The 72,089-nt window shown below is 40.6% G+C and overlaps 3 protein-coding genes across 4 annotated transcripts in view; 2 read left to right on the forward strand and 1 right to left on the reverse strand.

Moving 5' to 3' along the window:
- Positions 1-24,865: 24,865 nt before the first annotated feature.
- Positions 24,866-42,635, reverse strand: LOC131689697 (muskelin). 2 transcript variants are annotated; one of them, XM_058974951.1, is made up of 6 exons: positions 42,480-42,635; positions 41,747-41,959; positions 41,189-41,583; positions 40,607-41,123; positions 40,310-40,478; positions 24,866-26,443 (listed from the first exon to the last, which is right to left on the reverse strand). In XM_058974951.1, the coding sequence occupies exons 1-6, from the start codon at positions 42,560-42,562 to the stop codon at positions 25,391-25,393; spliced, it is 2,430 nt and encodes an 809-aa protein (XP_058830934.1). In that variant the 5' UTR covers positions 42,563-42,635; the 3' UTR covers positions 24,866-25,390. The 2 variants fall into 2 exon arrangements, with proteins under 2 accessions (XP_058830934.1, XP_058830933.1); XM_058974950.1 differs by having other exon boundaries at positions 40,310-40,496.
- A 5,339-nt stretch (positions 42,636-47,974) lies between these two features.
- LOC131692328 (zinc finger protein 600-like) lies at positions 47,975-50,360 on the forward strand. Its single transcript, XM_058979309.1, has 4 exons — positions 47,975-48,206; positions 48,497-49,416; positions 49,475-49,682; positions 49,739-50,360. The coding sequence occupies exons 1-4, from the start codon at positions 48,048-48,050 to the stop codon at positions 50,288-50,290; spliced, it is 1,839 nt and encodes a 612-aa protein (XP_058835292.1). The 5' UTR covers positions 47,975-48,047; the 3' UTR covers positions 50,291-50,360.
- An 11,349-nt stretch (positions 50,361-61,709) lies between these two features.
- Positions 61,710-72,089, forward strand: part of LOC131690431 (transmembrane 9 superfamily member 3) — a 10,931-nt gene continuing 551 nt past the window's right edge. Inside the window, exons 1-8 of the mRNA XM_058976179.1 lie at positions 61,710-62,050; positions 62,113-62,308; positions 62,464-62,951; positions 63,004-63,170; positions 63,229-63,454; positions 63,516-63,724; positions 63,787-64,017; positions 71,867-72,089. The exon at positions 71,867-72,089 is cut by the window's right edge and continues 551 nt beyond it. Of these exons, the coding sequence (XP_058832162.1) occupies positions 61,976-62,050; positions 62,113-62,308; positions 62,464-62,951; positions 63,004-63,170; positions 63,229-63,454; positions 63,516-63,724; positions 63,787-64,017; positions 71,867-72,011 (1,737 nt within the window). The 5' untranslated portion in view covers positions 61,710-61,975 and the 3' untranslated portion in view covers positions 72,012-72,089. The remainder of the gene's footprint in view (positions 62,051-62,112; positions 62,309-62,463; positions 62,952-63,003; positions 63,171-63,228; positions 63,455-63,515; positions 63,725-63,786; positions 64,018-71,866) is intronic.

Raw genomic sequence — 72,089 nt, forward strand, 5'->3', positions numbered from 1 at the left:
TAGTGTTCTTTTATGAGAGACATGTTACGTAATGATGTGTAACTCATTATACGGATGGAGCTACATTTCCGACGTAATTTAGTTTAAATTATTTGCCAAAAATTTTCACCGCAACCGTTTTAGTTGTCATGTCGGTTTGTCGGTGATTTACCCCCGCACAAATGCGTTTTGCCCTCACCATTTCCCAAAGTGTAATTTATAATAATTTTGAAACATTGCATATCTGCATGTTTTTGAACATTTTGCAAAGTGTTATGATTGCGATTACAGGGGAAAATGTTAATTAAATGATATTTATTTAATTCTCCTAATTAATGTTCTATAACTAAGCTTTTGAGGACATTACTTTTAATTATCCTATTTCCTTATTTGCGCAATCCTTAACCAGGGGTGGGCGTAGCGTATTTGGTAAATCGATTGCCTTGTACGCAGCGCACCTGGGTTCGAGTCCCGACCCCGCACATAGGGTTTGAAATTTTTCATAAGAGAATTTTCTAACCTGAAGAGGCGAATGACATTAAGGTTAAAACCTCTATAATCGAAATAAAAAAAACCTTAACCAAGCAGGTTTCTTAGAATGGAATTTTCTCAATAACCCTGCAATTGTCACGTATGATAATCGACAACGAATGCAGTACCAGGACATTACTTTTAATGGAGCTTTTCACTTGTTGAGCCGCGATATACGCAAACAAAATAAGTAAAATGTGCATTGCGACATCTAGCCGCACATAAACTAAACTTAAACATCGATGATTCGTAAAACTTTTTCTCAGTTTGCCTCCGGAACGCGCGCCGTGGTGAATTTATCTGTAATTGCACCTGACGCTACATATAATTTAAAGAGCAAGAAAGTGCGGATCTCTCGCACCAAAAGACAGAGTTTTCTGCTTTTTCTGTGGTGTGTCATCAATTCATCATTGTATCTTCCGTGTGTATTACTTACGTATTACCTACCTACATGTCAGCACGGTTTTTCCCCGGTAGATCGGTTGAGACGAACCTGGTCTCTTTCACGTCCTTCTGCACAGAACAAATGTCCAAACAACTGCAGGTGGACACGATCTACACTGATCTTAAGGCAGCGTTTGACACTGTTAACCATGAAATACTGTTAACGAAGCTTGCTAAACTTGGATGCACTGCCCGATTCTGCCGTTGGCTGCGATCATACCTTATTCACCGTGAATTCGTTGTCCCAATTGGTGACAATCCTTTTCCAACCATTCTGGAGTTCCTCAAGGTAGTACGCTTGGTCCGTTACTGTTTATACTGTTCGTGAATGATATGGTTTTCATCTTGATGCCTGGAGGAAAACTGTTCTATGCTGACGACTTGAAAATATTTCTAGTTATAAAGAAAGAAGCCGATTGCAGTGAGCTACAGTATCTCGTTGATACCTTCTACAGTTGGTGTAAAAGAAACATGATGGTTCTTAGTGTTGCTAAATGCTTTGTTATCAGCTTTCATCGAACGAGGAACATGTTTTCTTTCAACTACAACATCGCTGGAACTCAGCTGCAACGCGTTGACCATGTAAAAGATTTGGGCGTCATCCTAGATGAAAGGCTAACCTACACCCATCACTTCTCAGCGATCATTGACAAAGCTAATCGTCTACTAGGTTTCATGTTCAAAATATCCAATGAATTCCGGGATCCTTTATGTTTCAAAGCTTTATACTGCTCACTGGTGCGCTCACAGCTGGAATTCGCGAACGTCGTATGGTGTCCCTACCATGCAACTTGGAGCCAAAGAATTGAAGCCGTCCAGCGCAGATTCATACGATTTGTGTTACGTCAATTGCCTTGGAATGATCCGCTGAACTTGCCACCATATGAAGACCGTTGTCGATTATTAGGACTACACACCTTAAGGTTGCACAGAGAATGCGCAAAATTCGCAAACGAAAAAAGCAGTTTTTTTCCACACCGTATGTCAGATCTTCATAAAAATCAATCAGCAGTACTGTAACAACATTCTACATACGCTGATTGATTTTTATGAAGATCTGACATACGGTGTGGAAAAAAACTGCTTTTTTCGTTTGCGAATTTTGCGCTTTCTCTGTGCAACCTTAAAAGACCGTAGGCACGCTTCGCAAGCCACCTTCGTATCTAAGCTTCTTCTGGCTGAATATGATGTTCCCGATCTCCTATCGCAAATTAACCTGTACGCACCAACCCGTGTCCTTCGTCCTCGAACACTGCTACAGACTGAAATGCGCAGCACTAACTATGCTGCCAACAGCCCAATATTAGCAATGGTCCGTCGCTTCAACGATTTTACCGACATCTTCGACTTCGTCATTAATTCTGCACAGTTTCGGAACCGTTTGTTGTCACTTTAGGTTAATTATGTATAGTTTAGTCATAGTTATAGTTCATTAAGACTCAGTGTCAGATGGACTGAAATTGTTTAAATACAAATACAAATATCACCTACCACCAAAGAATGCGAGCTGACATGAAACGCAGCAGCTGCGCTGCTACGCTTACAAGTACAACGTCACAACACAAACTAACGATTTTTATCTTATGTTCCTTATGTTGACAAAAGGGCAGTCCTAACAACGCTCGCCGCTTGATCGAATTGTACCGACCAATCATGGATCAGATAATTACTGCTTTCATAAAATCCATTATTTCCGCTATTTTTAGTAATTGTACATCCTACGGAATTGGATACAAAATTGTTGTGCATATTCCCGATCAGATTGAAGAATAAGCTTAATTTTTCACTCAGTACAACGGCTGATATTCACGTTAAAAAACTCGGGTAAAATTCCGGCAGAAAATTTTGAAACGGGGCCCCTATATTGAAACGTTAGAAGTATTCTACTTCAAAAGGTAAAGATATCGCTCAAATGTGTCTCAAACAACTTAAATTTACAGTTCTAGGTCACCGATGGCCAACCAAACTTTCATTGACTGCATAGACCACCATAGACGGTTCCGGAAGTGCCCGGGAAAAGCGGCCATCTTTCAAAATTAACGAACTCACATCAGTTTCCCGGAAATGCTTGGACCGATTTTCACAAACTTAGTCCCAAATGATAGCTATAATATCCCCACAGATGTCTATAAAATTTCGCACGGATCGCTTGTATGGGTTCGGAAATATAGACTAAACCGTCCGGTCACATATGAAGTTCCCATATAAGCCGGAACTCTAAATTTTTTTTCAAAGGGGGGACCCCATGAAATTTCAGAAATCGAATTCGTATTTTTGAAATGCATGAAATTTTCGAGATTTTATATTATCTCGAAAAAAATTTTTTTATAAAAAATGACTTTTTGGGACCTTTTTTCAATGCAATATTACCGTGCCTGTTTCTTCTTTTGCAAAATTTTAGAACTCGAATAATGATTTCTTTTCTTGAATATAGTTGTCATGTCGTGTATAATAAAAATGCAATATATACATTTGAAAGCTTTTAATGAATATAAACAACGCAAATTCTCGTGTTCATGATTGAGAAAGGCACAATTGCACCGCTAGATGGATTTAAACAGGTTTTTTATTTAAAAATGTCTGAGGAAAACGATGGCATTAGAATTTTCAAAATTAAAATATATGTATTAAGAGATAAATAACCTTTTAATATTTAACTAAATCGTATAGTTGGCAGAACTGCAGCCAAAAATATATATTTTTTCTAGATTCCTTGAACATTTTTTTTCAAAAACCATCTTGCGGTTTGATTCTAGAGTAAATAGAACCAGAGATATGATCAAAAGAAAATCAAGGGTTTTGGCAATTTGCCAAAACGTGGGGTGCTCCCATGACCCGAGGGGTGGTTTGACACAAAAATTTGGGTTTTTATATATTGGCCCTAGATGAACAATTCCTCCAAATTTGGTTCAAATCCATGAAGGTCGATTACACGTATCTTGATCACTTCGCGTGGAATGGCCCATAATCAATTCCGACACTACAGTACTAAAATGGAATTTCCATGGTCAAAACAATTTCGACTCCAATGTTGCACATTTATTGGCTGTGCCATGCATAAAAATGCTGGACAAATGTTTCCTCCAGTATGATGTCCTGAAGGTAAAGATGTCCTGAAAAAATACCATTCTGTCGAAGACTCCATATCAAGAAGACTGGCAACTCTGTCCAGAATCCGGAGACAGTAACAGCAACGCCACTTGCGGGTAACGGTGGTACTTTCCATAGTGATGCACACACACATATACATTTTTACATAAAGCTTCCTCCCTTCTTCCAATAGAGGCGCTGTAACCTCTGTCGCTTCTCGTTTGTATGGGGGAAGGAAAGAGATATCAGTCTTCTTGATATGGAGTCTTCGGTTCTGTTCTATATCTCGATCTCTCTCTATGTCGATGATCCCTTCAATATCGACACAGGGAGAGTTAATTGTATTTGTTTTACAATTCAAATTTCTTAAAACTAGGGGATTACACTTTTTTTAAAATGAAACTTTACAATTTTAATGAGCAGTAATATAGTTTGGAATTTTTGGCAAGGAAGAATACAGTTGTGGTACGAGTATACCCCCAGAAAACCGTTCTAGGGTTAACATTGATGAAAAAATAACTGATAGAGTGAAATTATGTACAAAATAATGGATTCAGCAAACAGCATTCCTGAATAGCAAAACCATAAAGAAATGCATCAATCTTTGCTTTGAGTACAGAATTAACTAACCTCATTCAGCTACCAAAACCGCATGTTGCATATCCTGTTTTATCTACAGGCACCAACCAGCGAAAACAATTGCATTTTCGAGCCAATTTTGTCGGACATCGATTATAACTGGAGCTAATGCCTCACACCATTTTCAGTGCAACAATCACTCATAGCAAATGAGCCAATGAAGTCTACTATACTTGTTCCTATATCTAATGAATAAATCAAATCGACAGATGGTAGAGACCGAGACAGACCTCATGGATTAGTTCTGCCAGATTTCGAAGCAGCAGGTCCCATCAACTCATAAATTATTCTTTTCACGAATATCTGCTACCTCTAGGTTGGTTGGTACGTACGGGACCTGATCGGGTATCAACTGCTCGAACGTCATTTTATAGGAAATAATATCACTAACGGAACATTTATTCACTCTCTTCCCTGACAGGGAGGTAACGCAAGCGCAAGTAAGGTGAATTTTGGAGGCAGGATAGGGTTGTGGAATATAGCCATTTTTTTATTTTTGCAACTTTCCTATTGTTAATGTATTTGATAATCTTTTCTAGAAATTTACTAAAACTCATACGCGTTTACACAAAATTATAATTAGAGAGGCCGTAATTGATGACCAACTGAGATAGCTTTATTTACCAACTTTTCGAAGCATTCATAATTTTGAAGTCATACCAACCCTGTGCGCAACACATTCTCCTACTTATTCACTATGACTGTATTTGCGCAAATTCTTTTCATTTAAATTAGGCCCTCCCGGGTACTTTTGCACAAATGTTTACTGTACCTGCCATGCACATTAATGGGCACATAGTTTACCGTCCCCGACGGATTTTTTGCTCCGCCTGAAAGAAGAGGTGACATTATTGGCGCTTATTTAGATGCCTTACAATCCCTGAGATTTATAGCTCCCGTAGCGGTTTTAGTTTTGGAAAACAGGTCACTTTTGGATTGCTCTTTCAGGCACGTAGTTGAGTCGTTTTGGTTCTGCAAATTGGTTATATTTGAAATCAGAGCAATTTCGCAAAAGCAGTGCGTATGTCTACTGTTCTTATACACTGTGATTTCGCAGAGAGTTGAAAAACTGTTTCAAACTTGTTCGGGGCATGGTAAAGTCAATACTTTCACAATACTCGTTATACACAGCCATCATCTGATTAAGTGGTCCGAATTTAGCGTAATCTGTACGATGATGTCCTATCGAGAACAAATTTCTATTGCGTAATTGACGAGTAAGAGAACATAGATTTAATTTTGACAATATGTAAGATGAGGCAGTACACTGCAAGACGATATCGTTTAGGAACGAGATCGTAGCATAGTCCCGACGTTCTTTCAATGTTTGAATATCTATCAACATACAACGTGCTTCATAAGATGGAAGAGAGAAAGCTGTCAATCTTAGCTTGCTTAGTGCATATAATAGAAACTGCTTTTAAATTGACTCAATTCTCACTTCGTGTTTTTTCTATGTATGGTGACCAAAAAATACTACAAATAGAACGAACATATGCTATGTATAGAGTTTTAATTGTGTAAGGATCTTGAAAGTGATATCCGAAGCGTTTTATAAAATTAAGCATATTGCTAGCTCTATGAACAATTGTGTTGTAATGTTCCACAAATCTTAATTTTTTGTCTAAGATAACTCCTAGATCTCTTATTTTATCGCATTTCTGAGCGATTTGATTACCTAATGTAATTGACATGGAAGTCGTGGTTTGTTTTCTGCTAAAAGTTATAAGATTACATTTTCTAACATTCAATTCCAGTAAACATTTAACACCATGTATAAAAGATTTGTGTTTCATTATGAAAAAACATTATAGTTATTATTATTTCTAATTTCTACAAATAGCTTCATATCATCCGCATATATGATAATTTTAATGTTTTTTTAAATAAGAGAGATATCGTTGAAATATAAAATGAAAATAAGAGGTCCTAAGTGTGAACCTTGGGGAGCCCCCGAAGTAACTTCAATTATATCGGATTTCATTTAATAGAATTTTACTATTTGCTGGCGATCTGTTAAATACGACTTAATCCAATTGAGGAGTCTCGTTTCGATTCCAAATTTTTCAAGTTTGAAAATTAACATGGGAATGTTAAGTTTATCGAAAGCTTTGCTGAAGTCAGTGTAAACTTCTATGTGATTTCCTTTATCCATGGCATTTAACGAGTAATCATTAAATTCTAGAAGGTTTGTACTTGTTGAACGGCCTTTAAAACGGCCTTTGTTGTGCATTTGTTATTTTACGTTTGATTTGGTTGAACATGTTTTTATTTATGATGGATTCGAAAAGTTTAGGAAAGCAATACAGAATGGCAATCCCACGATAATTACGAATATCGGATTTTTTACCCGATTTATATTATATTTATAAATGGTCGAAGCGACTTTGGTTAGCCATTATTGATCTAGACTGACAAATCGAAGTAATTTTGCACCCATTTTAGCAAGTTATGCTTCATTTTGATATCATGGTAATACCAGTTTATATGGGAATTTACTGTGTGGCCGCACTCTTCAACCAGTAACTCCGGAATTGGAAGTCCAACCAATAAAAAATTCAATAGCTGTCGATGGGAAAGTTGTACCTTTCATTTGAGATTAAACAAATCGATCCAGCTATCTCTGAGAAACAGAGGTGACATTTTTTTCCACATACACACACACAGACATTTTCCTATCTCGACGAACTGGGTCGTATGGTATATGACACATGGCCCCTCCGATGTTCAGAGTGATTGCATAACCTTTCTATATGAGAAACTTCATCGAACGTGGACTTAGGTGCATCGAAGAGGGCTTGATACTTTGGAAGTTAAACCGTAATGTGGTTAATAATTTGAAAATATTAGAAAAAGCACGTTTTATGTTCCACTTGCGGGTGAACTGTGTGGAAGTATTCAAAATCTGACACAGTGTCGTAGATGTCAAGGCTTTGGGCACGGCCCTAAAAGTTATCATACCAAATATATGATTTGTAGTAATAATTCGCACACAATGGACGTTGGTCTGGTGAAAGAAACCACCGAAATTTTGAAATGCGCTAATTGTCGCGGAATCCATAAAACGAATTTCTGGACATGTTCTATCTGAGAAAAAAATAAAAGTTCTCGTACCTCTCAGCAAAACCAGCAAAAGAAAAATAAACTCTACTTCTTCAGGTGTCCTTTAACAAAACATGGTTTAGCGTGTTCAACCAATTCAAACTCTCTACCTCTACAAGCATTTTCTATCTCAATCACACCATCCTACAATGGTGCACCATTGGCAGGTAGTTCGGCAGAAAGACTGATGACTACCACGCATCCAATTTCATCTCCAGATTACGCTTCCTTTGCTTCAATCGGATTAGGTAGTAACAATTTTTTGTAGCAATCAATATTTCATTTGATAACTGCAATGCTAAATTCTACCACGCCGTTTGAAGCATTTCAAACTGGGTGAGAATCGGCATTTGTAATGTTCGTTCACTATAATCGTGCGAAAACGGTTGTTTACCTTTTCGAGGATACATAATGTTCGTACATATTAACATTGTGACCGAAACGTTTACAACCAAATATCAAATTGAAGAGTAACCCTAATTTTGTTATTCAAAGATTTGATCGATGCCAATATTTTTTGACGGGTAGCTCTTTGTGTAACAGCGCAATAGTGCAGATAGCGACTCCTCTGACTTGAATGTGGAAGAGTTAACAGAAATGTTAGCGAGAACATGTGACACAACCTTGCCTAAAACGTGTGATAAAGCGCAACTTTAAGGGGCTATACAGAAACACTGACTCCTAACTTTAGGACGATGAATGTCGTGTGGCGATGGCGAAGATCAGAGTTCCAATGATGCCGCAGCAAATCTGTCCTGACAAACCAGTGATTATCGTAGAAGGGCTCTTCCTGAAGCAATTTAACTATATGGCCAATTAGGTCGTACGCAGGTTAATGCTGAAGTGGCACGAATCTCCAACGAGAAATTAGTAGGATTGGTGAAAGGCTTAAGTATGAAGATCTGATGGAATCCCTAACGTTGCTTTGAGAGCGTCAATCCAAGCATTCCCGGACATGTTCGGATGTTGCTCCAAAAACGTCTAGACTGGAATCACTTGTCGAAGAGACCAGATAATCGAAGAAGCCAAGACGGCGCTCAAGCGGAAGACATCTGTCGTTGTAATAACGATAGACGTCAAGAACGTCAATATTTTTTGCGCTGCATGGAAGAAAATCTTGGCCATATTATTATACTTAAACTAAGACATGGAACCATCACTTTCTATTTGTTTTGGATGTTTGAACATTTCTTGATAGAATTTCGTGAAAAATTTGTCGATTTGTTAAAAAAAACCGTTTTTTAAAATGGGTAAATGACTTGACGTATCGCCAATCAAATATTCAATAAAACTGTTTATTTTGCTGGTTTTTAAGTAAAATTTTGTTTGTTTTAACTAAATTTTCCAAGTAATGATTGTGTATTGTAGTTAAAATGGCGGAAATCTATTTTTTCAGCTTTAGTAGTAGGTATAATATGGTCAGGGTCTGTAAACCAAACTTTGGCAAAACATTTTTTCTAACGTTCCGTTAGAATTTTACTGATTCCCGGAAAGGTTGATCTACAATAATTGTGTGGATTCGCAATAAATTGTCATGAATAAAAAACCAACAGCACCGAGAAAAAACCAAAATTTTCATCAGTGCCGGTCGCCGGAGATTTCTCAATTTCCATAAACATTTATATTCCAAGCAGGTGCTTCTACATCGTGCCTCTGGGAATATAATGTTCTCTACAAAGTATGCTGTTTGACTATGCGTCATCAACGAGTAGGAGGGTCCCCTGACTCTGATTTGTTTCAAAAAAGAACGCATGGAACCACGTAAGCTTATTCATGCGTCGTAGGTTCAGTAAGCCCATTTCATCGGCTGGCAACTGTGTTGAATTGAATGCACCTCACATTTATTGGCTTTATGCATTTTTAATTGATGCTTCAATTTGTCACACCTTGCAGCATACCACCGGTATTTTCCATTCGTTCGTTTCCGATGATAGAGCGATAAAGACATCGGACATGCATAATTCAACCAACTTCGGGTTCAAATATTTATTAGGATTTTAATTATTTTTTGCATACAAACTCGTAGCGTGGCGTCTGATTTCCATTTTTAGCGACTATAGGGCATAATTTGCTGCATTTTGTCGCGCTTTTGGATAGAGTGGGGGTATGGAACGCAAAGTCAGTGACCATCGCCGTGGTAGCAATCGCCGATATACTTTGCGCGCTACGTGACCAACTTTCGTATGTATGTCCAGAATAGGAGGTTCAAAGTGAGAGTATGCAGGGTACAGCACTATAACGAAGGGATGAGCGTGACCATAATAAATTTTCACAAATTTTCCATTTTAAAATGCCAATCCAACCCGAACTACATCTATATCACGGCGCGCCTAGGACAAGAAGAAACCTTACTATGATTGAATACAAATTTGGAACTTTCATTGGCATCTGGAAAGACGCGAATTCGCCTCATTTACGTCAGATCCGCACTGTTTCACCATGGCATGAAACTAATTTGAATTTGGCCCGTTCGAATAGACGAAAGCGAACCATTTGAATGGCAACTAGCTTAAACAGTTCTTGGTATTTCGGTAACTCCCACGGAATAAAGACTCCGGTGTCACTAATTCTGCGAAAGGTTATGGGAAAATTGGTGTAATTAGCGACACCGCAGTACAGTAAGAGCCGGCCCGGACAAAACTGTCAAACTTAATTTATGTTTTTCCTAAATTCACTATTTAAAGCTGTTTTCGGCATATTGCACGTTTCATTGGAAACGAGCCTTTGGCGCATTTGGTAATAAATGCTGAAAAACGTCGAAAAATACATATTACCCAAGTTTAATGTGTGCTAATCATTTACTTTAACTGCATTTGTCAATAAAACTGACTGAAAACTGTGTTTCCAAAGTTTCCGTATGTTTTATTTACAGTAAGGTTTTTACACAAAATTGCACCACCTTTTATTAAAAGTGTCATTCATCCCATAAGAAATACATTGCGACGAATCGTGCGCCGAATAGCGCTACCAATCTTGCTGGGACGAAAAATAATCGTCGCGTCTCCTTTGGAAAAGCATGGATAATATTTTAAATAAATCGCCTGAGTGCCACTTATTCATTCCAAAGACGATGGCTTGTGGCACTAAAAACTGCCCTGCAAACCACTAAGCACTAAAGTAAGCAGCATATTGACTATATATGAGCTGCCCAATGTTTATAAGCTTTATATTAGCTTCACAAATTTTATAAGCTGTATATCAGCTTTGTAAACGTTTAAAAGGTTTATACAAGCTTTGCGAATGTTTATAAGCATTACGAACATTAAGCATTAAAATAGTCCGTATATGGATATATGAAGCTATACTTTAAATGCTAAAAACCCTGTAGTTGTAAGCCGTAAGCGATAGTCAGCGATGCCTTATAATGCCGTTAATGGTTGACATTTCTATTAAACTAAAACAATGAAGTCCAAATCAAAACAAATATGATATGGCGCTCTTTATAAGCACAAGAAAAAGCTTATCGGTTTCGTTGATTTGTCAAAAACAAATTAAAAGGAACCAAATCTTTTAGCCATAAAATGGTAGGAAAGTAACTTTCATTGTACTGAACGGAATCACATAATATTTGCATCAATCTTTTGGAAAAATAGTCACTAATTTTGTATTAAATTTCGAAGTACGTATGACTTCTATGGGTAGCAAATTCCGAAAAAGACGCGAAAAACCGATGCATTCTGGTAATTATCCCCTCGAAACATTGGATTAATTGAAAATCTGCCTCGCATGTGTCTAGGGCATACAATAAGCGCGTTTGAAATCCTTTGTGTACCACGATCCCATTTGCACAAACACATTTTATGTGAATGTAATGTAAACGCCGGCCCTGAATATGGTGCACCTAAGAGACCTAATCGAAAATTGGGACGTTATACAAGTCTCATGAATGCATTTTTGTGCTTCATTCATCGTTCGCTAGTCGAATGAGAAGCATGTGGATGCACGGTCAGATGGTGCGATATGAAGAAGGCAATCAGAATTTTCGTCGCCCATATATTGTTGTGCATATTATCTTTGTTGATCAGCCTTATTCTGCGTTATGACGAATCGCTTTTTGGAACGAATGTGGTTTGCATTCTCAATAACGACATATCAAAATCAAACGGGTGTAAGATTCGATCCAAATTACATTTTTTAATACATCAATTATAACATTGTGTCGAAAATATTTTGTTATTGTTATTTATCAATTTGCAATCGGGTTGTCTCAACAACCTATTTCTGCTACCTATGTGCATTAACTGTACACCTACCGTCTCACCGTTGCACTTGACAGTGTGTGTAGTGCTTTACGGTCACACCTACGACCGCGCACCCGGCTTCCCATGAGCGTTTTGGCGGCTCAGAGGCTGTCCTTCGATGTTGCTCAGGGATACATTGCTCCTATACATATCCATGCATTCATACATACGTACATACTATTTAGCACAAGTTTAGAGCGTGTAACGTCGTGTCATCTAGTCTACCATCCTATGGAAAATCATCTAATCATCGCCTAGGGGTCAACGTCATATTGGCAAATTTCGCATTGAATCCGCTTCTGTCTCTTCCTAATCTGCTTTTTGTCTCCTAGGTCCGAAGCGGATCAATCGACCATTAATTGAAACGGTAAACATACTAGCAGTATTAGTCCTTACTCGTGAATACTTTTCCTAGAATTGTGCTGTTTCATCTCTATCTTATAACATAATTCGATTATCCCTGTTCTAGTCAATATACGTATTCATTACATTATGGACCAGGCAAACCCTCAATTTTTTCTATTATTATTGTCCTGAGTAGCTAGACCAGTAAAGGTATTTTAGGATTTTGCAAAAAGAATCACTGCCCATAAAGGGCATAAGAGATATTTATCCACTATTCCCCATAAAGTTTGCTCGAACCGAATGTCCGCCTGGTTCAATTCGAATAGACCACACCGACCCGAGAGGGTTCCTTATCATTTCTGAGAGCCGGTGTGCTTGGTCGAGTTTTAAAATTATAAGAACAAGTCCTGAATAATTAACTATCTCATAGGTGCTAGTCCTGCACTCCTTTCCCGAACTAGCCTCATACTCACGATCAAAAGAGTCGACAACTAGTAGGATCCACATGTCTCCACCCAAGCGAATTTATCAACTTGCAAGCAGGAGCACATATCTACCAACCAGCCAAGAAGACTTCCGAATCAATGAGAATGGACCATGTAAGTCGAAGGCCACAGGCCCAGCGCCATCTCGTACAGTTCCTGAAATTAAGAATTTTGTTAGTGCTACTTACAGCTTTCATTTCAATGATAGTTCCATTATCTCATGTTAAACTTGCTTACCTCACCTCTTCCGGCATTTCGACGCCGCACAGTGGCTGGAGGCTGGCCAAAACCTCAAAAATTTATTTTTGAAATATTTATATTTTATATTTTTCCCAATCTTCTCATGTATTGAATGATGTATATTCAAAATTTTATGGTCATTGGATAAGAACAAGATTTTTAACAAGAGTTTAAACGTAGCAAAGTCCGGATTTTTTAATGATTTTCATTTCCGAAACCACCATTGCTCTGTTCACTTCATATGCATGTTGCTCTTTTGATTTTGGTCCGATTTTAGCACAACTACCCTCATTGTGTAGAGGAACGAAAGTAGTTAGTTAGTGAATAAAATACATTTGGTAAATTTGCTTGGAACTATGACTTTTTAGCTTAAATATGTTTGAGGTGGTCAGATCAAAAATACTTTTTTCACTAATGTATTCTGTACAAATTTCGGAAACATTTCGGAACGGTCACATAGTATACATTCTATGGGAAATAACCTCTACTTTTCGAATATCATGGTCTCGTTCTGCGCCTAGGTGCGCAAAAAGTTTTAAGGAGATTTTGAAGCTTTGTTGCTGATATGAAGGCGCATGGTGTTTTGTGTAAAATAGTTAGAAAATCTACAGTAAACCAACACGTTATACAATGGATTTAAAGTAGTCTTCTTCATTTTTATGATATTGCTGACATTGGTGAACAGTAACGGAAAATCTATCATGAAAACGGAATCATAGTTATAAGAAAGGTTCAATGACACTGTATGGAAAAATGCATTTAATATTTTACGACTTTTGACATCAAAAATGAGCTCAGCACCTCAATATTAGCTTAAATTGTGATTTTCAGCCAATTTGGGTAACATTTGAGGTTTTGTCCGACTTTTGTTTGAAGACCCGCCACTGTGCGCCGTCGGTCGACCGTCGCATAGAAAGGATCTCTATCGGATCCTCAATTTCCGTCGGAACTCGTATGTCAGACGCTTAAGGAGTTCTACTGGCTCAAATATCAACTATCTGAAGCGAAAAAGACATTAGGTCTGTTCCAGTACCAGGAGAAACTGGAAGTATTCCGGAGAAAATCGTTCCCGTACTCTCTTCTTCTCTTTTTTCTTCTTCTGGTACCAAACCGGAGTAAAAAGGAGCAAAGATTTTTTGCTCCTGTTTACTCCGGAGTGACTTCCGTGTACTGGAACAAACCTATTATTCACCACATTAAATATAAGTGCCTAATCTTATAATCAACTAAGGCTGTCTGTCGATTCTAGCGCAGAAACGCTAATGATGTGACCATCAAGAATACGTCAGACAACCTCAATTGGCCCCAACCCAAACTGGTGTCGGTCTTACCAAGCCGTAACACGGGTGGCGGCGTAAAAACTGCCGAATAGGAGTTGAGAACAGCAGTGGCGGCGCGAGGTGTTTTGGCGCTCGGGGCCAAAAATTAGATTTGCCGCCTCTTCAATAATGAATTTTTAAGAGTTCGATTATTTTTCACCTATTCATATGAAACAAATATGATAAAAGAATTAGAAAATGCCTGCATAAAAATCTTCACATTTTATTGTCAATATTTTGTTATTAATGTTCATTGTGAAGCCATCACTTGTTTATATATTATTAAATATTTAAATCTTTCTTACTTTCGCTTCATGCAAAAGTTTTACCCTTTTTGTCTATGATTGTTGAAAAATTGAGTTTGTTACCATTTTTCAGTTGATATTTTTCGGTGATAAATAATCAAAACCACAGTTTACCGTACACGTTTCGAATTCCCTTTACCATTTTTGATTCATAGCAAAAAAATCGTGTTTTTCGGGACCTTCAGCGCTAAAAACTTTTCTGCCCAACAATTTTTAATCAATTTTCAATTTCTGTGTTCTGGAAAGTGTAGGATATGAGACGCAGTGGGAAGAAAAATAAAATATCAATAAAGGCACGATGGGAGTAAAATTAGATATCCCTATTATTCGGAAATAGCCCTAATGAACCGAGCTTGACTGTACGAAGATGCATTCGTAAGCGCGGAAACCCACACGCACCGTCACAGAATTTGTTTGTGAAGCCCCATATATTGAAGCTCAGCACATTATGAGAAGCGAGAGAGATACAATGATTGAGTTTCCTAACAGGAAGAATGCAAATATGCGAATTGGGATCGTGAGTGAGTGGTTCGAGGATGTTTGACGGGATAGTACGTCTTTGCGAATCGAACGCGTTCCACGCCATTTCGATTATCGAAAATTCTGATGTGTTCCGCAAGAGATGCGACAATGGCGCAATTGCTCCCAGGGACCGCCACAGGCTCGGGATGCAGAATTGGTATTTAGAGGAAAACAAGTGTTCTCATTTTGAGTGATATTTATGGTTTGGTTGTGCAAAACCGACGAACGCAATGGAGAATTTTCGGAGATTATGGTGGCTTTGTGGTTTGAAGAATGTGAATAGCGATGGTGAATAGAAAAGTTATGACAGAAACATACTCGCACATGATAAGAAACGGAAAGTTGTATAAGTGTTTCTTTTAGATATCCGAAATGATGGTCAAAGAGATGGTAAAACTATTGATAGCTTGTTTCTAATGAAAGTTTAGATTAGGCAATTATTTCTTCAAATGTTATGATTCGTGCGAGAGGACGCGAATTAGGTTAAGGTTGTATTGATTCGTGCGAGAGGACGCGAATCGGATTGAAAATGTTTAGGTTCGTGCGAGAGGACGCGAATCAAGTTGAAATTGTTTAGATTCGTGCGAGAGGACGCGAATCAGGTTGAAATTGTTTGGATTCGTGCGAGAGGACGCGAATCAGGTTGGAATTGTGTTGATTCGTGCGAGAGAACGCGAATCGGACTGCAAATGTTTGGGTACGTGCGAGAAGGCGCGATTCAGGTTTAAATTGTTAGGATTCGTGCAAAAGGACTCGAATGAGGTTGACGTATTGATTCGTGCGAGAGGACGCGAATCGGATTGCAAATGTTTGGGTTCGAGCGAGAAAACGCGAATCATGTTGAAATTGTTTAGATTTATGCGAGAGGACGCGAAACAGGTTGGGATTGTATTAATTCGTGCGAGAGGCCGCGAATCGGATTGCAAATGATTAGTTTCGTGAGAAGACGCGAATCGGCTTAGAATTATTTAGATTCGTTAGTCTAGATTTGGCTTTAGTTCGTGCACAAATATGCGATTGAGGATTCAATTGTTCTGATTAGTACGGAAATATTTAAACCGTGTATGAGTTCGTGCGGAAGGATGTGAATTGGTAAGGGAATTCATGATAGTAAGTCATACAATATGCTCGATTTTTTGACAAATATTCAGAACACTACTATTGATAGAGTAGAGATAGGAAAGGATGTAGGATATGAGACGCAGTGGGAAGAAAAATAAAATATCAATAAAGGCACGATGGGAGTAAAATTAGATATCCCTATTATTCGGAAATAGCCCTAATGAACCGAGCTTGACTGTACGAAGATGCATTCGTAAGCGCGGAAACCCACACGCACCGTCACAGAATTTGTTTGTGAAGCCCCATATATTGAAGCTCAGCACATTATGAGAAGCGAGAGAGATACAATGATTGAGAGGAAAATACGAGTGTATGAGTGGTAGCATACCATGAAGTGGCAGCTGAGCGAAAGTTTTACTGTAGTTGGAATCGTGTGATGAAGAGTGAAAATGAAAATAGTCGACAACCTATTCAACCAGTGTGTGTGTGTTTCCTAACAGGAAGAATGCAAATATGCGAATTGGGATCGTGAGTGAGTGGTTCGAGGATGTTTGACGGGATAGTACGTCTTTGCGAATAGAACGCGTTCCACGCCATTTCGATTATCGAAAATTCTGATGTGTTCCGCAAGAGATGCGACAATGGCGCAATTGCTCCCAGGGACCGCCACAGGCTCGGGATGCAGAATTGGTATTTAGAGGAAAACAAGTGTTCTCATTTTGAGTGATATTTATGGTTTGGTTGTGCAAAACCGACGAACGCAATGGAGAATTTTCGGAGATTATGGTGGCTTTGTGGTTTGAAGAATGTGAATAGCGATGGTGAATAGAAAAGTTATGACAGAAACATACTCGCACATGATAAGAAACGGAAAGTTGTATAAGTGTTTCTTTTAGATATCCGAAATGATGGTCAAAGAGATGGTAAAACTATTGATAGCTTGTTTCTAATGAAAGTTTAGATTAGGCAATTATTTCTTCAAATGTTATGATTCGTGCGAGAGGACGCGAATTAGGTTAAGGTTGTATTGATTCGTGCGAGAGGACGCGAATCGGATTGAAAATGTTTAGGTTCGTGCGAGAGGACGCGAATCAAGTTGAAATTGTTTAGATTCGTGCGAGAGGACGCGAATCAGGTTGAAATTGTTTGGATTCGTGCGAGAGGACGCGAATCAGGTTGGAATTGTGTTGATTCGTGCGAGAGAACGCGAATCGGACTGCAAATGTTTGGGTACGTGCGAGAAGGCGCGATTCAGGTTTAAATTGTTAGGATTCGTGCAAAAGGACTCGAATGAGGTTGACGTATTGATTCGTGCGAGAGGACGCGAATCGGATTGCAAATGTTTGGGTTCGAGCGAGAAAACGCGAATCATGTTGAAATTGTTTAGATTTATGCGAGAGGACGCGAAACAGGTTGGGATTGTATTAATTCGATGCGACAGAAAGAACGAGAAATGACCTTCCCAACAGTATGTGTTATGTTCTTTAAAATACTCTGATCATAACTTAACTAGCGCCATTCTCCATTTTATACTGTGCTGCCGCGTATTGAACGCAGAATTCTTCTCTACAAACCGAGCAATCGATAACCTACTTCCTTCAACATCCAAGCTTCATGGTTGTATAGAGCAACAGGGAGTATCAGTGATTTGAATAACTCAAGTTTTGCGCGCATTCTTAGGCTATTGGTTTTTAGCTGACTACGCAAACCATGCTCGCAGCAACAACGTCCCTTTCTCCTTTGTGGCTAAAATCGTTATCATATGTAACTAGTATTTGAAGAAGCAGCAGAGGACGAAGGCGGTATGGCAACGGATCTTGGAGAATGCGCAGAAGACGATAGGATGCCGGCCCCTGATCTCCAAGAAGTCAAAGAGGAGATTGGTCGGCTGAAAAACAACAAACCTGCCGGTATAGATAAACTACCCAGCGAGCTATTAAAATACGGTGGTGAAACACTGGCTAGAGCGCTGCACTGGGTAATCGCCAATATTTGGGAGGAGATTCTTCCGGGGGAGTGGATGCAGGGTGTTGTTTGTCCAATCTGCAAAAAAGGTGACAAGTTGGATTGCTGCAACTGCCGCGCGATCACACTACTTAGCGCCACCTACAAGGTCCTGTCCCAAATTCTTTGCCGTCGATTGTCACAGTTTGCAAGGGAGTTCGTGGTGTACTCCCAAGCGGGATTCATGAGTTCCCGTGCCACCACGGACTAAATATTCGCAATTCGACAGGTTCTGCAGAAGTGCCGCGAATACAACGTGCCCACACATCATTTGTTCATTGATTTCAAATCGGCGTATGATACCATCGATCGAGATCAGCTATGGCAGATAATGCACGAGTACGGTTTTCCGGATAAGCTAACAGGATTAGTCAAAGCGACGATGGATCGGGTGATGTGCGTTGTTCGAGTATCAAGGACACTCTCGAGTCCCTTTGAATCTCGAAGAGGGTTAAGGCAAGGTGACGGTCTATCGTGTCTTCTGTTCAACGTTGTGTTAGAAGGTGTAATAAGGAGAGCGGGGATAGACACGAGTGGCACGATATTCAGGAAGTCCGTCCAGCTTCGCCAACGACATTGACATAATGGCACGGAAATTTGAGGCAATGTCGGAAACGTACATCAGACTGAAACCAGCAGGATTGGACTTGCCATCAACGTTTCGAAGACAAAATACATGAGAGGAAGAGGTTCTAGAAACGACACTGTGAACCTCCCATCCCGAGTTCGGTTGACGGTGACGGATTCGAGATGGTCGACGAATTCGTGTATTTGGGCTAACTGGTAACCACCGACAATGATACCAGCAGAGAAATTCATAGATAGATCTTGGCGGGAAATCGTGCCTACTTTGGGCTCCGGAGGACACTCCGGTCGAACAAAATCTACAAGACGCTGATTAGACCAGTGGTACTCTACGGCCACAAGACCTGGGCTATGCTCGTGGAGGACCCACGCGCTCTTGGAGTTTTCGAACGAAAGGTGTTGCGTACCATCTATGGTGGCGTGCAGAAGGAAGACGAAATGTAACGCAGACGAATGAACCATGAGTTGCATCAGCTGCTGGAAGAACCATCCATCGCGCATACCGTAAAAATAGGACGTTTTCGGTGGGCTGAACAACGCTTCATTTTATCCTATCCAGCATCATACGAATCAGCTTAATCAGTTTTGTCGGGATACCACGCTCAAGCATTATCTGCCACAGTTCGTTTTGTTTTACTGTGTCGTATGCCGCCTTGAATACACAGATGGTGAGTCCGCAAATTGTTTTCCCGGAATATATCCAGAATTTGTCGCTGAGTAAACATTTGATCCGTCGTTAACTGTCCTTCTCGAAACCCGCTTTGATATTCGTCGACAAAGCATTCAGCCAACGGGCGCAGTCTACCCAACAGAACACGAGAAACTACCTTGTAGGCAGCATTGAGGATCATTATTCCTCGGAAGTTTACAGCCCTTCTCCAAGATTGAGCATATGAGGCCATTCAACCAATCCGAAGGCATTTTTCCATCCACGCATATCATCCCAATCACGCAGTGGATTGCTTCGCACAGCCAGTCACTCCTAATTTTTAGAAGTTCAGCCAGGATTCTGCCCTTCCCAACGTTATCGTTTTTAAGCTTTCGCATAAACTCCCGCCTAGAAATCACTGAACAAAAAGAAATTGCAGGTTTGTTTACCCCTCGCTAATCGCCGGGTCTACTTACTCAAAAAAAAATTTTGGTCGAACAACGTTCGCTACCGCACGAAGCTAAACTTCTATAGAACACTCATTAGACCGTTTGTCTTATCTACTATGCTGGTACCGTACCCGCAATTTAATAGCAAAGAAAACACCTTTCCAATGGAATTAAAACATTGAAAATACAATGTATTCTTTATGAGTTAGAGGCATTAAAAAAAACAAATAGTTCACAGAAAAGTTCAATAATTCCGTAACAATTGAAATTTGATTATTCTTGTAGAATGAGATATTCTTAACCATGGACCAAGCCACCTTTATATGATAATGCTCCCTGGTTTAATCCCAACAAATTATACTGCATACTCCCACTACTACCTTGCAATATGTATATAGTTCTATCGCATCCATCATCCCGATCCCCAACCTATTTAATCGTCAATAGTTGCCAAAATGAAATAAATTGATTTTTATTGTGATTAATGAAACTTGAACAATTACTAAAACACTATAGAAATTTATTGAGTAGGATATGCCGCCCCCTGATTTTGCCGCTCGGGGCGGTTGCCACCTTCGCCCCCCCCCCCCTTAGCGCCGCCACTGGAGAACAGCTCGAAGCAACATCTGATACTGCTCCAAATGTATGTGATATCCAAGACTGACTTGGATAGTTCCATCCAGCCTTAGTTTGCATACCTTACATAACTAGACTCACTGTTCTCCATTCACCCACAACATTGTGTCGAAAATATTTTGTATTGTAATATTTCAAAATAACTCTGAAAGCTAGGAATATTTTTAAGTACCAAGCCACGATATGTTTAGCCTATCAATAAAAGACGGTGGACAATACATGAGACGTTTCCTATAATTTTCAAATAAAAACTTTTGCAAGTTTTGAAGATTTATAGGAATTTGAATCTATTTGTTTTGAGAACCGTGCAAAATCTCGCGCGGATTTGGCGCGTTTTTATTTTGTCGTAACAACCCTGTACTTAGACAAATTTTCTGGCGGCTAAAATGTAAGGGTGTCCGGGGCTGGTTGGCCGAAGGGGCAGGTTGGCCGAGTGCCTTTTATGAAAAGGCCATTATGCGCAGTAGCGACATCTGTAGTGATTTTGGTGGGGTATTAGGTCACCAATGTACCGACGTAATTTCAGGTGTTTTGGTGGTGTCGTTTGTACAGGAGCACGTTTGTTCTTTTTTCAGCACTGGTGAGTAAATTTCTGTTTCTGAAAAATAATATGTTTAACGCGAATCAATTTACATCCGATTTCCAATAACTTTGTACGGCTGGAAAGGTTATTCAAAATCCAACAAAATAGTATAACGGTGGTTACCAGTGTAACCTTATATTTGTTTGTGTAAATCGTGATTGTTCTCGAAAATATACTTTGGGGTAGGTTGGCTGAGTTCTGTGCGGGATTGGTTGGCCAATTTGTAAATTTAGTGTAGAGTAATGTGCACTTTGATATTTGTTAAATGCCAACCTATTTCAAAGCAAAATTTGATATTATGGTAATATTGATGATCATAAGGAAAAATATAAACGAGTAATAAGTAATAAAAATAATTTAAAATTATTAACAAATAGAAATAAGAGATTAGAATCATTAAAAGTCGGAAATTGTTTATAAAAAAGTTGATTCCGATATTTTATGAATTAAATACCAAGCAGGTTTCAGAGTCTCTGGCGTGTGCCGCTTCAATCCTGAAATTTTCCCTCCTGAGTTGTTTCTATTAGGACGACCCAACACCGAACAAAACTCGTCCATTAGCATAGAATCTGCTGCAGATGTAAGTCTCTCTGAAGACGTCAGATCTCTTCCCAAGGCGAGTGCACGATCTGATTCGAAGAAGTGGCAAGTTCGTAAACGCCGATCGTCTCAAATTTTGACCGATTCCTCAATAAAAGCAGTATTGGAGGAGCAGAAAAATGAAATCAAACGTAAGCGTACGCTGGCGGAGGAAAAAAATCAGCGAGAGCTGGTAAACAGTCCACTAAAGCTGTCAAAGGTAAGTGCAAAAAGGTTAAAAAGACTAAAAAGTGAAGAGTGGATTTTATTTTCCTTACCTATATACGAAAAATCGATATTTTTTTGAATTAAAAGTTTTCCACTGATACATTTGAGTGTTTAACTTATTTTACCAAACTCGGCCAACCTACACTAAGGCAAAATGCATAGCGAAATTCATAAGATTCATCTTATGATGAGTAGAAAAGTAACAAAACTATGTTTTCATAAGATTAATATGAAAAACATACGACTTGTATGATTACCTGTTACTATGTTTTAATTGCCGCAAGGTTCTACTGTATCGATTTTGTTGGCTATTTTCGGCAAATTTGAGACTAAGAGAAACGAAAGCAATGAAATTCAAAGACGGATAGGTATTCTAGAGCGAATCAGTTATAAACTTAGAACGGAAAACTAGAACTAGGCAGGCTCATATGGGCATGATCGAAAGGAAATGTGAAGAATTCTTTGCCTTATGCAGAGTAGGAGTTGGGCGTTGCACCCAAGTCTACCGCATGGTCTATGGTAGAACATAACTCATCATCATGTTCTACCATAGACCATGCGGTAGACTTGGGTGCAACGCCCAACTCCTACTCTGCATAAGGCAAAGAATTCTTCACATTTCCTTTCGATCATGCCCATATGAGCCTGCCTAGTTCTAGTTTTCCGTTCTAAGTTTATAACTGATTCGCTCTAGAATACCTATCCGTCTTTCAATTTCATTGCTTTCGTTTCTCTTAGTCTCAAATTTGCCGAAAATAGCCAACAAAATCGATACAGTTGTATGATTACCTTAACATTTTACAAGTTATTGCATATGCCAGTCGTTCAAGTTTCATACGAGCATCTTATGATTCTCATAAACATAAGAGAAATGTATAATATTGTCTTACGATAATTCAAAGATGCCTTATGGAACATGAAATCATAGCAAACCGATTTGACCAAATAAATGCCGTTTCATAAGATAATCTTATGATTTATATACGTGCTACTTGTGGCTAAAAATTATACGATATTCCTATGAAATTTGCTGTATTTTTTGCCTGAGTGTACCCCAGCCCTGGGGTTGGTTGGCCGATTTTTCTTTCCGCATTTGTTTGCTAATAACTTTTTCCCTGATTTTTTTCATGAATGAAAAAAAATTACATATGTGCTCAAGGATTGTATCTTCATGACAGCGCAAACCTCTTGTCAAAAAGTCTAACCAGAATGAGTACAGAAATTCTGAAAGCAAAACTCGGCCAAGCAGCCCCGGTCTCCCCTACTTGTTTGTTTTCACGTTTCTCTAACATGGCGGTTCATGTTTGGCTTAAGCTTAAAATTATTTTTTTAACAATTCGCGTGTTCTCATTTAGCCAACGAATGTAGAAAATTGCTGAATCGTGTGTAAACAACGGCGTCGGCGGTGAAACACGATGAGTTATGTTCTATCAATGACCATGGGGTAGGCTTGGGTGCAACGCCCAACTCCTATTTAGCAGAAGGCAAAATATTCTTCACATTTCCTTTCGATCATGTCCATATGAGCCTGCCTAGTCCTAGTTTTCCATTCTAAGTTTATAACTGATTCGCTCTAGAATACCTATCCGTCTTTCAATTTCATTGCTTTCGTTTCTCTTAGTCCTAAATTTGCCGAAAATAGCCAACAAAATCGATACAGTTAAAATGATTTTTTTAAAACAAGTTTGTTATTGTTTGGGTACAGAATCCGCTAGATTTTTCTAGAGAAGAGTACAGATAGAAAAGATTTTTCAACTCTCGGTACAGATTTAATTGTGGCAACACTGGGTGTACGCCAGTTCACCGCTTATGAGGCTACTAAGCAAAGGATAATCAAAAGCACAATCCAACTTTTTACGTGCCATAATGGCGGTCTAAATTGTTTAGTTCGTTATACGTTTAATTGCCCTTTTTTGACAATAATCGTTTACGCCAGCTTGACAGCAACGCCCAAGTTGCTCCCATTGAATAAACATGACTTAATCTCATTGGGCGGTTGACGTAAACTATTATTGTCGAAAAACGGCCATAAAACGTATTACGAACTGAACAATTTAGACCGCCATTATGGCACGTAAAAAGCTGGATACCCAAGTAACAATTTAAGTTTTATAGCACACTACAAGTGCGATCTAAGTCTCAAAATAGACTTCAAGAGCGCCATAAAGCCTCAATTGTTACTAGGGATAGGGCCACTTACACGAAGGGCTAGTAATCTTCATTACTGAGTAGTAACGTCACTTTTAATGATCGTGTAAGGCGAGTAATGACGGAATTCCCATACAATTCCAGTACGACATTACTTAGTAATGGCACTTTTATTGTGCGTGTAAGCGGCCCTAATAATTTTGGGTTATTTTTCAGAAACAAACAATACAATAGTTTATACAGACGCATCTCCAAACGCTCTAGTTGTTTTTATCAAAGAAAATATTCACAGGACATCTCCTGTTATAAGCTTTACCTCGAAAGCGTTGACAGCTACTGAGAAAAGATCACCAAAATCAACGAGAGACATTAGGCGCCGTTTTGGCCGTAGAATGTTTTTGTTACACTTGGTTGTCACTTCACGGCGTCACGGACAAGACAGTCAGATAGGTAGAAAAAACCACCGTCAAGTCGTTACAAATTCTCAAGTGAAAAAAATCTACCCTAACTGCACTGCGATGAGTAATGAAGTAAACTTTGATTTCTATTATAGTATGTATTGATACCTTGTTCAATTTTCACGGCCTTATAAAACGGTTAAATTGCACAGATAACAAGGTCATTGTTCCGTTGGATATACAAGCGCAGATGCTGGACACAAGGAGTTCATTTCGGCACAGATTAAGGATTTTGAACCAAATTTAGAGATTTTCAATACGATTTATATTACAAACAGCACTTTCCGATTAATGCAATTAAAAATTATGCATAAAATATGAACGAAAAAATCTTGTGATGCGTCCGGGTATGGTGTCAAAAAAACCTATTGCAATATAACAGAACATGAACAGAAAAGACGACGTTCGATTCAGACGTATGTCACTATTGAGTTGATTGTCTTTCTTAATGGATAACAGAATAACGACAGCCTAAATCGCATATGAAGCAAGCCTTAGAATTGACTGATGAGAACCATTGTGTTCACCTATATGAAAAACTTTACGAGGTCCTAATATAATGGCAATAGTAAATAGGGCACGGAAAAAAAACTGTGGAAAGCTATGGACCAATTCCAGAACGGGGTTAGTAATATCACATTTCCGTTTCCTCGTTTTAAATCCGTTCGATCTGTTCGAAGTAAAGATATGCAAAGCGTCAAGTTGTAATGGGATAGAGGGTTAGGAAAAACACTACGTTTCGGGACAGGGAAAGCACGTGTCATCGATTATAGTAGCACAAAATCGCTGATATTTTTCTTTGGCTGACACAGATTTTCTGGAAGCAGGTCCACGAGTTTGTTGTACAACAGACAACGTCGAATTTTGAGCTCAAAGAGCTGATCGTTTCCCTTACCAATTCGGGACGATAAACTAGACGAACTTGACGCGATTGCTCGAGCCGTTTGTGAACTGGAACATTCACTACTGAGAGAGCTGATACTGGATGCGTCTGCCTCGTCGGCGCTTTTCGGTGACTCAACGCGCATCATTTTCGCACTTTCCTCGTTTGGTTCGTGATCGTTCGGGTGCTTCTGACTTTTGGGCTTTAAATTCCCACCGAGTGGACAAGACAGAAGACTAGTTGGTTCCGTTTCACAATCCGTGCTGTCAGACTTGAACAGGAGGGAAGCCAGTTTGTGGAACTCTTTCAGCTGTACCGGATCGTTGTGGTCGATAATATCATACAGTTTCGTTTGTAAGTAGGCAATAGCTGACAGTGGGTTCGTTTTGGCAATTTCTTCATACTCTTGTTTTCTCAGCAGGTATTTACAGTAGCGCAGTATATGGTCCCTCGTTGGCTTTTCTAGTCGCAGCATCCAAAAATCGTCCAGCCGGAAGTGTGAATTCATCCCAGGATTACCACCGAACAAGAAATGAACCTGATTCGCTGCATCGTACACAATTTGATGGGCGTACCTTGGACACGGTTCGGGGCAGGCATTTTGATTTTTCAGGTAGCAATTCTCACCTATCGAGTGGTCACTCTTGTACACGCAGCACCACTCCTTCTTTGCCAGCGAGAACAACCAGAAGGAGTTGATGTTCAAATCTCGACGTTCCTTTTCCTTGCTCAAGCTAGTCAGTACGTATATTTCGTCCTTAGTACAGTCGATGGTCGCTCGCTGGGTGAAACCCGACTGGGGCACATTTTTCGAGTCTGTGCCGACATTTTCCGGTGTCATGTTCGACAGTTCACCGCTGTCCACGTCGTAGATGAGGAAGTCCGTCATATAGTCCTTGCCGCGCTGGCCACCGAAAATGTACAGCTTTCGATGTTTCTGCAAAAAAAAACAATACAATAGTTAGAAAAACAGTGTTTGATTATTGAGGCAACCGAACAAGTTCAGAGGAAATGAAATGCTAGCATGACAACGAATAGGCGGCCTCCTAACCCTTGGCGGGACAAAGAGGGCTCCGATGCTTTCTAAGCTAAACAAATCGCTTGCAAATAGGAGGTACACGTGAGAACGTTAAACAATTTACGATTTTTCAAAGCAAATTTGAGAGTACACGTCGTGCTTAAATGTTCAGGAATCAGTAGCGACTGGCTCAAATGACACGTCGTCCCCCATGTCGATCGGAGATTTGTGCCTTGCTATGATTTGCTTTTTCATCATTTGCCTGATGTAAAGGATTGGGGAAGTGGTAGGATAAGGTAAGATAAGATTAAGGGTATGAAAAATAACGACACAGAACTATTAAAAAAGAATATTCTGTACCCCCGGAAGGTTGCTGAGTGATTTGCTGGTGCAAATAAAAATAGCAGGAATCAGGACCGGCGGAATACGTGGGTAGTATGGGTAGTACTACCTACTCGAAAATTACCGAGGGGGGAATTACCCACTAGAAAGTTTGGAGCAAACCACAACCTGAAATTAACCAAGTAGTGTCTCGCGCACAAAATGCATGCGTCTGAAATTCTCGTTGAACAACAATTGCAGTTTTTTGACAAACAGAAAATCGCTGTCCGGACATCAAGAACCGGATCACCGACTGGCCTCCTTGGATCCGCTGGGAACTCTTGGGATCAGATTTCCAGGTAGCTGTTAGCTTGTCAGCCAAAAGAGACGAGATAACCAAATTCGGATATCTATCGGGGATTTAAAAATATGTGTATGAGAGACATACAGGATCGGATAACTGGCGCTAGAACACAAGTGCAGAGACCGTTCTCCTCGACCCCAATACTCCGAAGATGCACATTCAACGTACCATGATTGGACATGACCCGATATATCACCCAAAGGAATTCACGTCCTTCATCCATCCCTTTTAACCAAGGTTTGCTGATATCGTTCGGATTCCAAAACTTTCATTGACCCACGAAATTTGATAAATTTTCAAGCGTCCTCTGACAAGAAATACTGAAAAATTCGTTAAAGCTACTCGATCTTTCATAAATATCTCCTTCTAATGCCTAAGTGTCCGCCGTTTCATTACCTGGAAGGAAGCAATGTGAAAGAACTTCAACTATCATTTGTATCTGGTAATCTGGAGCGATTTTTCGTTTCGTCTGAATTAAGCCAGTCAAAACGTTGTACGCTTCCACCGGAGGAATTCCTTGTTTAAAGTCGATTGTTTCGGATATAGTGGACGCGTAACTCTTTGAATCAATGAGCACATTAAATGTAGCGAGGTCGAGTACAATGATAAATCTAACGCGCTAGGACGAGCTGGTGGAGTTGACGTTCTTGCCATTGTCAATGGGATTGTCACAATCTCTAGTGAGTGTAGAAATTAGTCGTGGCCGGTAACGTGACCTCTTTAGCATTTCTCCTGGGAGTGGAACTCAAAAAAATGCTTCAATGTTTCCCTGTCTAATTTATATGTGCGATATGTCGACAGTTCATGCGGAGTCTCTCCACAGAGGGAAAACTTTTCACGATTCTCTCCGCGTTTTCCGCTCCGCCCCTTGTTTCTAAAAGGTTTCTAAAAGGCGAATACCTAGACGAGCCCCGTTCAAAAGAACAAAGTTTGGAAGAACAGATCCGGCGAAAGGCTTGAAATGAGGCCAATGGAAAATAAGTTGTTTTCTTATACTACTCAATTGTTGCTTAACGCAATTGATTGCATACCACAATTTTCACTGACTGAAGCGAAGGGTTCTGGAAGGAGCCAATCCCATATTTCGCAATTAAGGCCCCTCCCGGAGACTACACCATCCATCTCTACTTCCCGGGTACGTATATAAATACTTATTCATATACGATCGAGTGTTGATCAGTTAGATCACGCGATTTATGGATGATGTTAAATGGCTTATCTTTGGTCCTGAAGTAGACCGTCCACGGGCCGGTTGTATTAGATGGATATTGTTCGTATTGAAAAGGAGACTTATCGGCATTATTTTTGCCTTTAGAGAAATATTCAAATCGTTCTATGTGGGTCGTTGAAGATACCTCCCCATCAGTCAATATTATCATGCGGGCTACAGTATCCACCAAAGAAAAAAATGGAAAAAGAATGGAGTGATTGGTACATAGCTGTACAAATGTTCTGTGTAGTATCAGTAATCAATAAACACATTTTCGCTAACCCGTTAACAAAGGGTATTCCAAATGAATACAAGCTATTATCAGAGAGTTATCATTTTCACATACACACGCCATGTTTAAACGTTCATCAATACGAGTAGAAACTACTCCGAATCTTACTACCCACTCGGGAAAAAAGTATTCCGCCGGCCCTGTCAGGAATAAAACTTCCAACCCCGGAGGGATTTAGAATTTTTATTTAAACGGTGAGCTGATATATCAACACATCCGAGGGGATATTGAGATAACAGAACGACAACACCCCCGAAGAGATATTGTCATCCAAATACGGCTTAAACTAAACTCTTTACCACGCTTGGTTAGGAACAATAGCATATCCTTGCGTTTCAGCTCTCTGTACATAGGTTCATCTATGTATGGAGAATCAAAAATCCGGATACGCAATTACATATTCATCAAATGATATGGTTCCGTAATCGGATTCACAAAGATCACACGAATAATACTCAGCACGTTGAATAGAAGCCATGTGATAATTGAATTTGCAATGTCCAGTTAGTGCCCTGTGTTTGTTAGTGTCTTTGTTTGAACGCAAATTTGCAAGCTATGCCAATGGTGCTGGCCATGTTCAGATGCAGCCCAAAAACGAATCTTGTGCTTTATCCTTTCTTCGCTTCCGCTAATTTGCCTTTTGCTCCGACATATTGTAACCAGATATCAACCATTTCTCTCGTCGACGACGATCGTAGCACTCTGTGGCGCGACGCAGTTGACCGTAAGCCATTCCAATACTGTTCGTGGGACTGAAGAAAGGATCTTCCAATACGCTCAAAACGGCAACATGGCTTCGCTATCAGCTGAACCTGATCCGTCATGCAATAACATCGAGGTTTACTACCAGAATGTTGGTGGATTAAATTCATCAACGGCAGCTATTTGCATCGCGACCATAGGCTGATGTTATGACGTCATCGCCTTAACGGAAACGTGGCTCGACAACCATACTCTGTCTCGTCAGATGTTTGGTTCAACATTCGATGTCTACCGCTGTGACCGCAATGCTCCCAAAGTGGTGTACTTATCGCCGTTCGCTATGGTATAAAAGCCCGAGTGATCAATGATGAGCAGTGGGCGAGCTCAGAGCAAGTGTGGATATCAGTGAAACGTGCCAATCGCAATATGTTCCTGTGTGTCGTGTATTTTTTACCTGACAGAATTCGTGATTACAGCATGATCGATGTACATCTTTCCTCCGTTTCTTTCATCACCTCGATCGCTGCCCCTGTCTAACGATATTGTTATACTGGGCGACTTCAACTTACCTGGCTTGACGTGGTGCCAGGCATGTAATGGATTTCTACGATAAAATATCGGAAAATCTACGCTTATCAACAATGCCAGTTATATCTTGGACAATTACTGCTTTGTAAATGCCCGGGACTACACTCCGTACTGCTACGCCGCTCCGACTCCTTTAGTCCAGCATGTGCGTCATCATCCCCCACTACATCTCGTACTAGCTGGAAACCTAGGAATGAATTTTGAAGATGTCGCAAGCTTTATCGTCTACGATTTTAAAAACGCTGTCCACGACAGCATCGTTGGCATGCTGTTGGATATAAACCGGGATGGATATCTTAACAATGACGACGCGATGAAGCAGCGATGACGTTTTCTAATATTTTAACTATCTAATCGACCGCCATGTGCCAAAACGAACAACTAGTACCGATCAACACCCTCCCTGGCAATCAACCGTCCGTAGATGATTATAAACTGCCAAACGAGATGCATTTAATAAATTCTCGAAATATAAGACACTTGCATTACGAAACCACTACTTCCAACTCAACCACGAATACAAACAGCAAAGCAGACGCGCCTTTTTAGACACCAGCGAAACGTCAAGCGTCAACTGAAATCTAAGCCCAAGTCGTTTTGGAAATATGTGAACGAGCAACGAAAAGAATCCGGTTTACCATTTTGTATGACATTTAATGGAGTTTCGTCGGGCACCGACACTAAAAAGGTTTGCCAACAGTTCTCCCAAGAATTTTCAAGCGTTTTTTTTCCGACGAGCGCCTTCCACAAGTCTGCACTCCTTCTCTAGGACGAACCAGCAACCAAATTTGCGTCGATAACACTGCCATTTTTGCAGTATATTCCAAACTGAAAGCGTCTGCTTCCCCGGGCCCATATGACTTACTTTCTTGATACTTGATGGGCAACAATTCGCTTCGTTGAATCTATGCCGAGTGGAGAATTCTCCTCCACTGGACCCGGTCCTGGGCCAATTTCTTCCAGTCACCCTGGACATTGAGTGCTTTCAGGTCCTCTTCCACTGCAAACAGTCATCGTGTACGCGGCCTGCCACGGAGTCGTCGGCCTCTTCCCGGTTCTCTACTAAATATTATCGTCGCCTGTCGTTCTTCCGGCATTCGTGCCACATGACCAGCACACCGCAGCCTGCTATTTTTTTATTAGCTTGACAATATCCACTCCTTTATATACTTGGTATAACTCGCGATTCATGCGACGCCGCCAAATGTTATTTTCTTCTTTACCGCCGAGTATTGTTCGTAGCACCTTACGTTCGAAGACACCGAACGCTCTACGATCAACTTCCTTTATCGTCCACGTTTCATGGCCGTACAAGGCAACCGGAACTATCAATGTCTTGTACAACGCGAATTTTGTCTTTGTCTGCAAGCTACGGGACTTCAGCTGACTACGAAGTCCGTAAAAGTCCTATTTGCAGCTGCAAGACGACTTTTCACCTCGCAGGTAACATCATTATCGCACGTCACTAGAGTTCCAAGGTACACAAACTCTTCCACTATATCAAATTTATCACCACCTAACACCACTTCACCACCAACATCACTATTGGACCCACGTATTCTTCCAGCTATCATGTACTTCGTCTTGCTGGTGTTGATTGTGAGACCAATTTTTGCTGTCTTCCTTTTAAAAGGCACGAATGCCTCTTCCACGGCTCGGCGGTCGATTCCAATGATCAATATCGTCCGCAAATCCTAGGAGCATATGCGACCGAGTGACGATGTTACCGTTCCTTTGCACGCCTGCTCTCCTGATGACACCTTCAAGAGCAATGTTGAACAGCAAGTTTGACAGCGCATCACCCTGCTTCAATCCGTCTAAGGTTACGAAGGACGTCGAAGTCTCATCCGCAACTCGAACACTTGAATTCGATCTATCCAGCGTTGCACGAATCAGCCTAATCAGTTTCGTCGGAAAACCATTATCTGCCATAACTCGTTTCGTTTCACTGAATCCTACGCCGCTTTGAAATCAATAAACAGATGGTGTGTCTGCAAGTTGTATTCCCGGAATTTATCTAGGATCTGTCGCAGGGTAAACATTTGATCCGTTGTTGATCGGCCTTCACGAAAACCACCTTGGTATTCGCCGGGGCCCATATGACATTCCCTCGTTTTTAGTCGGAAAGTGCATTAGCGAGCTTCTTTAACCACTTCGGCGAGTCTTCGAGCTATCACTCACCACTCAATACTGGAACATTCCCTTACTGCCGGAAAGCAGCGCACATGTTTCTAGTTCATTAAAAGGAAAACAAACAATTATCGGGGAATCTCGTGTTAAATACCGTATCAAAACTATTCGAGCCAGTTGTTTTAGATCCTATTTCCTTTCACTGCCAACACTACATTGCAGACCACCAGCACGTTTTATGCATAAACGATCGACAACGTCTAACCTGCTCTCGTTCACAACATATGTACTCGATGGAATCGCTGACGGATAGCAAATCGATGCTATTTACATGGATCTATCTGCGGCCTTCAACAAAATCAACCATGATATCGTTATAGCGAATCTGAACAAACTCGGTATTGATAGACGACTTCTGCGTTGGTTTCGTTCCAACCCCGATGCAAGGCAACTCCAAAACAGCATTAAGTGCTGCCTATCTGACCATTCTTCGCTACATCCGGCATCCCTCAAGGAAGCCATATCGGTCCAGTAATATTCCTCCTCTATGTTAATGTCCTCAATAACAAATTGCAAGGACCCCGCCTTTCTTTCGCCAACGACATGAAATTTTCGACAAATACGGGTTAAAACCGATGCCGAGTTTCTTCAGAGTGAACTGCAGAGTTTTAGTACCGGGTGCGATCTACACAGAATAGTTTTAAACCAGAGTAAATACTCAATCGTTACGTTCACGCGAAAACGCCGCCCGATACAGTTTAACTACCATTTCTTCGACTCGAGCATTCCAAGACCCTCCCACGTCAAGTATCTTGGAGTTATCATGGATTCGGCACTGACATTCAAACCACTTACAGCATTCATAGTGGAAAAGGCATCAAGACAGCTTTGGTGCATCTTCCGAATAGCGAAAAACTTCAGGGACGTATACTGTTTAAAATCACTCTATTGCGCGCTGGCTCGCTCAGCATTACGATATTGTTCTGGTATCCGTAATACCAGAATGCCGTTGACAGTGGGACGGAATCAAAAAAAGCTGGACGTTGATATTTGCGACGAAACTATTGGCTATGGTACTTTGATGTCCTCGGAAAGGTTTCTTTATTTTTTAAGTAGTTTAATATAATGTTGGAAAATTTCAATTTAAGGGGGTATATACGCAGATGAAAGAAATAACTTTGCAAGTTGTTGCCAAAATTGATAGTCATGTATGGAAAGTTTGTAGACGAAATAATTTTATGAAACTTTGTTGAAGTAGCAAAATGGCTATCTGTTAAGCGAAAAAGTTATTGGGTGAAATTGAAGTACAGGTCGGAATACCCCCTTAAAAAGTGTTTTTATTGTAACTTTTTTATTTGATTTTTTACAGTTTTTCGATGTTCTAGAAAGTTGTAGATGCTTCGAAAACACACCTTTTTGCGGAATAGACCAACTCGCTATCTCTTAGATTTTAGGATGTATGACTGTTTTTTTGGTATTTTTGGGCTAACTTTAATGTGTCAGTAATAATAAAGTGGGGGCGATGTTTTTAGAAACAAGTATTAAACAGTGTATACGAAACGACGACATAAAGACGTGTAAATCGACCGGTCCCGTGTCGTAATTTTATTTCATTTTTACCTACGCGAGTCCCTACGGTTAGTTCCGGCTGTTCCGTTTCGGGGAAACAGCTTAACCTGTTCGTTGGGAACCGTGTTTCCCACAGGTTATGGGCCCAGATTTGGTGAAGAAATAAGTTTTTTACGGGACGAAGAGTGCTTCTAGGAAGCTATCAGTGCGCGAAAACTTTCGGCTTCGGTACAGTTCTCACGTTAGCTACTTTTGGTTCGAGTTGCTACGCAGCGCACGGCTGCGATAGTGTGCGTGTGTTTTTTCGAGTTTTTTTTCTCGTTCTCGTGTGCTTCCTACGTGATAGGAGAGAAAAATGAGCGAGAAATTTCTTTTCACTCGCCTGAACAACCAGAACTTTCCTGTGTGGAGAACACGTATGGAAATGGCATGCGTTAAGCCAAACCGAACTGAGCGCCGTCATTTTTTTCTGATGTTTTTCAAGCCAAAATTCATTTTTGAATAACTTACCATTAACATAGTAATTTTATGAACACTTATATCCTTTCATTTGCTATTTGAGTTCCCAGAAATAAATAAATGTGGGTGTTTCTAGAACTACATCAGATGCAATAGCGTTTTTAGAGAATATATCTCAAAATGGCGCTTGGTCCTCTTTGTCTTAACACAGGCCAAATGTATCTGAAGCGCGAAGAACTGTGGAAAGTGCTAATGGGTGTGAAGCCCGAGCCGGTCACTGATGGCTGGACGAAGCTAGATGAGAAAGCGCTGGCTATTATTGTTTTGTGCGTGGGTGACAGTCAGCTTAATCTCGTGCGCAATGCTGAGTCAGCGTTAGATGCGTGGAATAAGTTAAAAGCTTTTCACGAGAAGACCTCGATGACGTCGAGAGTGGCTTTGCTACGTCGTATTTGCAGCCTGAATATGACCGAAGGTGACGATATTGAGAAGCATCTGTTCGAGCTTGATGAGCTTTTCGACAAGTTGGCCTGTGCCGGTCAGGAGATGGAGACGTCACTAAAAATCGCGATGATTTATTGGAGCTTGCCTGAGTCTTATGGCAGTATAGTCACCGCCCTCGAAAGCAGACCAGATGCCGATCAGACAATGGAGCTGGTGAAGCAAAAGCTGATTGATGAGCATCAGCGTCGGCGAGAGCGTTCGGGTGAAGCTGGTGAAAAAGCGATGAAACTGCAGAATAAGAAGAAAATTGAGAGAGTCGTCAAACGTGAAGAAAAGCCTAAATCGGGAAGTGCAAAAGCTAAGCAGGCTGAAGAAAGTAATTTAGCGATTTGTTTTGTAGCGGAGACAAAATGTAGTGGACCCTGGATCGTTGATAGTGGGTGTTCCAGCCACATGACGAACGACAAATCGTTTTTCGATAAACTAGACACTAGCCTAAAAGTGAAAGTGGTATGAGCCGATGGGTCAGAGTCCGGTGGAATCGGAGAGGGCACTGTGAAATGTGTGAACGGCGAGAAATCTTTCGTGGACATTGCATTGAAAGATGTCCTATATGTGCCTTCGCTGGACAGTGGACTCATATCAGTGAGAAAGCTGATGAAGAGAGGACTGAAAGTGGAATTCAGTGGCTCGCGATGTGAAATTTCGTCTGCGCAAGGCAAAGTAGTGGCTGTTGCGGAACCGCGCGGAAATTTATTCGTGTTGAAGGTTGCAGAGGAAGCTCGGCTGGGCAGAGAAGCTCGGCACCTGCAGTATTGCCAGCATACCTGACATCGCCGGTTTGGCCACCGGGATCCAGCGGTATTGGATGAGATCCGGAAGAACTAGCTAAGTGACGACTTCAAGATTCAGGACTGTGGGATCCGGCAGGTTTGTTAACCTTGCCTTGAAGGTAAATCAGCTAGAATTCCATTTCCCAAAACAGCGAGCAATCGGACCCAACGTGTACTGGATGTTGTACACACTGATGTGTACGGAACGATGTCAAACGTGACACCGGGAGGTGCCCGGTATTTCAAGACAATCATTTACGATTACAGTAGATACACCGTCGTGTGTCTGCTGAAACGGAAAAACAATGCAGCAGATTGCATTAAAAGATTTGTCACCGCATGTCAAGAACATGTTTGGTCGGGTTCCATGTGCTATAAGATCAGATGGTGGAAGAGAGTACATTGGTCATAACCTGAAGAGGTTTTATGAACAAGAAGGTATACAGGCACAGTATACTGCGGCCTATTCCCCTCAGCAAAACGGAGTGGCCGAGCGGAAGAATCGCTCCCTCCAAGAGATGGCCACTTGTATGCTGCTGGGTGCAGGGCTTGATAAAAAGTACTGGGGGAGGCGGTGGCCACAGCTGCGTACTTACAAAATAGATTGCCATTTCGTGCCGTAGATAGAACACCGTACGAAAGGTGGTATGGTAAGAAACCAACACTAGCTCATTTAAAGGTATTTGGTTGTACAGCATTCGTTCACATCCCCGATGTCAAGCGGTCTAAATTAGACAGTAAGGCGAAGAAACTGTTGTTCGTGGGTTACTGCAATGATAGAAAGGCCTACAGATTCTTGGACTTGGATTTGGATTTACGGAGCTTCAGGAGGAGTCACCAAAGTCGGGTGGACTGCCCCCAGCGGAAGAACATGTTGAAGTGGAGATCACGACCGACGTAACCAAGAGTCCAAGTAAGCTTATTGGTCCTGTGCAGCCAAGAGACCAGGATGATTCGGAGGAAGAACATTTCTTCGGGTGGGATGATGAACAGGAGCAGCTCGACCAAACGGAAGCGACAGTGTGAGATCAAAAACGAAGCACCAGAGGCGTTCTGCCAAGGCGGTTGGAAGACTACGTCGTCAGTGCCGCTATGCTAGCACAGGAGGAGCCAGCAACTTATGAAGATGCCGTCACTTGTACCGAACAAGGACTTTTGAAAGAAGCGATGGCAGAGGAATACCAGTCACTTATGGATAACAAAACGTGGAAGCTTGTTGAACTGCCGGTAGATCGTACACCAATTAGCAACAAGTGGGTGTATAAGAAAAAGCATGACAGCGTTGGAAATGTGTTCCGTTTCAAAGCTACCCCGAGCAGAGTCTGATATCAAATTGAGAACTAAACTTGATGTTGTGATGTAGTAGGGAATGATTGCTCAGATTGTTATCATTTTGGTCGTTTTAACGGTTAAAAGATCAAAATCGAAAGCAAAAAAATTGCACTATGACATCAAACAGAAAACTATTTATGCTATCAGTGAAAGCAAATTGAAAACTAATTGAGATGGTGAAATAATTCATTGATAACAAAATAAGTAATCAATTTGATGTTTGTCAAAGAAATAGAAACAAACATTTTTTTCTAAAAATGTGAGCACATCAAAATGAGATCAAAATATGATGTCATATCTGAAAAAGTTTAAACTGATATTAAAATAAGATTTCAATTTGATGCTTAATATCAAAATATGTTGTCTATTTGCTGTAATTTTGATGTTGGACTTTGCTCGGGACTACCGGCTTGTAGCGAGAGGGTTCTCGCAGAAATTCGGGGTTGATTTCGATGCCGTTTTTGCTCCGGTAGCGACTCAGACGACGTTGCGGATTCTCCTAACGGTTGCTGGTCAAAGAAAATTATTCGTTCATCATCTGGATGTTAAGAGTGCTTATCTGCATGGAAAGCTCAAGGAAGAAGTGTACTTGCAGCAACCTAAAGGTTTTGTTGTTCCTGGAAAGGAGAAGTTAGTGTGTCGGCTCGAGCGTAGCCTGTATGGCTTGAAGCAAGCCGCGCGGGTGTGGAACGAGACTATCAGCACGATGTTGAAGGACCTTGGTTTCACACAGTCAATATCAGATCCGTGTCTGTATGTGAAAAGACTCCCCGATGGTGTATTCTTCTACCTCTTAATCTATGTCGATGACATGATTGTGGCAAGCACAACTCAGGAGGAGATCAGGCTGATAAAAGAATCGCTGGAAAAAAGCTCGTTGACGTCATTGGGAGAAGCTAGTCAGTTTCTCGGTTTAAGAGTAACCAAAGATGAGGAAGGATATTTCAGTCTGGATCAGAACGTGTTTATTAATGTACTTGCGCAACGATTTGGTCTAGTAAACGCGAAGGGTTCGAATGTGCCTCTCGATCCTGGATACTACCGTAGCCGAGCGAACAGTCCGTTGATGGATACGAACGAGCAATATCACAGTATGGTGGGTGCGCTGCCATATATCGCAGTGAATACGCGTCCGGATATTGCGGCGAGTGTGTCGATTCTAAGCAGACAGGTCAGCAAACCAGCGGAAACCGACTGGGTAGAGTTAAAACGTGTGGTGCGATACCTACTTAAGACTCGTAGCTACAAGTTGAAGCTGATGGCTGAGAAGAGCGACGGTTTAGTACTTACTGGGTACTGCGACGCTGACTGGAGTGGCGATCCTTCAGACCGAAAGTCAAACTCCGGTTATCTGTTCCAACTGGAAAAGGCTACAATTTGCTGGGCAAGCCGCAAACAAACCAGTGTTTCTTTGTCCAGCATGGAGGCCGAATATATGGCCTTGTCGGAAGCGTGCCGCGAGTTGGTCTGGTTGAAACAGCTACTTGATGAGATGGGAGTACGACAACGCAAACCAACTATCGTAATGGACGATAATCGTAGCTGTATTGATTTCGTGGAGACTGATCGCAAGTCCAGAAGATCTAAGCATATAGACACCAGGCTCCACTACACCAAGGATCTTGTCGATAAAGGTGTGGTGATTCTACAATTCTGTGCTACCGAGGATATGACTGCAGACATCCTTAAGAAACCATTGGGTTCGGTGAAGCAGCAACGGTTTGCGTTGGCGATGGGTTTGGTCGTCCCGACTGATCGGGGTGCGTCCATTGCGTGAGGAGAAAACATCGAGGAGGAGTGTCAGTTATAATAAAGTGGGGGCGATGTTTTTAGTAACGCCGCCACTGCATCTCATTGCTGGCAACATATGCGAGAGAAACAAGTATTAAACAGTGTATACAAAACGACGAAATAAAGACGTGTAAATCGATCGGTCCCGTGTCGTAATTTTATTTCATTTTTACCTACGCGAGTCCCTACGGTTAGTTCCGGCTGATCCGTTTCGGGGAAACTGCTTAACGTGTTCGTTAGGAACCGAGTTTCCCACAAGATGAAGAGCAATTCTTGATGAACGATGGTTGTAGCCCGTCGGACCCCGGACCCTTGGAACTGTCAATCCCCCGAAGATTAGTATGTACCTGACGCTGGGTGAACGATGTTGCAGGTAAATTCAGAGTGAACATTGGCAAACTACTCTATACTACTATAGTACGACTCAGACAAAGGTGATGAGTTATTATTTAGCACGTTTCAAAAGAATGACGAGAATAGATTTGCTGACTCCGCTGGTGACATTGATGTCCTGTCTCGATAGTTGACGCATTCCGGGATTCCACCGAAGCACGTTTTGTTCCGCTGGTAAGACCAAAACTGCTTTGAGTTGTCCTTCATGCTGCATTCAATTCGGGAAACGTATGAGCGAAAGTATGTTTCATTCAAGAGCTCGAATTGGCGTTCTAATTCCCGCACGGACGTTTCGTCGGTTTCGCCTTTTGTTCTAAAAAATCGTTTTCGAGCCTTCCTGAGACGATTTCGAAGATTTCGTAACTTAGCATTCCACCAAGGTCGTTTGCTATCCGGGCGGCGCGTGCGTTTCTTCCTAGGCACAAGTTGTTGAAATATTGATTCTAGTTCGTGATAAAATCTATTCACGGATGTAGGTAGTGGGTTAAAAAATTGATTTTTTTTTATTCGCCTAATTGTTAGTATTGAATCTACATCCTCGCACAATCTCGGTGGATACGATCTTTTTTTGTTTTAAACAGCCATGCGTTCCTCGCTCGTATTTGCTGTCACACCCGCACATTGATCGTTCTCCGGATCCGTTTTTTTCAAATTGGCGGACACGATAACTCAAAAACTATTTCACGGATTGACTTGATTTTTTTATGAGAATGCGTAGTAACCAGTCAATAAACCAAATTTTCTTCCCACTATTTTTAAAGCCGAATTTTGCTTAAAAATATGAGATTTTTTGGTTTTTATGATGCCATTTTCCGAAATACGATTATTGTCAAAAAAGGGCATTTAAACGTATTACGAACTAAACGTTGTGTTGTTTGTAATTGTAATGATTTCAAATATTTTTTCTCGGGGCTCAAATTCTATAATGCTCCTGCTCGCGGTAGCTTGTTTTTACCGGAGGACAAAAGGAAATCAGTAGCCAATACCTTGTTTAAAGATGTGCATCGATTGATATGCGGCATCGAAAGAAAAGTGCGAGAATTCCTTCGAAATAACGATGAATGAGATAATCCAATTATATTCATGAAATAAAACATTATTAGCTTTGTTTCATCCTTAGTAAGTTTTTTGATTGAATAAAGGGTAAAATGAGTTTGAAAGGGCCCCATTTTTAAATGATCTAGCGTTTAGAGGAGCTGAGGTTAATTAGGTTGCGTCAGCCCTCTTCTTAAAGTTTGGTGAGGTTTATTGACCTTCCAATTTCTTCAAATTGTTATAGCCATTTTTGTAGCGTAACTGTAAGACTACGGCATATCTAAATTTCAAATTCAAACCCCGTTTCTTAACTAGCACTTACATGATGGAAGAGCATCGAGTGAGTCACCCGGGACTTGATGCTCTGCACGTGCGGACTGGCAGCCGACTGATGTCCACAATCCACCAGGATATGATTCCACGTGTTAGTACTGATGTGGTATGAAAACAGTCCAGAATACTTGTAGTCACCTGTTGTCTCCTCCTCATTTCTAAAGGAGAAAGAAAATCTGTAAGTTGCAAGGGAATTTGGGTAGGAAGAAAATAAAAGAATCAAATGAATATCGAACTAAAAATCGAAACCAATACAATGTTAGTTAATGGTGGGACTGGAACTCACTTGGGTTCTAAAATGCGCCCGCCGAAAACGTAAATCGTTTGCTTGTCCCCGTCGATACACATTTGATGGTCGTAGACCAGTTGAGGTCCCCCGACTTGTGCGGTGTCATTGCAAATCAAGAACCAGGTTTTGCTTGCAGTGTTGTATAGATAAAAGTCACTGTTTATGTTCTCCTCGGTACGGGAAGCGCTGTCCAAATAACGTCCAATCATAAAAATTTGCGAGTTTTGCGTGTCATATACCATTTTGTGGCATGCTCGAGGCGTTGGTCCTTCCAGTAGTTCTGACTTTTCGTGAATCAACGCCCATCGATTGTTTTTTACGTCGTACGACCACAAATCACTTAAGTCTTCGCTACCGTCCCATCCACCAAACAGATAAATGGTGCTAGTCAAAGGATCGATGATCAACTGGTGACCGCCGCGACGACCAGGCCGTGGTTCATGTTCCGGTGTCAGTTGCAAATTCCAGTGCGGTTTATACTCCTGCTTCGAGAGGTAGTCGTCCATTAGACCAGCTGCTTGAAGTAAAGCATTCCATTTAGAAAACTCCCACAAATTGGCTTACAAGAGTAACACATACTTTTGATAAACTCGACCAGCATTTCCTCAGTCTTCTTAAAATCTCCTTTGCTGACCAGAACCTCATGCAGTTCGGTCATTTTTTCGTCCTCAAGTCGGACGCCCGTTTCTTCCTGCAGGGCGCTGAATGCTTTCACATATCCCTGCTGGCGGCAGTGCTTCATAAAAAGCCGTACGATTTCAACCTCACGAAGCATGTTGTACTTGCGCAGATTGGAGAGTATGAAAATCGAATCCTCGATGCCAAGAAGCTCGATATACCAGATGCAAAAGTTGAAACTCGGTCCCCACGATAGTAGAGGAACGATTTGAACAAACTTGATCGGCAGTAGTTCCCCCGAATTCGTTCGATGCTTCAGGTTGAACGTTTCCGGAACCGAGTCATTCTTGAGACCGCTGTAAAATATCCCAAAGTTAAAATTTGCACATAACTCCGAAATTCTCCCGAAACTATTTAATACTAACGAAATTGTAAGTGCGCATCTATTGCTATCAGAACACTCATTAGATTAACTTTTGACCTTGATTAAGAACTGGAATGTAACAAAAAAAAACTTACCCCTCAAACAACAGCACCATCCTTTCCTCTTCCAGTCCACCGAGAATTTTAAATTTGCGCAGATTGCAGACGTGGGTTTTCTCATACTTGCCGAACTTGATCTTGGTGACGATCGCAGGCCGTTCCAGCTTGAGAATCAAAAATTGCGGCGGGCTGTTCGTGTTCGAGGACCATCGAGAAGTTTGGTTGGTGGGATTATCCTCTCGAATGTTCCTACCGAGAAAGCGTAAAGCCGCATCTAATTAGCAAAGCAAAATCGAAAGTGTTTGTTGTTGCAAGTGCAATGCACTACCAAATGCCGAACGGTATATTTACAAACGCTTGTTATCACATCGGAATCGACTCAAGGACGTCTGCTGCATGTCTTGTATTACTTGGGTGTCACTCCAACGTAATATTGTCTACATGATTTGTCAAGTCTAAAATTACTTTTTAAGACCATAAATGTAACAAAACACCAGATGCAAAAACTAGCATTATTGCTATTATAAATACTATTCGCCGGCCTTTAAGGCAAATTCACTATTCAGTAGATTATTGCCGTCGTTTCATACCCAATTCATTGGAATGCGGGAAGTAATAGCGAAAGTGCTAATTTTAAATTCTCTATGCAAGGAAACTTAATGCGACATTTTTGACGATACAGAATATCTCTCGAAATACGTTCTCCCGCAGGGTCATACTACCGGCAAATCGTGCATATCGATTAAAACTCCTTCCAAAGTGTACTTACTCGGGCAGATAGGAGGATGAGTAGCTAGAATATTTGTAGATATCGTACTCGAGCTTCTTGATGTCGCTGATTCCTCCAGCCATTTTTGATCGACTTTGACTCTCTGACTGGATGATGGGTGGGCATGAGATGACAGCAGCAACTATACGGCAGCGTTGAGAAAATAAGCGAAATGGTCACTTCAAAAGTCACGAATGTAAGCAGGGTACTCAGATTCTGGCTTCAGGAAATTTCTCGACAACTGTCAAATTTGACGCTGTCAAATTATTTCTTTTAAGGGAAATTCCGCACAAACCGTTATCGGTCGAACCCTAAGGGTGCTTACAGAGTGGCGGCGAGAAGCTGAGCTGCCACTGATGATGACATTAGTATGCGAGATACGAGAAACCTGCTTACTGCAAACCAAATGGAAAGTGTCAGAGTGAAAGGCGAGCGGATATGCTGCAAGCAGGTTTCTCGCATTCTATTGTCAGTACCAGTCCCAGCTCAGCTCTGTAAACGGCCTAGAACCCTAAGACCAGACGTGACAATCGGCTTCTTATTTTTCCTTCGGCATTCTTCTTTTCGTACGTTTTCACCCAGCCGAAATCTTCCGAACAGTGTTGCTATTTTTATTAATGAAAATGGAATCTTGTTAATTTATTTTACGCCGGCAATATTTTGTATCTCGAATCCACTATATTGAAGAAGGACACCGTTTTCCATGTCATGGGTGTTTCTGAATAATTTTAGTTTATAGTGTGGTTTCTGTCTTATTTTTGTTAAAGTTAATCAACCATGTATACGGTAAATGCATGATAAATCCCTGTCAAAAAAAAAAAATGCGGACGAACATGGTCAGGCAATTTAAAAAATTTGACGTTTGACTCAACTCGCCTGTGCTAATTGCCCCTAGGAACAAATGCAATTTGCGAATGCGATTTAAAGGCAATTTCAATACTTAGACAAATTTTCTGGCGGCTGAAATGGACATTGTTGTTTTTTGCGTTTTTCAAACATGGCGGTTCATGTTTGGCTTAAGTTTAAAATTGTTTTTTTAAACAATTGGCGCGTTCCCGCTTGTAATTTGTTTGTTTAGTGCACTTAATTTAGCCAACGAATGTGGAAAATTGTGGAATCGTGTGTAAGTATAGTGGAACAAGATCTCTGAGTCTAAATGAAAGTCAGATTGTGGTAAGTTTTGGTGTGCAATACGAATTTCACCATCGATTCTTCTTATAGTCTGGTGGTGATTACCTAGTATACCGATAAATTTATGTGAGTAGATAGTGAATCCGAAGAAAATTATTATTTTTAATTTTCATATCAGGCAATTAAGGGCGATTAAATGGCGCGTTCCCTGGGCGATTTAGGGGCGATTTAAGGGCGGGTAGAGCGGCAAAAAAATGACGGCGGCAAATCGCCCAAATGTTGCATATAAAATAGCCCCCTAATTGCCAGTAAATTGTAGGGCAATTAGCGCATCCGAGTTGGCAAATAACCCCCCGCTAGCCAGCAACTTGCCCTTTTTGACTGGGATACTTCTTTCACTTTGTGCACAATTTCAATTCAATTTAGTCATTTTTACTTTTTTAACGATAATAATTTTATTTGTCAAAAGCAATGATATTATTTTCCTATAAATATAGCAACACTACCAAACATCATTTTGCTATCCCTGCAGTAACATTGTGTACACACAGAAAAAAAATGTTGGTAAAAATAAAAGTTTTTCACTCTTAGCAAAAAACAACCAACGCATACTCTTAGGTGAAAAATAAAACTTTTATTTTGATCATTATTCTTGATTAATTTAAAAGTTTTACTTTCAACCTAATAGTTGGCGTTGGTTATTTTTTGCTAAGAGCGGAACACTCTTACTTTTACCAATATTTTTTTTCTGTGTGTACGGTGCAAAAAGTTAGACTCAACCAATCAGGAGCTGGACCATTCTGACGTAAAATTGGAACAAAAACGGCTCCCCTTATTGTCACGTCTTGTCTTAGGTTGAACCTAGGAGCAGATTACTTATGATGCATTTTTGAAAATCAACGAAAATCTACGCTAAATACATTGTTAATTTCTATTTTGCGGGAAAGAAATGCATTTAACATTTCTTTCCAGTAAAATAGAAATTTATATTGTATTTTGCGTTGCGTGTAAGACGTCAAAACCCTACACTGCAAAAAAAACTTCACCCATTTTATGAACACAAATTACCTAAAGTGGACCCTACACGAAACAAGAATATTGTCATTAAAAATATTGACAAGGCTGATTCAATCACATTTGAATTCTACAGAATCAATATTTCCATAATATCCGTACACGATCAATATATTGATCAATAATTGTTTTATTGTTAATTATTCTACTCGTGTAGGGCCCGCTTAAGATTAGGAATCAAAACTGTTGTACATATTTCCAATCAGATAGCACAAAAATCTTGTGTTTTCATTCAGTACAACGGCACCCTATATTGAAACCAAATATTCTGATTGCAGTTGAAAATCGAAATAGTGAACTTGCGCCTTTCGGTTTTTCTCCTATTTTCAGCGGGTGCAACTAAAACGCAACTGGTGTAGATGATGCGCAAGTTTCCTAACATGTACACAAGATGCGCATTAGTTGCCCACTCTGCAAATTGGAAAAAAAAGCGAAAGGCGCAAGTTCAATATTTCGATTTTCAATTGCAACCAGAATACTAATTTGTATTTGATTGAAACGTTAGAAGTATTCTACTTCAAAAGTAAGGAAGAAAAATGTGACATTAGAAATAAAAAATGAAAAAAAACATGAAATAGACTATGCAAAAAAGGGTTTCCGTTTTAGGGATTTAGCTGGTGCTAATCTATTCCGACAATATGTTAGTGTCGGTTTCTGATGAGTCGAAAAACCCATGACTTTTATAAAAATGTATCTTGCAATAACCTGATTTGGTAACGGGTGCACTTAATTTAAGATCCATATTTGTGGCGAACAAATTGACATTTGCATTGCGATTACGATGGCGAGACATGAGTGCAAGGATACCAGGTGATATTTTGATGTAATATTTAAACAACCACAAAACAGGTATCGATCATTCGAGAGTGCTGAGAGTAGGATGATTCGTAAATAGCTACCCAGGTAACCAACAAGCATTAGTGTATGCAGTAAAGTAGCGTAAAATTTGCATTCCGGATGCTTCTTGCAGTATGCTGGCATTCGTTATGCATAACTGTTGTTAATCAGCATTTGAAAAACTGTTTAAAAACTTCTTGCCAGTAAGCAGCATTCTGAATGCACAACAGTAGTAAAAAAGCATTTTCATAGCACAGCAGTAATGTAGCCGTATATTTTGCCAAAAGCGACTTTTAAATAGCATTTAAAACGACTTAAGTGCTTATCAAGTTGCCGTTAAGATGCATTCAGCTTGCTTATTGGTTACCTGGGTAGTTCTTGATTAAAAAATCACTTACCTCTGGAAAGCAGCGCTAATTTTCCAGTTTATTACCGAATATACTTTTCACCTTTGCAGCCAACGTCAACGGTTTAATTATTTTGCTGCTTTATTTTCGTCTGCGTAACCAGCGGTCGCAACGGAGCATATTCGTTGTTAGGAAAAAATAACAGCTTCATTAGTGCTGCTAGTTTTTTTTATATATTTTCTAACCATATATCAAATTTGACAGCACCAGTTACCTGAGTCACTGAGGGGTAGTCAGATTTGAGATACAGTTTTGGAATGCAAGTGTCTAGTCAAGTCGTTGATTTAAATCCTAGCGGCAGATCACTCTAGAAATGTAAAACAAATTTGCATCAAATTAGAAAAAATGTATTTAGTTTCCATTTTTGCATCAACTTTGCACTCCCTCGCAGAAAATTTTGTTTAACAAACGTTCTATGCTGATTCACTTTGTTCGACGTTTTGTTGAATGTAGGGCTGATTTTTTGTAGGGTTTTGACGTCTTACACGCAACGCAAAATACATTGCACGCAACGCAAAATGCATTACGAATTACTATTTTGATGGAAAGAAATGCATTTAATTTAGCTGATTTTTAAAAATGCATCACAAGTGATCTGCCCCTAGTTTAAATCGGTGCGCAGCCTATACTAATAAAAATGTAAACGTTACGTTTATCAATTTTACACATAGATTTTTGCAATTAGCGGTGGCATATAGACACTATTTGCTGGTACATAAACCTATAATGTGTGTATTTACAAGAAATATCAATATTCTATTCACATTTCATATCTATAAGGCACATACAATTCAATTCTATAACAATACGCACATATAAGTTATGTGTGTGCATACATAGTTTATGCGGTTGACATATAGAAGGTATGCGTGCGCGTGATAACATTAGCATTTCTTATTCATATGGATTTTAAAGTTTGAAGCAAATAGAATTTAAGTTTGGATTTTTACAAGTGTATGTAAAAATCTGTGCAAATCTGTGTTAAGGAAAACATACAAATTTGCCTGACATCTCTGCCAGTGATATTTTGACAAACGTCGATTTTGGGTTCGACATTTCGAAGGACCGTGAGTACCTTATCCATCATAAAACAAAAAAAAAAAAATCGTTTGTGGCAATGCTCTGCTAAAATTAATTGTTTTGGATACGTGATATTTAAAACTTTTAGCCTGTACCCTTGTTAGCTGTTTAACATAATGTGATTTATTCCATTTTAAAATCTTACGAGCTAACCTAGTTAACCTGACTTAAACTATTCTATGTACATCAAAATGGGAGGAGTCAGTTACAATTTCAAAGTACATAATTATGTACGGGTAGCGTAAAAAAGGGAAAACAAATCAATGAATAAGTATGGGTGCATTGGTTGCTATCGGTGCTTTTGTTTGGTTACGCAAGGCTGTTTATTTGTCGCCTCAGCATAATAATGACCTAGTGAGAATGTTGCTATAACAAGTGGTGCGACACAGAATGGTTTAACTGGAATGCGCCCATCTGGTTATGCAAGTTGGATTTGAAAACGATCGTTCAAGTAATTTACGATCTGTGTGAAAATATGAGTGTGTCCTCGTTTCAAGTGGCCTGACTAAAGGATATGTTAAATTTGGTTTTTATGACCTGTGACCTGAGAAGGATTCACATTGGTGCATGTAGGGATTGGTTTTGTGGGAATAATTTGTGCTGCTAGAAAGTAAGTCCGTTACAATTGTTACATTAATTTTAATTTGTAATTTATTAATCGTACGGTAATCTGTTACATGTGTTTAATTTAGGAAATAGTTTTATTGTCTACTGGAAGAGCTTAGCGACAAACTATGTAGAAACGGTAATAACCATATATATTTATTGTTCTAGGATTGTTTGTGACCACTAGCATTGATTTCTATCCGGAAGGGGGAACGTTATTTCGACTGATTTTCACTCTTCGCCTCTCCTAATATTCTCTCTAGTTTTTAATTCGGTAATCGGTTCGAATGTCGGAAAATCAGGCATACCCTGTACGCTGAAACGTCAAAATTGAATTATCGTTTTATTCTTTTGATCTGTCGTTTGTTTACGTTTCTGTTTCTGATGCTTTTCGATTATCCTGGACTCCTACGGAACATTGGATACCGAAGTGATGGCCATTTTCAATCTGAACCAGTTCCCCGACGTTTGTCGGTTGTGCGTGCAATCGAAACCCCGCGATGAGATGATATTTATCGAGACGACCACTCTGGAGAACAGCAATTGCAATCTACTGGTGCTTTTAAACGAATTAACTTTTGAGGTTTCGAAGGTAAATGTAAATAAATTCCATACTAAAATTGCAAAAGGGCGAATAAGATTTGTAAACAAACTTTTATTTTGATGGTTTCTCTTAATTTACTATAATTTCAAAGCAGAAAACAATTGAAATTACTTCTACAAAGGGTAAAAATTTACATAAACGCATATTTTACATGAAATTCCATTCTGCAGCAGACCAGTGAGCGAATCAAGTTTGTTTACAAAAAACAATTTCGCCCTTTTGACGAATTAATATTGAATTATTTTCTAGATTAGATGCCTAATTCTCGTTTATTGCAGAATGTATCCGGACTTCTACCGAATGTGATATGCCCGGCGTGTTTTGCCGTGTTCGAGTTTGTTTCGCAGTATCAGCAGAAAATGAAGCTTTTGACCAAGTTCCTTGTTGCTCTTGCCCACCTCAAATCAGGGAATGAATCTGTTATTGTTGAACTATTCACTACAGATTCCACCGCAATTACTGGTCTTATAAAGGAGCTTAGTCTTTGTAACAAGGACGAAGTGAGAGTAGAAGACCTACTAGCTGAATTTAGATCAAATAACGTCGAACCGATTGCAGAAATAAAAATTGAAGACAGTAAAGTTACTTCGACTTTATTGGAAAGTAAGAACGAATATGTGGAATATTACAACGTCGAATATATAGAAGACGATACACAGCAAAAGATTAGCCATGAAAGTAAACAGCAAGATGAATCATTGACTGAGTTTCTTGATGAAATTGTCGAAGAGACTGAAGAATCGATAGCAGAGCAAAGCGAGGTTACACTGAATCATCCCAGACTACCACCAAAAACTAAACCGAAAATAAGAATGCTGCAATGTCGCTACTGTACGTATCGTACGACATCTAAGAACATGTTCCAGAATCACGTGGATCGACACGAGAAACCAGATGACGATAATCCGTGGAAGTGTTCGTTTGCTAAGTGCAACGCGGTTTATCCCACCAAAGAAGATTTGTTGAAACACAAAAAAGAGATTCATTCCAAATATGTATGTGACATTTGTGGCATGGTATTGAAGCACAAATATACGTTGGAAGTGCATTTGCGAAGACATACGGGAGAGAGCAAATATCCGTGTCAGTACTGTTCGACTTCTTACTTTACCTCCAACGAACTGAAGCTGCATATGACGGTGGTGCACCTTAGCGTTACAGATTTCCACTGCAATGTATGCGGGTTAGCGTTTAAGAGGTGATGTCGCTAATGTTTGTACTAAAATTGCAGTGTCCTAATCAAAGATTCATTCCAGCAAAAAATCTCTGGCTCTTCACGAAAAAACTCATTCGGGATTGCGAGGATTTAAATGCGATGAATGTACAATGTCATTCAAAACCTCTGCACATCTCCGGCGTCATCACAATACCGTTCACCGAGCGATCAAATTCTGCTGTACGATGTGCCCTACAAGCTATGGCCGTAAAGACAAACTTAGGATGCACATTGAGAAGGCTCACAATGTATGTTACCTCATGTATAAATGTCACAGCTAAATTATCTAGCGTACAATTTTCAGATTCAAACCTACTTTCCATGTGACATTTGTATGAAGTCGTTCACGTCTGCAGAAGATTTAAGTGAACATGAACAGCACCACAGGCACCCAAGAGACCTGGAATGCGCCATTTGTCTCGTGGCATTTACCAGTCGAAAGGAATTTGACGATCATCTTTGCATTACTTACCGCAGTGATTACATTTGCTGCAATCGTGACTTCAAGTACCACCTGCACTACAATAGACATATGTTTCTGGTTCATGGTCTCAAAACAAATGTTCGTGTTAAACCGGCCGCCGATCAGTTGCTAGGAGCGGCCAGGGCTGCTCGCAAACAGGTGGAACGATGCACAAACTGCGAGCAGATATTTGCAACGAGAAAGATGAAGAAAGAGCACATGGCAGTCTGTGCGATAGTTCAATTTCCAGGATCATCCATTTTATCACGGGACACTAAAATGAACGAAGATGGTGTGATGCAGGAGAATAGTGAAGCTCGTGTGACAAGTGTTGCACTTTCCTATCCGGATGTGCAATCTGATCTACAGCATTTAACGGTAAAAATGGAGTAAATGGAATTACTCTGGCGTTGTACAGATTGTACAACGCATACATTGTATATTAATAGCTAATAAATTTGAAATAAACTCCAATTGAAATATTTTTAATTTCGAGATCATTCTTCTTCATGTTCGAATTATTTTCAGTCGGCCTATGTCCACTACGAGGCCAAACACCGACGTCAGAGAGTTGTCTCCACCCGGTCAAACCATTCGGAATTTGATTCGGAATCCTGAATGGAGTCAGTATGGATTCAAATCAAATGCAACAACCGATTCTGAGTCGGAATCGGTTGTTGCATTTGATTTGGAATCCATAATGACTCCACTCAGAAATCCGAACCGGTTCCGAAATGAGTTTAACTGGGCACTATCTAGACTAGATATCGGCCCATCATCAACTCATGGACCGTAGACTAACGAATTTACTTCCCTTCCTATGAAAAGCGTGACCACAGATTTTTGATAGAATACTTCTAACGTTTAAATACAGTCATGATACGTTGGTTAGTCGCTTTTTAACTAGACCACTCTGAATGTCAAAATCTCGTGTCAAATTCACTTTGACAATCAAACTGACATTAATTAGAGAGGTGAGCTGATACATTTTCGGTCCAAATAACTAGTCAAATTCGTTCCATTGGACAGAGTGTGTGGCCCAACCAACGAATCACGACTATATAGGGGTCCCGTTTCAATGTTTTCGACCGGAATTTAACTAATGTTTTTGAACATGAATGCCAGTTGTTGAACATAATAAAAAATGATTTTTGCGCTATTTGAGTGAAAATGTGCACAACAGTTTTGTAACTAATTCTGTAGAATGTACAATTACTAAAATTAACAGAAATAATGGATTTTGTGAAAGCAGTAATTATCTGATCCATGATTGACCCGTACAATTCGACCAAACAACGAGCGTTGCTATGATGACTGCTACTTTCTCATCCAATTGAGTTCTTGTCGACCGGTCTTACGAACACTAATGCAGTTTCTTGGTTGAAAACAATCCCATTTGCTTTTGCCGTCTTGGTTTATTATTTTCCACCAACTAGTGATGTAGTATTTGTGTCATGTGACGTGTACGTACACGAGCCGTAGAAGTCTATTAACAGCGACACACGTATAAAAAGGGAACTTTAAAAAGATTGGTTAGTTTGCGTTCTGACGTTGTAGGTGTTGAAAAAGAATATTTCGCAGTGATATACGTACGAAATATTCTTTGTATATAAACAATTTGCCATTCACGGGACGGCAGTTGACATTAAGAACTGTCATACGGAACGTGCTATAAAAAGCTCTGAGATGTCATCTGACAGAACGTCATGTGACAAAAGCTTCAAGTGGGTAACTTGAGCTTTTGCATATGGACGCCGCGCATGGATGTGTTGTTTACTATAGGCAGAGGGTATGACAGGGTATGGCAGTCAATAAGGGACTGTGATAAACAGTGCATGAAATATCAATCGATATCGAACTATGTTAGCATTATATAACTTGACGAACAAGAATCAAATAAAGTTATCTCAAACCTACCTACAGAAATACTTCGTGTTTTCTTACGGTATTATCAACAGGTTATGGGCCCAGTAGTTAACTGGAACTAGCCACCTGGACTATTGTAAAATAGTTGTTTTGGAAGATACACGTTTCGGGTAGAAACGGCCGGCGAGAACCATTGTTCCGGTAGCAGCGGCATCCAGCGACGACCAGCGTTTCGGGCAGAAACGGCATCCGGCGAGGACCAGCGTTTCGGGTAGAAACGGCCAGCGAGAACCATCGTTTCGGACAGAAGCGACATCCGGCGAGGACCAGCGTTTCGGGAAGAAACGGCATCCAGCGAGCACCAGAGTTTCGGGAGCAAGCAGAGGATGGCGACCCAGCAGCAAGCTGGAGGATCTGCCGAGAGGATGGCAACCCAGCAGCAAGCTGGAGGATCTGCCGAGAGGGTTACTCTCGAGGACAGAAGAGGTGGTGGCTACGAGAGGGGAACTCTCGAGCGCACCGTGCCGACGACGGCATACTTAGGTAGCGTCAACCGCGAATCGATATTCGACGGTTCGGAGTTGCGGTTCCCAGCCTGGAAATGGCGAATGGAACATCATCTTATAAAGATGAAACTCCAGCACACGTTGCTACGAACGCCCGAAGAAGAGGACTTCTACGAACCAGTAGTAGGTGCCTCGGAAGAGCTAGAAACAGCCAGGAAGGCTAAGCTCAGAAAACGGCTTGATGACGACGTCGAAGCATTGGACGAGATTGTCATGATGGTCAACAATGATGTTTTGAATAAACTCATTGGGCTCAACTATGCGAAAGAAGCCATGGATACTCTGGTCAGAACGTACCAAAAGGGCGGTACAGCCGCTATGGTTAATATGCGGGACCGGTTGTATACCATCAAACAAAGACATCACGACAAATTGTCCATGATTTTTGATGAGTACGATCTGATTATTCGCGAGCTAGATCGTATGGGTTCAAAAATGACAGCATCGGAAAAAGTTCATGCTCTACTGATCTCCATGCCAGACAAGTACCGACACGTCAAAGGCGCTCTGATGGTACTGACGAATGAAGAACTGTGTGCCAAGCCGATCATGGAGATCAAACGAATGTTTATTGATGCTGAAGCTGGGGAAGAGAAGCAGACAGAAACGAAAAACGTTGCGCTGTCTTCAAAGTACAAGCCAAGGAGAGAGGTAACCCGATGCTTCGGTTGCAACGAAACTGGGCATTTTAAAAATAAATGCCCACTAATGAAAAAGTTTAACGCGAAGGAGAAAGATAAGTTCAAGAAGCAGCAAAAGATGGAGCCTAAAAAGAGCTTTGCAATGATGACCAAAGCGGATCGTGGTAGGAGAGTCAGATTCGTAATTGACTCAGGAGCAAGCGACCATATGGTTAATGACGAGAAGCTGCTGGAAGATGTCCAAGAATTAGAGAAGCCAATCACCATTTCGACGGCGAAAGCGGGCCAGAATTTACGGGCAACAAAAGTTGGAAAAATGCGATTAAAGAGTGTTGTGGGTAACAATACAATAAAAGAATTGAAATTGTACAACGTTCTTTTTACTCCGGGTCTTGAAGAAAATCTCCTTTCGGTTAGAAGGGTTAGCAAAAATGGTAAAAGGGTTACTTTTACGGATGAAGAGGTTATCTTTGAATTTGAAGATGAAGTAATTGCTTCAGGAATCTTCGTTGATGGTTTATTCCACCTTGATCTATTTCGGGAAGAAAAGTCGGCGGAAGATGGAACAAACTTAGCATTGTTCGGAAAGAAGGTGAGTTTGGAAACATGGCATAAAAGACTTGGCCATATCAGTGATACGAGTTTGGAGAAACTAATTAAGAAGGGAATGGTTGAGGGTATCAATCTAACTTCTGGAAATATTAGTGAAACAAATGTATGTGATGGTTATATGGCGGGGAAGCAGGCTGCATCCAAATTTAAACACTTGCAGCTGCCAAGATCAAAACGACCACTGGAACTCATACATTCGGATGTTTGTGGAAGCATGGAGCAGGAAACCTATGATGGCTATCGTTACTTTGTAACCTTTATAGATGATTATACGCACTTTCTCGTGGTTTACCTCATGAAACAGAAATCGGAGGTTTTCGAGAAATTTAAAGAATTCGAAGCAATGGCGACAGCATTCTTCGAAAGACGTATTTCAATGCTAAGGTGTGATAATGGAGGGGAATATACAAGTAACGAATTTCAAGCTCATTGCAAAAGAAATGGTGTTAGAATGACGTTCACTGTTCCATACACACCGCAGCAAAATGGTGTAAGTGAACGTATGAACAGATCTTTAATGGAAAAGGTCAGAACTTTGCTTTACGAAAGTGGATTAGCGAAAGATATGTGGGGAGAAGCATTATATGCAGCAACATATCTAATCAATAGATCTCCAACAAGTGGGATAGAAGAGGACAAAACTCCGTATGAAAAATGGTTCAAAAAGCGACCAAACTTGAATCATTTAAGAGTTTTTGGGTGTAAAGCATTTAAACAAATACCTAAAGAGAGGCGTCAGAAATTAGATTTCAAAACAAAACCTTTGATATTTGTGGGGTACGCAAATAATGGTTTTAGATTATGGAACAAGGATACGCGTTCAATAGAAATTGGCAGAAATGTAGTATTCAATGAATCTACCAGAGCCAATCAAGATATTGACCACACAAACATGGATTTCGTAGAATCATCTGGTCAAGATTTAATTAGATGTACACGCTTAAACCAAGGAGAACAGAACGAAGACGAGGATGCTGCTATACATCCTTCTGATGAAGAACAGCATGAAGAATGCACACTCGAAACAGAGCAAGATAATCTAGATTCACTTGAAGAATCAGTTGGCGAAACTGACTATGAAAGTACAAATGAAAATCCAACAGACGAAAGAGAGGACGTCGATGATGGTCAATCATTGCGTCGAAGCAAGAGGGAGAGAAAGATACCGGGTTGGTATTCCGATTATACAGCAAAAACAGCAATGATTTTCAACGAAGAGATTCCGCAAACTATTGAGCACTTGGACAGTGGTTAACTGTTTGCCAAAAGGAGTTAAACCAATTAACTCAAAATGGGTTTTCTCAATGAAAGAAGATGGAAGATATAAAGCACGATTAGTGGCAAAAGGGTGTTCACAGCGTCCTGGATTCGATTACTGTGAAACATTTGCACCAGTCGCCAAACTAGAGAGTGTTCGGTTAGCACTAGCCCTTGCTAACGAGCGTAAATTGTTAGTACATCAAATGGATGTCAAAACTGCATTTCTACATGGGAAGTTAGAAGAAGAAATATACATGAAACTTCCACCACACGTAAATGGGCAAAGACAAACTGTTCGTCTACACAAATGTTTGTATGGATTGAAACAGGCAAGCAGATCTTGGAATAAACATTTTGATGATGCAATGAAAACACTAGGTTTTGTCCCTCTCAAAAATGACAACTGCATCTATAAGTCAAAATCTAGAGGCATCATAGTAATACTATATGTAGACGACATTTTACTACTTGCCAAAAACATCGAAGCAATTACGTGGATTAAAAAGAAACTTGGAAGGTTATTCCAAATGAAAGACATGTTAGAGATTAAGCACTTCCTGGGAATGGAGATAAATCGTGATTTGGAAAGCCAGACTATTGAAATTTCTCAAACAATATACGTGGAGAAACTTCTTAGTAGATTTGGGATGGCTGATTGTAAACCAGTGGGGACACCATTGGATATCAACACGAAATGGTCAAAATCTGAGGCAAAAATCACTGAAGAGCCATACAGAGAACTGCTGGGATGCCTACAATATCTTTCACTAACTTCTAGACCTGATATTTGCTCTGCGGTAAACACCCTAAGCAAATATGCTAACTGCGCCACCGATTGGCACTGGTCAGGATTAAAACGAATATTGCGATATTTGAGGGGAACGAGCAATACAAAAATAATTTATTCATCAAATACCGAATATCCAGCTTTAGTAGGATTTGCCGATGCAGATTTTGCAAATGATCCTGATGATAGGAAATCAGTTTCAGGATACGCATTTCTACTATACGGTAATCTTATTTCGTGGTCAACGAAACGACAACCGACTGTAAGCTTATCAACAAGTGAAGCAGAACTGATAGCACTTTGCGCTGCTACGAAAGAAGGAGTGTGGTTAACACAACTTCTCAATGAATTGGATGTAAACATAACACCATTCATCATAATGGAAGATAGCATCCCATGTATCAACATAGCACAGGAGCCAAGATCACATCAACGGATGAAACACTTGGATATCAAATACCTTTTCATCCGGGATCTCATCAAAAATGGTAGAGTAAAACTACAGTTCATCCCAAGCGTCGATCAACCTGCAGATGCCTTCACTAAGGGGTTACCTAAAAATATACACAGAAAGTTATTCGGTGTATTGAATGTGCAAATTGTGGGGAAGTGTTGAAAAAGAATATTTCGCAGTGATATACGTACGAAATATTCTTTGTATATAAACAATTTGCCATTCACGGGACGGCAGTTGACATTAAGAACTGTCATACGGAACGTGCTATAAAAAGCTCTGAGATGTCATCTGACAGAACGTCATGTGACAAAAGCTTCAAGTGGGTAACTTGAGCTTTTGCATATGGACGCCGCGCATGGATGTGTTGTTTACTATAGGCAGAGGGTATGACAGGGTATGGCAGTCAATAAGGGACTGTGATAAACAGTGCATGAAATATCAATCGATATCGAACTATGTTAGCATTATATAACTTGACGAACAAGAATCAAATAAAGTTATCTCAAACCTACCTACAGAAATACTTCGTGTTTTCTTACGGTATTATCAACAGTAGGTGTAACCACAGAGAACAGACGTCCATCTTCAGCATTCCACTTGTGTAAAATTTCTAACGGTTTCGAAGGTAGTTGGGATATTCAAACCAGGTGCGCTACTGTCGTCATGTTTTTTTGTGGCTGAGTTCGACAGAATTGACAGCGGTTATTCCTCTACCCAGTAAAACTAGTCCGGAACCGGTTTAGACTTCCAGCATGAATTTCAGCTCAAATTCATCAACCGATAGAGTCGGAATCGGTTGTTTCTTTCAGCAAGATTCCATACTGAATCCAAGCAGGCTTTCGAACCGGTTCCGGAATGGATTTGACGGATAGTTGGGATAGGTTGGTGTGGCGGCGCTAGTGTTTATCATATAGTAATTCAAATGTTTACTCACATTTTTCAAATATTTTTGTTCGATCATGGATATCTGTTCTCTGTGGTGTAACAGTTGCTGCGTTTCATGTCAGTTTGCATTCTTCGGTGGTAATGAAATCTGTGCATTAAAACTGAAAACTGTGGAAATTTGTGCAGTATATTGAAAATCTGTGAAACACAGATTAATCTGTGCACCTGGTACTGGTGCTATATAATAGCATTAGTACCGCATAAACGGCCCAAGTATCCAATAAGCATTAAATTGTAGCCTAATAGCTGCTTTAGATCTACATATAGGGCAGTCTTAAGGAGCCGCTAAGCCATCTATTCTGATATAATGCCAGAAAAGGCGAAATATAGTGCTATTACTGTGCAGAGATTGACTGCACTAAGAAAAATTATATAGTAACACTTACCATATGAGGAGGTTAATTAGACTTTGCGAGTATAGTGGTTTTTAACCGACTATAGCATTAGCTCACCTTAACTATATCCATGCTCACTTTCACTATACTTGAGCTTTGTACCATAATAGTAATATTGAACATTCTATTGAAAGCATGACTATTGTGAGTGGAATGTTCAGTGTAACAATATGCGTAGTTATGTTGACCTAACGTTTTATCATAATAGTGTAATTGAACACTATGTTGTTAAAATGACCATTATAAGTGGGCTGCTTGGTATAACAATAAGCATAGTAATCCTAACCTGACCATAGTAATCCTGACCTGTTTGTAATAACTAAAACATTGGGACTTTGACATTTGTTGACTAGTAATTTTGAGAAAGGATATTGTTATTCTGAAAATGACGCCTGTTAATATAACTAAATGGATGGTAAGAGTGAATTAAAGCGTTCCGTATATTTTTTTTTATTAAAATAATAATTTACATAATAATCACAGCGGCAATTTACCAGCAGACAATAGATTGTGCCCAAATACCGCTCGACCGAGAATGGTGAGCCTGAAGCAAGACTGCAAAATCCTGCTGTGCTGATCGACGAATGATACGGTCCAAATACATTTTCTCCAAAATAGAATATGCAGGAAGATATGGACAGCGCTCATCTTTGAAAAGAGTAGCCAGCATGCGCGATTTTTGTTGACCAGCCGAAGCAAGAACGGTACATATTAATACTTGCTTTCACCCTCTTTCACAATAGATCGGTAGGACAGTTCATTGTAGCATTGGACAGCTTCGATAAACTTACGACGATCTAATCTAATAATCCTCGATAATTATCTTAAAAAAGCTCTTTTAGTCTCATTTTTCTGCAGTCACGCTAAAAAAATAGATCGAAAAATTTATGGTTTGAGAACGTTACAGTTCATTATCATATGAAATTTCAGTATTTACTCACCTGGTGCAATACTAATGAGTAAAGCAAACTCCTGGTACTGCATTCCGTTGCGACTTTCTGTTTCGTCATACTTTTAAGCCGATTCTTAGTGTAGAGACCTTTAAGGCTAGTGCTAACTCCTATTTGGTCACTAAGAATCCTTTCCGGCTGGGACTCGATTATGCGATGGTTTACAAGGCCTTACCGCAAAATTATAGTAATCGTAAAAAAATTGAAGTCTTCGAAGCACGCCCGTATGTTATGTATACGGTTTTTCACTGTAATGGCCGCGACATGTAGGAATACATTTGGGAACGCAAAAATTGACCAGTTTTATAGTTGATAATAATACAAAGTATAGTCAGCTGAAAAGCACTATACGCAAATGGTGCTTTCGACATGGGTCTCGTCCACATAAACGATGTATTTAGTTAATTTAACCATTGTGTTTTCATAACAACTATACATTAAGTCTTCGGGACTTATTAATACATTGTGCAGAGAACAATGACACAAAAAGTATTTATAACAATGACACTGGTTATATTTAAGATGCTCATATTTTCATTTTAACTTTATTTTAATAGTGATTCAGACTATTCCATTATCAGTTTTAAGATGACAAATATTGTTGGAGTGACCATGATCAAATTGTCATAAATACCAACATTATAGTTGAGCGGTAATCGATTTTTCTAGTATTGTTTACGATACAGAAGTTTAGTCTTACCGATCTCATGGTCATTCCTACTTTTTTGGCAAATAGTCAAAACAACCATAAAAGTCTGGTCATATATACTATAGATTTTTTCTCAGTGTGCCCGTTTTTGCGGTACTAATGCTATTATATAGCACCAGTGCACCAATGCCGTGCTATTAGAAAGCTTGAATTGGCTGCCATTTTCCGCAATGTATTGCGCACTTCCCACCAACCTGGACTCTGCACTTTCAAAGTGCGAGTGACCAAACTGCTACTGAAAACTGCGAGCTGTCAAAACAGGTATTTCAAGTGATAGAGATGGTACTTTCATAGACAGACCAGTCGAACTAACCAGTCTATGAGAAAAATTTAATGGAAGAAGAGTAAGTGCGCAGTGTGGTTAGAATCCAGTTTTTATTGCCACAAGCAACAAAGGATCCATATAAAGTTGTCATTTTTGGAGATTTCACAAAAACATGTGGCATCGCTGTTTGCCCGAATAGAAATGTACAGTATCGAAACCATGATTTTCACTGTGACAGTACAGTAATTTTACAACAATTTACAGCAAGTTCTAGTGATATGCTACAATACAAAAACGTTTCAACAATAAATTTCAATGTAAAATCGACTTTTACAGTGAAAAAGTGAGGGGTGGTTATGTGTCTTAACCAAAGAGAATAGGGAAAGAGACGAATAGTGTGAAGCCAAAAATACCTTATTGAGCAGACCAATCGTGCAATGTAAATAAACATTACTCATGCCTGAGTTGGAGGAGATAAGTATTGTACATCTATTAAAAAAGAAATTTCAATTTTCCTCAGAATTTGATTCAATCGTGATTGTGAGGTGCATTCTAGAGTATATGTATGAGTAAAAACAAGCATTAGAATTATTTCATCTCTTTGTTTCGAAATGCGCATCGTTTGATAAACAAATCCAACGATCGACATACGGTTTGTTTTCAAAATATAATAGGAGTCATTTAAAGTGCTGCCTGTGGAAGCGGTTGCCAAAATTCTAGTGTTGAAATCATCATAAAGGGAGTGTTGCCGTTTTGACTGATTTTCACTCTTCGTCTCTTTCCCTATTCTCTTTGGTCTTAACATTAAAAAAATCGATTTTTCTTCATTTTCTCGAAAACAACATTTAATGTGAATTTACTGCATCGGTTTTTTTTCCTGAACAGTTAGATTGATTGTTACATGAAATTTTGTTGTAAATCTACTGCGAGAACTCTGCGACGTACAATGTTGAAACAGTAATAACTATAATATTTCAAGAGTGCTGATTCAAATGGCCCTTAATGACAAATGTAAACAAACTGAGTTATTTGCAGCGCAGCATGTGATTACAACATAGCTAACGAATACCGAAAACCAGGATTCATTATACCCAGTATTTATCAAAATAACAAGCATTATATAAAAAGACTCAGTTTTCATGGTCATATTTTGAAATTTTGCACTTGAGACCTTGTAAATTGAAAGGACCTATGCGTGGAACATTTCAAAACCTCTGCAACTGTTCATAGGCGCCATGCAAAAACGACTCAAGATTCATTTCATTCTATGTTTTTCCCACTGCACATAGATACTTAGTAAAAACGTCCTAAGCATCAAAATAAAAGAAATTATTTGCTTCTGTTCATGCGATTTTCGAAGTTGCATTAAGAAAGTAAAATAAATTAAATGAAAATTGGAAAGCTTAGTAATTCTAAAGTGACATGTCATTCGTTGGCTTTAACCACTTCCAGCCAATGGTTTGTTAATATAAACTAGTTTCCCGAAATTTTTTTTCTGCAAGACTTCTGTTAAATCCAGTGCAACTATTTACAACAGTAATGAAGAACATTCGTATTCCGGTGCTCATTTTGTCGAAAACTTTGAAGAAATTCAATTTTCGTCGTAAGAGCTACTTTTGCTGAAAAAAGCCTTATGTGCAGCGTCGTATGATTCTTGGGCCCGAAAAAAGACCTATGTAAAAGGTCTTATAATTTTCAAAAGGACGCATCATTCTAAAACGCTTAAAAACTACATTAGCACTAAACATTTAATGTTTTTAGTATTATTTACTTAAAGAGCATAGTCCTTAGACTATATTGGCATAACTCTCGACAAACATATGATTACGGCCTAAAAGCCAACTGTCAAAATCCACTTTGAATGGAAATTCCAGACAAACCGTTACTAGCCGAACACAGTTCACAACAGTTTATGAAAGAGAAAACTTTTCTCTTTCATTTACTACCAACATCTGTGATTGGCGTGTAACGGTTTGTCCGGAATTTCTATTCAAAGTGGATTTTGACAGTTGGCTTTTAGGCCGTAATCATATGTTTGTCGAGAATTGTTCCATCAAAACACATATTTGTTTTCTAATAGGGATTTGATTTAGGTCCATGAAACTTCAGCCTCGTTTTTCTCAGTTCGAGCTTAATGTCACTTAGGACCTTTTGAATAAGTACTCTTGATTTATTGTTTTATGATTGTTTGTAGGGTAAATGCTATTGTAAAATTCTATTCGGGTGTAGATCCCCTCGGTTCTTTTTACTTCGATTTTTTTCATCCCGTATTTTTCTCAGTGTGCTGTGGGTCGGACGCCTCTGGACGCAAGCTAGGACGCAAGACGAACAAAATCAAAGAAAATGTCAAAACGTCACAAAATCACAAATGTGAAGAGGAAGAAAAAGCAGAAAAAATTGCATTCCGGTTTTGTCTACGTGTTTTTCGCTAACTATACTCCCAGGAAAGGAAAAATAAACATCCATTTAGTGCGGAAATCGTGGAATTAGTTGGGTTTTCAGTTTCCCAATATCGGTATTTGTGTGCATTGTTCCAATAAGCGAAAGACATGTTTTAATGACCAGCGGATAGATCTCGGTGTAGAAAAATCACTGCTTGCTGGAAAAGAGTACTATTGTCAAATAATGAAAACTTCACTATTCGTTGCGCTATTGACACTTTTGGTGTCCCTGGCAAGGGCGGACGAGCATAATCACAGCGTAAGCTGGCTCATAGTTTAACTTCTCTAGAATTGTTTCAAATAAACCATATTTTATTTCAGTATGAAGACCACGAAGAGGTGGTGCTGTGGATGAATACGGTGGGACCGTATCACAACCGACAAGAAACCTATGCATACTTCTCACTGCCGTTTTGCGTCGGAACCAAACAAGCAATCAGCCATTATCACGAAACGATGAGCGAAGCCCTGCAGGGAGTGGAGTTCGAATTCAGTGGATACGAAATCGACTTCAAGGGTGAGAGGAAGAGTTATTGTTTAGAACGGGGGTCGGAGCAACCTGTTTGTTCTATATCATTACTTATTAAGTTTTATTCGATTCTACATTCAGTATTAACAGGAAGTAGTTGCTGATGAAATTAAATCATATTTATTTCTTGACGTTTCTCACAGACGACATCGCACCGACCGAGATCTGTATGGTGGAGTTAACGGAGAAGAAGTACAAAGCGTTTGTGTACGCCGTTATGAACCAATACTGGTACCAGATGTATATTGACGATCTACCCATTTGGGGAGTGGTTGGAAAGGAAGACGATAAGAAGTACTACATCTACACGCACAAAAAGTTCGATATCAGCTACAACGGGAAGCAGATTGTGGACGTTACGCTGACACCAGAGAAAAAGGAATTGCTCAAAGTCGGTGCCAAGATTAAGTTCACCTACGAGGTCAACTGGAAGCCCAGCAACGTAAAATTCGAGGACCGATTCGACAAATATCTGGATCCGAACTTTTTTCAGCATCGCATCCATTGGTTCAGCATATTCAACAGTTTTATGATGGTTATTTTCCTGGTCGGATTGGTTTCGATGATTCTTATGCGCACGTTACGAAAGGATTACGCCAGATATAGCAAGGACGAGGAAGCTGACGATATGGTAAATTGGTCGGGACAAACGTTTCTTGCAGTGTTCTAATGTTTTGATTCAGGAACGTGATTTAGGCGACGAGTATGGATGGAAGCAGATTCATGGAGATGTGTTCAGGCCTGCCTCTAATGCAATGCTTTTCTCTGCGCTGATAGGCGCTGGATACCAACTAACCTCAGTTGTTCTATGCGTTATTACATTCGCTATTCTTGGCGAATTATATACAGAGTTCGTTAATTACATTAGACCAAGGTAATTCAGGTAATGATTTGTATTATTTTTACAGACGAGGATCGTTACTGTCAACGTCAATATTCGTGTACGCAGCGACGTCTCCTATCAATGGATACTTCGGTGGATCTTTGTATGCCCGGATGGGTGGTAAACTGTGGATCAAGCAAATGATGCTATCTGCTTTCATTATTCCGGCTTTGGTGTGTGGAACTGCGTTCTTCATCAATTTCATTGCAATTTACTATCACGCATCGCGTGCAATTCCATTCGGAACAATGGTAGGTGACATCCCAATCTATGAAAAATTCGAATTATTTATTCAGTAAAACTATTTTTCAGGTGGCAGTCACTTGCATTTGCATTTTCGTGATACTGCCGTTGACACTGATAGGAACTATCGTTGGTCGCAATCTTGACGGACAACCAGACTATCCGTGTCGGGTGAATGCTGTTCCTCGACCTATTCCGGAGAAGAAATGGTTCATGGAACCGGCTGTGATTATTCTGCTTGGTGGAGTCCTTCCATTTGGGTCGATCTTCATTGAAATGTAAACCATCGCAGCTTGCACTTTCGTGGTTTAAAGATTTAACTTCTACGATCAATCCACAGGTACTTCATCTTTACCTCTTTCTGGGCCTACAAAATCTACTACGTGTACGGGTTTATGCTGCTCGTGTTCCTAATTCTGATCATCGTTACCGTGTGCGTGACGATCGTTTGCACATATTTTCTGCTTAATGCCGAAGATTATCGATGGCAGTGGACCAGCTTCATGTCGGCGGCTTCTACGTCGATCTACGTTTACATCTACTCGTTCTACTATTTCTTCTTCAAAACAAAGTGAGTATCGGGTTTGGCGTGGGTTTTATTGAATAACATGGTTTGGAGCTATCGCGTTTGGTTTTTGGTTTTACCGGTTCGTTTTGTTTTTGTAGTTGAAAGGTTTTGAGGTGGACAAACGTAGACGTCATCCAAGTCAGAGAGCGTAATAAAACACTATAGCAGTTAATGTTCAAAGCTGAACACTTAACTGGCGAAGGTTTTTAGATACGCATAGCCAGGGATGTGAATTTTCATTTTCAAATGCAAACTTTCAGTTCAATCCACCTCAATCATGATTCAAATTCAAAGCCTCAATCATTCACTTTCAAGATGACGTGATTTTCAAGACAAAGACGTACGTCTTCATATCGAACTGATGCTTTTTCATTCACCAACTTACCTTTTATCCTTTTTGCCGTACACTTCAATAGCTACGCCAAAAGAGCTCTTGGGTGAGTCCGTGAATATCCTATTATATCCTTTATAGTCATTTTACATTGTTTCTTTAAACAGTTCCACACGTCACTGGACACATTTCCCTTCTTGTATTGTCCTTCTCACAAGCTTCGATGTACTATTTTTCCGATGTTGATCATTCCGAAAATCCGCGTTTTTCTGCGGCCTCTGTGAAATATGATCCATTGGATATCTCTTATGATAAGGTGCTCTTGATGAGTTCTTGTTAGTGTTAGTCCCTCAATCCGTTGGTGCATCGGTAGGGTAGCTGACCTGAATCAGCCAACAACGCATTCACCGGGGTGCTACGTAAGTAACTCATCGGATATCTTACGTACAAGGTCTGTAGAGTTTGCATTCTGTCTATATTCGCTGGTGCTGCATTTCCAAAGGCCGATGCCCAATATTCCATTCTGCACCTGATTATAACATTTCCCACCTTGATTAACGTTTCAGGGTTTGCTCTCCCTGATGTAGTCCCAGTAGCTTGAGTAGAGTCTACTTTTGTCTGTTAAATTCCGGATCGCTGCGGCCTTTTTCCGGGTCTCAGACTTCTATCCAATGTGTATCCAAGATATTTGCACGTATTCACAATTTCCAGTCGCTCTCCTCGAACGTTGACACGGAGATGGTCAATATATCAGGGGGATAAACAATTTATTGATGCGCTTATCCGATATCACACATTGACAGCTATGCTGCCTAGTCAGAGCCTAGCGCTGAACGGAGTACTAATTAATACACCACGATAAGGTTGTCCTGAACGTCTCCCCTCTTAATAAAGATGGTACGGACCAAATCTTTGAACAGCAGGCAGGACAGCCCATTGCCTTGTCTTAGTCCCCTGCGTGTTTCAAACGGACCCGAGAGGCCGCCCGAAATTTTGACACAACACCTTACACCATCCATCGTAGCCTTAATCAGTCTTGTCAGCTTCCCAGGAAAGCCGTTCTCGTCCATCATTTTCCTTAGCTCCACACGGTCCACCGTGTCATATGCGGCTTTAAAGTCGATGAACAGGTGATGTGTTGGGACCTGGTATTCACGGCATTTTTGGATGATTTGCCGTATGGGAAAGATTTGGTCGTTTGTTGATGTGCCGTTGATGAAACCGGCCTGATAACTCCCGACAAATCCACTTACCAGTGGTGATAGGCACCGGAACAGAATCTGGGATAGCACTTTGTAATCGGCATTTGTCACCGTGATCGCTCTGTAGTTTTCACAATCCAATTTGTCGCCTTTCTTGTATGTCGGGGTGATGACCCCTTCCTTCCACTCCTCCAGTAGTTGTTCCCTGTCCCAGATTCTTTCGATTATTCGGTGCATGCATTCCGTCAGTTTCTCTGGACCCACCTTAAAGAGTTCCGCTCCTAGACCATCCTTACTAGCTGCCTTGTTGTTCTTGAGCTGTTGAATAGCCTTGTTAACCTCATTCGTAGTGGGCGCCGGTACATCCCCGTCGGCTGCGACACTGACATAATCGTCCTCCTCGAACGCCCGATTGTTCGCCTGCGCACCATTCAGATGTTCATTGTAGTGCTGCCTCCACCTTTCGACCACCTCACGTTCGTCCGTCAAGATGCGACCTTCTTTGTCTCTACACATTTCGGCCTGCGGCACAAAACCGTTGCGAAAGTCATTCAGCTTCTTGAAGAACGCCCGCGTTTCCTGAGAGCGATACAGCATCTCCATCTGCTTTCTCTCAGACTCTTCCAGGCGGCGCTTTGTGTCCTGAAAAAGACGAGTCTGCTGTTTTCGCTTCCGTCGATATGACTCCACGTTCTGACGAGTGGCTTGAAGCAACATCGCTGCGCGTGCTGCATTCTTCTCGTCCAATATCTCTTGGTACTCGCGATCGAACCAATCATTCCGTCGACTCCTCTGTACGCCTGCTGTTCAATATAGCGCTGGAAGGTGTAATGCGAAGAGCGGGGTTTAACATGCGGGGCACGATTTTCACGAGGTCCGGACAGTTCGTGTGCTTCGCTGACGACATGGACATAATCGGTAAAAACAAGGAGACGGTAGCAGATCTGTATACCCGACTGAAGCACGAAGCAGCATGAGTAGGACTGAAGATAAATTTGTCTAAGACGAAGTACATGCTGGCTGGCGGAACCGATCGCTATAGGGGACGCTTGGGCAGTAGTATTACGATCGACGGCGACGAGTTCGAGATGGTTGACGAGTTCATCTATCTAGGCTCATTGGTGATTGCGGACAATAACACCAGCCGGGAGATCAGAAGACGTATTATCTCTGGAAGCCGTGTTTACTATGGGCTCCACAAAACTTTGAGATCCAGGAAGCTTCACCACCGCACGAAATGCACCATGAACAACACACTGATTAGACCGGTGATTCTCTACGGGCTCGAAACGTGGACAATACTCGAGGAGGATCTGCAAGCACTCGAAGTCTTCGAAAGAAGAGTGCTGAGAACGATTTTCGGTTGTGTGCAGGAGGATGGCATGTGGAGGAGAAGGATGAACCACGAATTTGCGCGACTCTATGGTGAGCCAAGTATCCGGAAAGTAGCTCAAGCTGGAAGGGTACGGTGGGCGGGGCATGTTGTGAGGATGCCGGACAACAACCCCACCAAGTTGGTTTTCACCTCCAACCCTGCAGGTACAAGACGGAGAGGAGCGCAGCGTTCCCGGTGGCTGGACCAAGTGGAGCAGAACCTGGCGAGTATCGGGTACCTGAGAGGTTGGAGACAAGCAGCAACTGACCGAGTGACGTGGCGGAATATTGTGGAACAGATAAAATCATAATATGATGAACAATCAGGAAATATAATATAAATATACGAACCAAACCTGTTCAGTGGTCTTAGGGTTTGTGAAGATAGATAGGTAGATTTACCACGGATTTGACTTCGATGGCGGATACGAATTCGGTTGATGTTGTTGATGTCGATGACATTGATTGGAAAGCCGAGGCTTCCTGCTGTGGTGTAGACGACGCAAGCGCCGGCGCTGAACCTAGCAAGGAATGCTCGGGACTGGAGACAGGCGATAATGTAGGCGATAACGCAGATCCGCTCGCAGTAAGGGACGGTGCTAGCGTGCCAGAAGGTTTATTTGGTAGATTACAGGCACCCAACAGGATGTCGAGCGGTAACGAATACTGACGAGAGGTGGCTTGATTGGCAGGTTGCTTTGGTATCGAGGCAACAACCAGGGGACTCCGGAATTGGTTAATGTGGGAACGCAGCATTTGGCAATCATCGACCCGAACGTTATACATTACGTCTCTGATTTTTTCGATGATTGTACCAGGACCCCACTTCCAACCGTTACGACCATAAAGCTTAGCGTAAACGGAATCGTTCCGACCGAAGAACCTCGGTTGTGTGTGGTCGTCAGATGGTGGCACTGGAGTTTGTACCGTTGGGGGACGTAGAAGCTCGCGACAGGTGCGTATTTTGCGACCTCGGATGGCAGAGTCCGGTTGGGTGTACTTCGGTACGTTAACAGGAATATGTTTAGCGCTTGCTGTATTGATCCTTTCCCTTCCCAAATTTTTGTAACAGCCCTTTTGAACGTGCCAACAAATCGTTCTGCTTGGCCATTTGATTGTGGATGAAACGGAGTAGTTGCGAGGTGTTCGATGCCGTTTGAGGCGCAGAAATCTGTGAATTCAGCGCTCGTGACTAGTGTAACAGGCATACCCAGCCGAGCAAACAACCCACCGAGAATATTGATGGTTGCCGCCGAGACGGGACGTTTGGATGATCCCGGGCCACTTGGAGAAGGAGTCGACGGCGATCAGGTAATATTCGCCTTCGATTGGAGCGCCATAATCCACGTGGACGCGCTGCCATGGAGCGGTCTGTTCGGGCCACGGCACCGGTGAAGAGTGAGGAGGTGACATGGTTACGGCCGCACAGTTTTGGTATGCCTTGACGAAGTTTACGATGTCAGTATCAAAACTGGGTCAATACACGTAGCTTCGAGCGAGTGCCTTCATACGCTGCATACCGGGATGGCCACAATGGAGCTGTTCGAGGCATCGCTTGCGGTTCAGCGGCGGAATGACGAGCCGTTCGGCAAACATGATGCACACATTTTCCACGAAGAATGATTCCTGTCTGGCTTGGAATAGCTGTATATCGGATTCCGAAAGTTTACATTGCGACCAACCGTGCTAAACGTGATGGTACACGCATAGCGGTAAGCTTGAAGCTAGTTGGTACCGCCACACTGTACTATCTTTGATTTTAGTACGATCTATGACGTTAGTACCTGTCATTGCAGCAATGGCTGCATCCTGAAGCAAAACGAAAACAGTGTAAAGGCCGCCATGTTCCTCTTGCATACATCTCAATATTTTGAATCAAATTTTCGACCTATATGTGCAATATTATCGCCCACGTTGCACACAAACCATACTATTTAAACAATTGCTTTGAAACCTAAAAAAAGCTTAAAAACTCTGGTGTCGCCAAAAGCAACGCGGTACTAGATTCATCGCAACGGCATGCTGACTAGCACTGACACTGAGTGCCGTAACTCTTCAGTTGTGGTGGGCAAAGCAGTACACAGCGCACTGCATAGTTTAAACATATCTGTCGGCTACTGCTATCGTCTTCGCTCCGACGTTCGACCAGAGAATGAGCTCGCCCGAGCAATACTGAAATTTTTTTACGTGTAGCTCAGAAATATTTCTTAGAACAGATTTCAATGGATAAACTTATAGATTTTTTATAGTATGGCATTAAAAATTTAAATAATGTATAATATAGTCAATATACCACAAATATGCACTCAGAAGGTAGCGCTTCAAAAATCCGGCACGACCGATTTATGTACCTAGCGCGCTACGCTTCTATGAATGACGTCATCCTCGACTATTTAAAGAACAGAATTGGTCGGACAAGCTCAGTTGCCTGTTGAACGACAGGCAGAGCAGAGCATTGCATGCGTGCTCCTTTATGAAACTTGAAAAATTCTAATTTTGAGTTGATACTGGGGGAAAACGACGGGAGAGAAGGGTGCACTTTCGACGAGGGGGATATTAACTGAGCTAGTCCATGGCTCCTTTGATCCATCACGATCTTGTTTCTTACTCGTTGCTGCTGTTGATCCTCGATTTGCACCTCCTGCTGCCGTTGTTGATTGCTGTCTTCTTTAGGCAGTTTTCTCTTGTTGAAGCACGACTGAACTAATGAACTTTGAAACTTATTTTATTTGAAAAATATTTACAATAGTTGTCTTAAAGCTACGTGTTGCCCGCGCGATTCATATATCGTCACGGGAAAAGTTGTCCCCTTTTGTCCTAACGTTTTTTCCTATTCTGCTATTTTACCGCGTAAATTTCATGTGGCTTTAGAAGGGCGAATTTCCTATTTGTTAACTTATATATTTGGCCCTGCCTCTTCAAGACTGACGAATCTGACCAAATTACGGATTCTTGCCTACAATCCTAATCCAGTCCCGTAAGGGTTCACAAGTATGTGGTTACATTTGTATCGATTTTATCACTATCCCAACCGCAGAGAAAGTGAGAAGGAAAAACCAAAGCTAGCTAGTCGGACTGCATATTGCATGCTTATGTAAATTAGGTGCGGGAGGATGGTAAATAGACAGAGTGATCCTTTTTCTGTGTTCTTTTCATTCCATTTTCGGTATTTTAAGATCAACTTCAACCTTCTCTACGCAATGCAGCGATGCATTTCTTACACAAGGCTGGCAATGAATAACAATCTCGTTTGTGAGGCAACACTGGGGTTTGAAAAGGCTACTTGTAATTTATTTTCTATGCCAAATGTCTTAAAAATGTATGAAACAACGGATCTTGTTTCTTCTCATAAAATATTGTTTTGGCAAATTTGCCTCTCTGGTACTTTCAATTTTTAAACTGAGATTTAAAAAAAATCAAAAATATTTTTGTTTTCGAATTGACACTAGAGGTGTGAGCCACACCGTCGCCGCCGATTTTAGGTAAAAATAGCCAGCGCGCCGGTGCCACGCCGGCGCTGACTGTTTTTCTGCAATCGGCGGCGCGGCGCACACCTCTATTGACACCAAATTTCGACATTTCATTGATTTTTCCTATTGATTTTTCCTATTCTTCAGTTTTCACTTTGTGTCTGGTTCTAGGTCAGTGCATAAATGAACTCACCTGAATTGACCCAAATGATCCTAAAATGAATGTAGAACATGATTCGTCGTTAAAGACTCCGAGCTTCCGTATCCGATCTTCTTTCGGATCAAATATAGTCCGCGAAGTAGTCTAATATTACGCAAGACGCAGAAATTTTCAGCTGTGCCAGATATCTCGAAAGATCGCTTAGAAAAGTTCAGAAATGTGATATTTTCTGTAAAGCAAACAAATTACGTTACTGGGGACAAGACTTTCATGAAGAACTAACGCGTTTACATGCCCACTCACAAAGTTGGGATCGATGGGGGTAGTTATCGATTCGAACTTGGTATGCGTTGATCTACTGAAGAACGGGATTATCTGTTTCAATGACCTCTTGCTCCAATGAGCGAAGATTTTGAGTGACAATTGCACTGGATGGGACAACTGCAACGTGTGGCTTTTCGCAGTTTGCGCAATGGGCTTCCTTATCACATCTACTTGAAGAGTTGTGTTCCTCAGCACAGTTCTGACATTTTAGTTTTGATCTAGGCACGTTTTTCTTATGACCAAGTTTCCAGCAGGCTGCGCATTACTTCACCAGGGAAGATGTAAAGCTGTGGTCTGAATTTGCATCCGAAAATTATTATTACTCTCGGTACTTTTCCTAAAACCGTAACTTTCAAATTCTCCATTTCTATGAGTTTGTTCCATTTGTCCTTTTTCTTCATCTGCTTCACCTTACAATTGTGGCATCAGCTCTGGTGTTTCTTCGGCTCTTCCTCTCCAAAGTTCAGTGGCACGTTTGGTACGAAGCATTTGGTTTCCTTGTGCGATGCTGACAAGAAAACTCGTAAGGTGAAGCTTTTCAGTTTAAACTTTTCAATATTTCGAAGTCACTTCCAGCTTCCAGCTCCAGCTTGAAGCGAAATTTTCCTATTTTCGTGATTTCTTTGTACCGTGTGAATCACGCCACATAAAGTAGCTTTCTCAATTCCACCGGATGTTTTGGCGATTCATTACTTTTGAAAAATTTCGGGGGGAAGCTTCAACGCTCAACCTCCCCCTCTCCTCTGGCAATGTGATGATGATGACCTCATTTCGTACGGTTTACAGACATACGATGAATGGCTTTGTGGTTATTTGTCTAATTGTCTTACATCACTCAACTTTTCTGTAAATGTTGTGGAATGTACTGCTAGAATTCTAAAAATCTGTCGGTGATTATATAAATATTGCACATCCAGTTAAATCGACCAAATCACACATTACCCATTTTCTAATAACATCATATCTTTATATTTTCTAATTTTAATTGCAGAATGTACGGCCTGTTCCAGACGGCGTTCTACTTCGGCTACATGGCGCTATTCTCCGGTGCCCTCGGTATCATTTGTGGCACGGTCGGCTACATCGGCACGAATATTTTCGTGCGGAAAATTTATTCCAATGTAAAAATTGACTAATTTTACGGCACCGATTGACTTTAAGACACCCGTGCGAACCGTGCTGAGCTGGCGCTTCTCGATTTACAGTGTTTATTC

Source organism: Topomyia yanbarensis, chromosome 3 (genome assembly GCF_030247195.1).
Source record: "Topomyia yanbarensis strain Yona2022 chromosome 3, ASM3024719v1, whole genome shotgun sequence".
Taxonomy (NCBI): domain Eukaryota; kingdom Metazoa; phylum Arthropoda; class Insecta; order Diptera; family Culicidae; genus Topomyia; species Topomyia yanbarensis.

Coding starts and splice junctions, on each gene's coding strand:
- LOC131689697 (XM_058974950.1), bottom strand. CDS start 42,562: ATGGCTGGAGGAATCAGCGACATCAAGAAGCTCGAGTACGATATCTAC. Junction 41,960..42,479: donor TCATCCTCCTATCTGCCCGA/GTAAGTACACTT, acceptor CTTTCTCGGTAG/GAACATTCGAGAGGATAATC. Junction 41,124..41,188: donor GCTGGTCGAGTTTATCAAAA/GTATGTGTTACT, acceptor TACTTCAAGCAG/CTGGTCTAATGGACGACTAC.
- LOC131692328 (XM_058979309.1), top strand. CDS start 48,048: ATGGCCATTTTCAATCTGAACCAGTTCCCCGACGTTTGTCGGTTGTGC. Junction 49,417..49,474: donor TGCGGGTTAGCGTTTAAGAG/GTGATGTCGCTA, acceptor GATTCATTCCAG/CAAAAAATCTCTGGCTCTTC. Junction 49,683..49,738: donor ACATTGAGAAGGCTCACAAT/GTATGTTACCTC, acceptor TACAATTTTCAG/ATTCAAACCTACTTTCCATG.